The sequence below is a fragment of the Lepisma saccharinum genome, unplaced genomic scaffold, assembly GCF_977018435.1.
Source record: "Lepisma saccharinum unplaced genomic scaffold, izLepSacc3.1 HAP1_SCAFFOLD_974, whole genome shotgun sequence".
Classification (NCBI taxonomy): domain Eukaryota; kingdom Metazoa; phylum Arthropoda; class Insecta; order Zygentoma; family Lepismatidae; genus Lepisma; species Lepisma saccharinum.
The window spans coordinates 1-62,145 of record NW_028143626.1 but is presented as its reverse complement, the minus strand read 5'-3'; the positions used below and the strand labels follow the sequence as shown (position 1 = coordinate 62,145).

Here is a 62,145-nt window from a genome sequence, read left to right as displayed (position 1 = left end):
AGTGGTGCTAACCTAGGACATTAAATCTTATGATAACATTTACACGTAATTTAGGAACACTTATATTTGCATTCTAAGAAAACCCAAACTCATACAAAAGAAGAACTATCGAACTAGATTGCGCGTCAAATCTCCTGCATATGGCGATAGCCAATAGCAGCGCACTGCAGCGGTGCCATGTCCGAGTGTGAGGTACACGATAGTAGCGAGGTGAAACAGGTTCTGAACTAGGCAACGCCGCACGTCTGTGATTCGCTGGTGCTGTTCAGCCGTTCAAGGCCATATACAGGAGATATGAAGCGAACTAGTAACAAAGAAAACTTGCCGAAATTTCTATTGCCCGTTCAACTCAACGACGACGTGCGGCGAGAAATGTGATCTACCTCCAATAAACAAAGCTAACGAAATCAACTCTACTTGCAGGTTCTCGTAGTTTATTTAACAATGGACCGAGCGACGGCGTGAGTCTGGGAGCTTCATGTAAAATCTCTGACGTGAAGTAGAAAGCAATTGTTTTAAAGGTTGAATAACTGCTTTCCGAAATAATTTTTCACATGTGTTTGTTCCATAGCTATATACTTTAATTCCACATTCTTTGATTGATTGATTTGATTTATTTTACTTCGCTTTTTGTGCCAATTTGGCCTAATTTGGGAAGATGGGAATGAGTGATGATATGATGAATGGACACTCACAAACATCCATGTCCAGGCCGATATTCGAACCCGGAACTCCACATGGAAAAAAACATCCATGGCAGTGATTTTTTAAAAATATTTTTCCGGGGATAAAAATTTGTGTGTTTGGCCGAAACGAAGTGTTAGGTAATAATCAAAATCTAATTATTGATAACAACTCGTTTGAACCAGTTTCCAAATTCAAATATTTAGGAGTAATATTAACAAATGAAAATTATATTAAAGAGGAAATAAAAAGTAGGCTTAATTCAGGAAATGCATGTTACTTCTCTCTTCATAAACTTTTGTCTTCTCGTTTAATATCTAAGAAACTAAAAGTTAAAATATAGAAAACAGTAATTTTGCCTGTAGTATTATATGGGTGTGAAACTTGGTCCCTTACATTGAAAGAGGAACGTAAATTGAGAGTATTTGAAAATAAGATCCTTAGGAAAATATTTGGACCTAAAAGGGATGAGGAGACAGGTGAGTGGAGAAGGTTACATAATTTAGAACTACATAATTTGTATTCATGTCCAGATATTATTAGAATAATTATATCAAGAAGACAGGTGGGCAGGCCATGTGGCACAAATGGAAGAGGAAAGACGAGTTTACAGGATTCTTGTTGGGAAACCTGATGGTAAGAGACCTGTAGGAAGGCCAAGACGAAGATGGAGGGACAACGTTGAGATGGACCTAAGGGAAATCGGTAGAGATGGAAAAGAGTATATAGATCTTGCTCAAGATAGGAACAGATGGAAGGCCTCTGTTGCTGCAGCCATGAACCTTCGCGTTTAAGAAGGCTAGAGAGTTAGTTAGTTAGTGTTTGGGGAGGGAGGGCACTACGTTCCTCCCGTTAATTCACACACTGCCTAAGCGTAGCTTGGTGTGACAATCCGAAGTTTCTAATGTAGCTCGTCTCTCATGTTTCAGACGGCTACAACTCGTGCACTCCACCCGGAATGCTTTGTATACAGAGACTGCAAAGTAAGTTATTCATTCTTAACCCTTTTTTTCATATTGATCATGTACAGTGACCGACAATAAAAATGAGACACCTAGATTCTGAAATCCTCGTTTCTCTGGAAGCCGTTATGTGTGTTGCCTAACTCTACGAATGTGGTATTAGTTGCCATTAGAAATTTGCTATTTCAATCCATTCATTGCCGTTGAATTAGGCAACACACATTAGACCTGGTAGGAAAGCATTTCAGTATCTAGATGTCCCACTTTTATTGCCGGTGACTGTACGTATTACTGATTATCCTAATTAATTTTAATGGCTCAGTTTAAAAAAATATATATTGGTGGTGCACAGTACTATAATTTTTAATCAGCTTAATAAAATGATAGAATTTAATTTAGGAGAAGACTGTATACCACTTTGTAAATAAACAAGAAGAATCTCAGTTTTTAATAGTAGAATATTATAAAATTTAAGGATAAGTTCCAACACTGTAGGAAAAAGGGTGCAAAATCCTGGGGGGACGGGGGATTTCCCCCACCAATAATTAGCCTCAAAAATCCCCCCACCAAACATTTTCTAGGGTGGAGAGTTTTTGTTACAACAAACAAAAGATAAAGAATTACTTTTAATTTAAAATATACTGTACTAAGAATAATATCGAATACATACACAAATTAGTGTAGTTGTGAGTGTTCAATGTTTTTTTTCTCTCTCAAGAAATCATTAACAAATCTACATCAATACGCACAAAAAAAGTAAAACAAGAATGCAAAACAATAATAACTTTGAAATCTAATTCATTTATATTAACATAAAGCAAAAACTTTTTAAAATAATTACGCACAATAAAATCACTTCAACTATTTCATAATTTATTAACATCTTTAACCAGTTATTAAACGCCGTAGTTTGCTACTTTATAATATCTGATATACAGAAAAGTAACAAGTTTATTTATTTTTGTGTAATTAATAATAATTATATATTTTTAACTTTGTAATTTATTTTTACTATTAATAACATTATAAATATGTATATCGTATAATTTAAATGTATGTTTGTGGGGAGAGGGAGTTGTAGATTAAGATCTTTCTCCCCCCCCCCCACCAATCTTAAGTGATTTCGCACCCTGGTAAGAAACCACTGTCATTTCTGTGCGTGAATAGTGTGTATTTTTTCTTCAGAAGCCCTGTACGTGCGTAAACCCCCTGAGGGAACTCCGGGCTTCACAGACAAAATGTTTGGACTGGAGTGTGACTGTCTGCCCAGCTGCTCCGAGACCGACTACCATATGGAACACAGATACGAACTTCTGTAAGTCCACTTCGTTATTTATATATTGTGTTCATCTCGGGCCATTTGATGGTAATTGTATCTTCCCATTACTTCATCATAAACAACTAAATACTTGAGAAGATATAGCAATCCAGAAAGTAACCTCTTTCTGTATTTACTTATTTACGTATTATTTTCTCTTCTTTTTTTATACCAAACAGGTATTACTTGCTGGACCTACCTCGTATAATATAAAATTAAATATTAAGGTTAATTTTACGTCTATGTCATTGTGAAACAGACAATTATTTAATTTCTATTTAGACATATTCTCTCCTGAAATTTGTCATTAAATTGATAAGTAATTTAAACCTAATTTTACTGTATATTTGTCAACAGATCATACTTCAGACATAGCCTAATCGAATTAGCACACTTTATGATTTATTAATATTTGATATGGTCAGCGGTCTCACCTTCGGTGCGAGTGGTTCTGCGTTCGATTCCCGATGAAAGCACCCAAAATTTCGGTGTTGGAGCAATTTGAGAACTACTTCAAATCCGGTATTGAAAGATAGAAATCAAAGGCAATGGGACTCGATGCTTTACCCATGCGTCACCCAATGAACCACTTCCTACTCAACTACAGTAAAATATCAGATTTTTAGCTGTTTGCCCATCATGGATATTAGGGCCCAAACAGGGTCAAAAATCATGATCTGTGACGATTGAAGGGTATCTGAAAAGAGAAAGGGACATGTTTTTTCTAAAATTTCGTATTTTGTACAATAACTTTAAAAGCTTCTGAGAATCAATCCCTTACCTTGATACGAATGCTCTCAGAAATACATTTTCAACAAAAATGACTCGCGTATTTAGACTAAATTATGTATGTAAGGAAGATAATTACAGAAATCACTCTAACAATATTAATTTTGCTCCAAAATGTTCTGACTAGAATGATTCTTGTTTCATTTATCTAGGCTTTACCGTTTCCGAGATATTGCTGATTGACCAAACGTCTGCAAACACAACATTCACTGCACGAATGAACGCTATGAATGAAAACATGGCTATAATTTCTAAATCACACATGATAATAAAATGTTATATATATTTTTAAATATAGATACATATGTGAAATCAATCATATGCCAATTAATCAAAGTTGGACCACTACATATGGATCAATACACATTTGGTTCCTTTTCAGAGATAACAACAATACCTTTCTCGACGTTTTCTTCAAAGACTTAACCATGATTCGCTACAGGCGTGAAGTTCCTTTTGGATGGATTGATCTCTTAAGTAAGGAGTTGTTGCTTATTATTATTTCTAACTTAGAAACAGTAGCGTGCGCAAGGAGGGGTTGGTGGGAGTCATAGCCCTTCCTTTGGCCAAGTATTTCCAAAAGAAAAACGTCGATAGCAGGAGAAGATGGCAAAATGAGGGCTGACTAGTAAAAAAAGAGTATACGTAACCCCCTTCCCCAATTCTAAAATTATAGTTACGCTATTTTGTGTAATATCTGAAAATTCCTTCTACAGTTTTCCTGAAATGTAAAGATAGTAATAAAAAATGCCACAAGGAAAATATATTTGCAAAATACGACAAAACCAATTTTTGAATTTAAGAGGAAACTTGGAAGCTCCCTTTCCTTACCTACGTTCTGTATTTATCAACCGATAAAAGAAAACTATCGTAATTTCATTGTGTCAAGGATCTACAGCATTAAAACGCAATTTAAGAAAGATTATTAACTTATGCCTTAACTCAAATATTTCACGGTTATTGTTATTGTCATAATGAAATAATTTGAATTGGCTTCCATTAAATAGATCACAACCTTTATGTAAAAACCATGTAGCTTCGAAATACACAACTATTCAGCTTTATTGATTTTTTCCCCCCAAAGTGACGTCTGTTCAGGAGGGCTCCTCAAAAGTGGACGAATTATTTTCAAAGCGACTCTGCTTTGTTACTAGTGAATGCTAATATTCTCTTTCTTCCCTCTTCACATTGAAATCTTCCTTTTCACCTATCTTGCTTTCTCTCCATCTTCCTTTGCACGTTTCTATCTTTCTTACTTCTCTTCCTCTACAGGTTTCATCTTTTCTTCTTACCAGGTTTCTTTATTTCTCTCTTTTCAATGTTTCTATCTTACTCTCTCCCTTCTAACTCTTTCTTCCTTTCCAAGTTTCCGTTTTCTACTCTCTCTCTCTCTCTCTCTCTCTTTCAAGGTAGGTATCTTTATTCACTCTTTCTCTCATCTCTCTCTCTCTCTCTCTCTCTTTCAAGGTAGGTATCTTTATTCACTCTTTCTCTCATCTCTCTCTCTCTCTCTCTCTCTCTCTCTCTCTCTCTCTCTCTTTCCTTCCATGTTTCCATTTTTCTTTTCCTCTTTCCAGACTTCTTTCTCTCTCCCTCATTCTTTCCATGTTTCTACCATTCTTACTCTTTCTTTTCACGTTTCTCTTATTACTATATTTCTTTCACCTTCTCCCTCTTCTTTTCATTTTTCTTTGTCACTATACTTCCTATCATTCCATCTTTCTCTCTGTCACTTTTCTACCATTCCATCTTTTTATCTTCTCCCATCTCTCTGTCTTCCTCTGTTTCTTGCTTTCTTCCTCTATTTTATCATTTTCTCTTCTTATTTCTGTGTCTCATTCTATCTCCTTTTATCTCTGGGCAGTGTTTCACATACTTTTATATTATATCTTTACCAGCAAATTTACAATGCATTGAAGCCTTTTCCTTAAATTTCAAATTATTTACAAATCCTGTTGAATATTAACGTACTTCTCTTTTTTCCTGAAGGTTCATTTGGAGGCATTATTGGACTTTTCCTCGGTTCGAGCCTTATGAGTCTGGTAGAATTAGTGTATTTTTTCACTCTTCGTTTACTCTGTGTTAAAACGCAGTGTAAGAAGGTAAACACTATTCATACTGCGAAGGAAAATGTCTGGACAACTCCCGCTTCCAGGATTCAACACTTCAACTATTTGCCTTGAATTTCTACATTTCATACTCTCCACATGGTGGTGCTGCGATCGCAAATCATCACAGCCATTAATGTTTTCTTCTAAAGATACTGAGTAAAGTGTGTTGTGAATTAAATCTGATGTAAAATTACTTATTTTTTATTTAATTTAGCGTAGCTTTTCTGCCATATTTGTCTAATCGCGACGATGAGAAATGATGATGATGTGATGAAAATGGCAAGACAATAAACACACCCATGTTCGGGTCGGGATTCGAACCCGGAACTCCTGGCGTCGTTGCTCTATTTATATTAATATTTCATGTTTTCTCTTTTGTTCTGTAAGAAAGCATAAATATTTATACTTCGTAATACTATTTTGCGTTTTTGAAATCAATTTGTTTTGAGAAAAAAGTTGAATGTGTAGTAATTGATTTCCACTACGTGTATTTCTTTGTATCTACACGTAATACGCGTGCGTGAGTTTATGTATATGCAATAACAACCGTATGTGGCCTTATTCTAGTTTCACATCAGGTAAAATTTGATATGTGTTGGGACGTGATCAAATTCCTCGCTCCAGCATTGCCAACTCACAATTCTTAGCGCGAGCGAAAGACTCTGATACACTCTTTGGCCAGCTTCTTATTGTAGGACCTTTTGTGTCATTTAATTTTAGAAATATTCCTCTTTAAAGGAAGACACAAAGATTATAACTAAAGTCAGTCCAATAACCAAGCAGAGTGGAAGACTTGTAATGTGAGATTTAAGCTGTAAAATTGTGGGCTTTGGAGAAGAAACTACTACTGTATATTAATATGAGGTTTATTTGACATTTTGCCTGACGGGCTTTAGAAAACAAAAACACCCGGGTTCGATACCCGGTGGAGGCACAAGTAGTTCGGATCCCACTTTAAACTGTAGGTCCAGTCCCGATTAGCCTTACTGTGCATAAAGTGAACTTAAAACACCAAATCAATCAATCACTCAAAAAAACAAAAACAGTGTGAATAAAGAATATAAACCCCAAATGACAATCAGTAACAGTAATTCCACAAGAAAATTATAGAAACCAAATGACACAAATAATTCTTTACATAATGATACTGTTCTGTTCTATGAATTCAATATGGCAATGACTTCCAATCTGTTTTATTTAATCTAAAGTATTTCCCTTTATTTCGACTTAAGACCTATTTTTTAATAGTCAACTCTGGCAGAGGACCTAGTTAAAACCAGAATAAAGAGTGCAGTGAATTTAGAAAAATTACCCAATTAATGTAAAGAAAGTTAAAAAGAGACTTAAGATACTAAACCACTACTTCCTGTCTTTATTCCATTTTAACTCATCGATTTTTAAACTTACGAAAAACTCAACTTAAAGTGCGATACTCTCAGCCAATCAGTAGGACGCTGGACGTTTGACGTGGCATTACGCAAGGTTCCTGCGTCGCTTGCACCTTACCGTCTACAACAATGATTCTCAAACTATGGTACGCTTAACCCAGGTGTACATGAACGACTTGAAGGGGGTACACGATCAGCTCGAAAAAGAAATTTCAGTAATATCCACACGACAACATTTCTGCTGCAGGTGCATAGAGCAGACTTCATATCTTTAACACTCAGAAGGAAAATAAGCTGATTTTGTCACTGACACTCTTAATCTTTGTTTCATGTGTTTTGAAACAAAATACTAGTTCGAAATCTATAATAGACTAAATTTGGAGAAAAATCTCCGCTTCAAAATTTCAAGTGCACAACCAAGTTATCGAGGTGCTTGGCCTTGGGTAGAAAAATGTATCCTCTACACGCCAGCACTTGTTTGCTTGTAATTTGGTCATCGGTTTGCACATGTTAAGAGTTCCTCACTAGTTACGTGATGTTCATAGGCGCCGACTCCATGGGGCCTGTGGGGGCTCGAGCCCTCCCCCCAATGTTAACGATGTGGGGGCGGAGCCCCCCAAATAATTTTGCTTAAGAGGATCTAATGTATTATTTTGCTTCTCTTGTAAAGTTTACTCTGAATTGTGCCACATGAACTTAACTTTAAATACACATTTGAAATGTTTTTGAATCTACGGGTGGTCCATATGTCTTGTTACCCCCATAATTTTACATAACTTGATAATAATACAATATAATATAATGAAGTGTAAGGTAGCCATTCATTCCATATGTCGTGTGACACCAACAATTTTACATAATTTTATATTATGATAATAACAATATAACAATTTGTAAGACGTATGGATTCAGCGTCAACCAGGATGTTGTTCACGCATCCAAAAGGTCAGTATGACCACCATTATTTTCATGGCACAAAATGACACGGCGCCATGACCTGTGTGAGATTTTACGAAGCAAATTTTTCGTGATTGTTGTCTAAAAGGCTGCCCTAATAGCGTCCTTTAATTGTTCTGTTGTTTGGTATCGTTGTTGTGATACTTTTTCCTTAATAATGCCCCAGAGGGCATTGTCACAAGACGAGAGATCAGGACTTCTGGGAGGCCAATCCAGAGGCGCCGGATGATGTACCGATCCGCGTCCTATCCACCTATTGGGAAACACTTCACTTAACCAAGCTCAGCAGACCGTTTGCGCAGTGACTTCTGTGGTGACCGAAGCACAGATGCCTCCTCTCCTGCACATGTGTTCTGTCTTTTGGTTGGTGCCAGGCCTCGGTTTGTCTTTGATACATCCCAACATAAAAAGTTTCTTTTCCCAACGCAGTATTGTCACTTTTGGTGGTGCATTTTTTTTTGGAATCGTCTTGTGAAATCTCGTCGCACATCCTCCATGGTCTTGCCGGTATGTGGACGTTCATGGGCCCAAACATTGACGACAAGGCGCTCTTCTACATTGTAGGAGCTTGTGTCAGCCATCTCTGCAATAGAAACACTGAATTAGGGATAACAAGATATTGATTCGTGGGGGTAACAAGACATATGGACCACCCTGTAGATCATCATCTTTGGGGGTCTGAGACCGCTAAACCATCAACTTTGGGGGGGGGGGGGGGCTTTTACCAAAGACAGCAAAACACATGACTTATTACTGTAATTATGAGTATTGTTAAAATTTTTACTAAAAAGAGTTTCAAAAGGACGATGTGCATGAACTAGGAGAGTGGATGGGACGTTCGGGCTACAAATGGCTCTCACATGACATTCAGAACGAGATCATTGATATATTAGGGAGATCTGTTTTGCGCTCCGTGGTAGCAGATATTAAAAGTCGGGAATATTTTGCTATTACGGTTGACGAAATTTGTGACATGTCCATCCGTGGACAATTAAGATTCTGCATTCGAACTGTGAATAAAAATTTTAATATTTTTGAATAATTCTTGGGCTTTTATGAGATTCCGAACACTGAGGCCAAAACTTAAAAAAGGGAGAGAGCTAGTCATTCATTAATTTATTTCAGTGATCAGAGCCCCCCCAAATTTTTTTTGACAAGTCGGCGCCCCTGGTGATGTTCTACAGACGGAAGTCATTTCGTCTAATGAAATTAATACGTATATTTTTCCGGCGTTATGCGTTATGAGGCCACAGGTTCCATGTTAGAACCTTGGACAGACGTGAATGTATCTTCAAAACCAATCAAACGGAAAACGAATTCAAGAAAATGTTGGAAATTTTAATATAATCCATGGCTCTACAGCCCTGGAAGAGCCTTGGTCTATCTCTTGATGCCAGTCTTCCTCCCATAGGTGTGGAGATCTTTAACCGGTAATGGGGTGACGTGGGGTCGGCACGTCGAACCCTCAGCCGTTTTATCACTACTCACTCGTAGCTCTCCAATTTCTTCACGATGGTGGGTTGTCACCGGGCCTATACCATTACCTTCTCTATCTGAAAGCCTGATGGCTTGCTCCATGCACGTGACTAAGCGTCATCAACTGGAGGCGAGATAGCCGCCATGTCTGATTTGCTTCTTCGGAATCAATGATGGACCTTTGTAGTGAATATGGAATTGTAATGCAAATTTAGGAACTGTATTCGAGTTTACATGACTTGTAAATATGCTTAAATGTACAAAAGGTATTGTGTAAGTGTTGTGTGCTCAATTGCAGAGGCAATTATGATGAAAAAGGTAAGAGTAACGTTGACAATTCTTCAAGATGTTGCTGAAAATGAGAAATTTTTTAGGGCAATTCCATGTGATTCGGTCCCTACGAAAAAATACAAGTTAAGTAACAAAGGTTTTATACTCATAAATAAATATCAGAAATAGTTCAAGATTATATTAGATGCCCATTCAGGACACATGAAATCTTTACATCAAAAGATTTCATGTGTCCGGAATAGGCATCTAATATAATCTTAGATTCCGTCAAGTTTTATCATTTGTCAACAATTGTTTAAGGAATATCAAATAATTTACCCTGAATTGCAACGTTAAGATTAATGTTAAGATGCCTTGTTATGATTGCAAAATAATTTGTTTCAAGATTTAATCAACGTTTAAAATATTACGGTTATGTCTACCAAAGCAGTTTGTTAGTTTAAATGTTATGCAAGCATTCGATAACATATTCATATAATTTACACAAATTTTCAGTTTCAAAATATGCTTAATGAGAGAAAGCTATACAACTGATCCAAATTGATACATGTGTACACTGACATTCTTATTTTACCACGCTTTTATGCTTCTTTAGGCTAATCGGAGGGGAATGGAAGATATGTTATGCATTCAAATACAAGGGTACTATATGTAACAAGAACTTCGATGAAATATTCGTGTGTAAAATTATCCAAGATTACATTACTTATGTTTCAAACACAAATATTTTTACACAAAAAGCATTTTATTACCTAGTTATGTTAATATGACCTACAAATGTAGTAAATTTTATAAACTTGTTTCAAGTGAACTGTTATTTTATTTTTGTTTTTGTGAAGCTTCGATGTTCGTAATTTTGATTATTAAATCATTGGTAATGTTTATTGTTTCATAATTCACTAACATTCTTCACGATTTTGTAACAGAGTGTAAACACAGTATGAGGAAATATTGCAAATGTTTATTTTCCAAATGAACGCTAAGATCGAAATATTAATCTGCTTTCTTTTTTTAACTCTTAAGTTATGGTCACAGATCTTACTAACGACAATGAAAAGATTCAATTTGCTTATTATCTTTCGTTCAATAAAGTCAAAACGGTTGAAATTACAATGTGCAAGTGATTTAGGTTTAGTCCTTATTCACAGAAATGTAACATTGCCCTTGTACAAATTTCTTTCACATTTGTTGAAAGGTTATATAAATTAAGTTTTTGTATTGAGATTGTATAGCTATACAGAATATCTGCATTATCTGGTTGATTAATTTTGGGTAAAGTTAAATAAAATTTAATTTGATTAAGTATCTTGGCAAGTTTACGGTCAACCTAACAAGCGGGGTTTTGATTTAATCCACTGATTTTTACATACAAATGTTCATGCAAAAGCTGTAACGAGTTTTACTGTACCTGACAAATATGCCGGATAACATTTTCTGAAGAAATACGTTTATTTTTTCCGCGCAACTCTTTCTTTGTGCTATGGTAGGAATTTTTGTGGTAGCCATAGTGACTTCCTGAATGAAAATGTTGGTGTAAATATTCGATATTCTACCTTTTTCTTCTAACTATATTCGTCGGAAGGGTAAATGTGAAAATTTAACTTCACAAAAGAAATAAATATACCTTAATTCTCTACAATAAAAATACGACAATGAGTTTACAACGTTAAGACGATCGCCTCCAGATGATGACGTCTTGACTGAGCGCTGCGGCCTGAACCTCAAGATGGCCTTGCCTATACACTGGCCGAGAACACAGAGACTGAACCCAGGCGGACTCGAACCCATGACGTCCCGCAGTCCGAGTCCAAAGCACAGCGCCTTAGACATCACGGTCACAGAGGACTGTTGGAAAATTTAGGTTTTTTAATTTTCGGAAATATAACAAGGTATTGACTGGTTGATTTGGTTTATTTTACGCTAAATAAATAAATTAGATCAAAATTAGTTATTTATGTTGAGTTGCATTATATTCCATTATTAGCGTTACTTTGTTTATATGAAATTTTAAAATGTCCTTAATAATTGCAAATTTAACCACTTATAAATTTTAATAATTACAGCAGCTAAATTCGTTTGTTTGGATGTTTTTTTTAAGTCTATTTCTTATGCTGACAGATTTATCGGGGCTACAACTACAACATCGGGCAGGCCTGCATGTTAATTGCTTGATAAATTTTACAAATTTTTCGTCATGAAACGCATGTAATCAGGAAATCCTTCGTGCTTTCTTCTTTTGTTTTTAAAAATATATCACAGCAATTAGAAGACCTGAGTTATGTTTAAGAATTAGCTGGAGGGGCGTTCATGTCGATACTTTTTTGGTGCTACGTATGAGAAAAGTGTTGGTGGGGATTAAGACTGATTGATTGATTGCTTATGTTTGCTTTTTTTCCTTTTCTGCCACTATTGGCTAACCACGCAGATGAGGATGAGTGACGATATGGTAAAATTGATGAAGGGACACTCCTAAAGAACACCCATTTCCAGGTGGCCTGGAATCGAACCCGTGTCCTTGGCGACGTAGTGTTCTGCTAACCACTCCTCCACGTATGTCAGCAGTGTGGGTCAAGAGTTTGTGTCTGAAATTTCGATGAACGCGTGCACGTCTCTCTACCCCTATAGTGGAACCACAAGCAAAAAAACCTGCGCAGAAGCACATCGCGCCGGCGGGTGCGGTAAAGGGCAGGGGGGTAGGAACATTCAGCCGGCTCACGTCAGCGTTGCCAGGCCTATTGATTTCTTGGGAGAATTCCTTAATAAACTATTGCTATGGAACCTCCAACGGCCAGCTTAAAAACACGTTTCCTGCTCATCTTTACTTGAACATGGAGGGGAGATGTGGAGTGGAACTCCACTCAGCCGTGAAAAGTGCTGTTTGAACTGTGAAATTATGTCAAACGCTACTCAACTGTGCTAGGAAATTATTTTATTACTTTTACTACATTACTATTTTTAGATGGCTGTATTTTATCCCACCCTAAACTCTATTTCTATTTTAGTTATTTTACGTCGCTTTTGTGCCTCTACGGGTAAGTACGACAATATGGATGAATGAAAAACTGATGAAATGACACAGACACCGTGAAAAACGTTCTTGCCTTACTAGGTAGAAACACCGACTTCGTAGCGTGGGCAAATTATGTTATACATGTATGTGTTTGTGTGTGTGTGTGTGTGTATTTCTAGCAGATGGGGAGGATGGGTGGCACCCTAGCATAAGCGTTGCTATCTTGAATTATTGAGGAAGACATGCTGTCTAATTCACCAAATATATTTCACATACGTAATGCATTTTCTCATTATGGTGCAGGACGCGTGCCCACCCGTACCCACCTGTACACCGAACACCAGCAGAAGGCAAATTGATTTGTTATTTTTAGCATTCGACTTGAAAGATTGTGGAAAATAGCCGACAACGAAAGGCGGCACGTTAGCTTCATCTGTGAACACAACTTTCTACCATTTCCTGTCATAAAAATTCCTCGCGATAATAGAGGCATGGCAAACCCCTTGTGTCGGTGCTGAGAAAGGGCAAATTTGAGGTGTTTTCCTCGCACCCTCTAACCTGAAAAAGCGGAAGAGATGAAAGATGTTGGTCGGTTCCCTCGGGCGGTTTACTTTCTTTTGTTTGAAACATGTCCACTCCTGAAATGGAGATCTTCGGTTTATTTTCGCCAAACACAGGGTGCTGGGTTTAGCACCATTGTTACAAAAGTATCTGTGACGTTTACACCCTAAACAATGCGCGCCACTCCCCCCAGTGCGCACAACTATGCCGCCCCTCCCCCAAAGAACGTCGTTCATCAGCTACTATTAGATCATCGGATTTTGTAGCAGAACTTCTGGTTTCCAAGGAACAATCTCCCGAATTTTTCAAATCTGACCTGGCAACACTGCCCCGAACACCGATAACGGCAGGGAAGTTGCGCGAACGCTTTGGACGGAAGGTTTTTTTCCTTGTGGTCTAGCTATACCTCATCCCCCCCCCCCCCCCCTTGCGCGCACACAACACACCACGCTGACGCATTCACACACCTGCAGGCCCGTTGCCAGGCAGAGGCCAGGGGTGGCTGAGCCCCCCTGGAACTACCATCAGCCCCCCCCCCCCGGCACTGAGGTCAGCCCCCTTGACATTAGGCAAAAGTGAAGAGTGAAAATGTAGACAGCAGATATTATTATGCTCACAACTTTGGTGAAGGTTAAATTCAGAGAGAATGAACTGCTGCCTATTACATTCAATCATTTTATTTATAAGAAGAAGTCTTAAGTAGCGGCAAGTATTTAGGAGATTCTCTTCTGTAGACTTCAGAAAGATTCTTCACAGGAGAGCTTCTTTATCTGTGCCTTCGTTGTACCTGTTGCAACCTCCCATTTATACAGAAACCTGTGACTTTGATGTTACGCAAATTCCCTCCGCATCTGCGTCAAAGGTTAACAGCTCCCAAGTTTTGGGAACGAAGGGGAGTTTAATTGTTTCGGCCAGGGAGTGGAATGTACGTTGGGCACTCTGATTGAAAATTGTTCATCTTTTCTTGTGTAATATACGTAAATATCTGTATCATCAAACGTAGTATGGAGTGTGTAGTAAAGGATGTTTTCAGTAGCAGCCAATTAACATTTCAAGTGATATTTTAAAAGATATAGAAAATGTAGTAAGTTATTTGTGTGATATTTCTAAACTTTATGTAACTTAATGACCCCCCCCCCTCCCCACACACACATAATTTACCTTCATTTAACACTTTTACACTTTCGAAAAATGGATTTGATTTTCAAAGCCCCCCCCCCATGATAACCCGTGAGACCCTGGAGCAGGGAGTCGTAACGTACCCAATTTGCGTTACACGGTACGTTCCATTTTGTAGGAGGAAAAGTATGGTTCCACTGCTGGTACCCATGTAACGTAACGAAATGCAATATGTTATAGACTGACGTTACAAGGAACGTAACAAAATGTATTGTGGTAGATATTAACGTTATAAAGGAACGGAACGAAATGAGCACATTGGAACATAACGTAATATGCAATATGGTATATACTACCGTTACAAGTTACAAGGAACGTAGTAACGAAATGCAATATGGTATATACTAGCGTTACAAAAAAACGTAACGAAATGCAACATGGTAGTAAATAACGGTATACATAGGAACGTAATGAATGCAATCCTCCGTAACGGAACGAAGTGAAAGGCAATATGGTTAATTAACGTTACATAGGAATGTAACAAAATGTAAACCACTGTAGCGGAACGGAACAAAATGCAGTTGGGTACATACCATCTACATAAGGAACGTAAATAAATTCAGTATGGTAGATGTTAACGTTACAAGGAAAGAACAATTCACAAATGTTAGCTAGTAACGTTATAGGCGCGTGACGAATATAATCTATTTAACATCACGGAAGAAAAAGGAATAGCCAAAATCTCTTACCTTTCATTGGAACATTGCGAAAAATAACTCAGTATATCGTATGGGATTAATGTGAAATAGCCGTGAAAAATATGGTTGTTTGTAAAAAAATGAATTTCAACCAGGGTTGTTAAAGGGTCAGGAATTTTAAATCAATTCAATTCCGGTTCAGCAGGGAATATTAGCAAGCATAAATGGATCTGGACCGTAAAGAGCCTTTTTATGTATTTCAGATCGTTCCAGGGACCTTTTCTCCTGATCAATTGAAATACGGCAAAGGGACCTTCTTTCCGGATCAATTTAAAAGACGGTCTAAGTTCCATATTGAAATGAAAGAATACGCAACTTGGACCGAATTTAAACTGTGCGATAAAAAAGTTTCCAGTCTTGTTGCGGAACCCAATAGAACCCATTAGAATTTATGGGTTCGTGGACGTTTAACAACCCTGATTTGATATTAAATTACATTTTTGGCTCGAAATTGAATAAAGCTTCCAACTAGTGTAGAAAGGAGTAGCAATAGGCGTGCGCACGGGGTGCAAGGGGAGGGGTAAAATGCCCCCCTCGTCATGGACATCAGAGAAATATGCCATATGCAATTGCATATTAACCCGATAATAGTGTTGCCCCCTCAAGAAACACCACTTGAATTCGAAATTATCGCATTCCTGCATCCCCATTATAATAATTAATGTAAATTAGTATGACAAATCAAATTATACGTGTGAAATATATACTTTTAGCTGACATTCGTTTTCTAAAGGGGAGAGGTGGCCATCCTCGCCCCCCTTCCAGATTTCCATGCCCTTATATTATTATACTTTATTCCAGAAATTTAGGGTAGAGGAATCATATCGCCGGTTATTAAACGATATTATGCTCTTGAAGAAAATGAAGTATTTTGAAGCCGATGAAAGTTCACAAAGGAACAACGGCGGAAGAAGGTGTTGTGGCACAACCACAGGGGGCAGGGTAGATTAGCCCTCAAACTTGTACAGAAATCAATTCTAGGAGGTAAGGAAGGCAAACATTGGACTATAGAAAGAAAGGTTGCAGAATCTAAGAGTAGCAAGACAAAAGGATACTCAAGATGAATTTAGTTTTCACGTCTTTCGTGCACTATTTCTTCCAGACGGCAAGAGCACCTGCAAGGGGGCACAGAGGGGCAATTGCCCCCTCTCGATTTCTATCTTTATACCAATTTTAAAAAAAGTTATATAAACTTGGACAGTTGCTGCTGATTACGGTGTAAGTTTTGTCCGTGTAAGGTAATAAATAGATTTATTATTAATTTTTGAAGCCGCACCGTTCATTTATAAACACACTGTATATGAGTCATTGTGAATTCGAGTCAATTTAAACATTTTGCGTTGTTGCGAGATTATCTATTAGGATACAATTTGGACATAAACAATCTAAGTAGAAAAAGTGCATCTTGTATATCAAAATTGCCATGTCCATCTGATCTCCGAAAGTAGTGTTTAGCACGTCATTTTTCAAGTATATGATTGATTGATTTGGTGTTTTGAGTCCACTTTATGCACAGTAAGGCCAATCGGGACTGAACCTTCAGTTTGAAGTGGAATCCGAACCACTTGTGCCTCCACCGGGTATCGAACCCGGGACCCCTTGATTACTAGGCGACGACGCAACCACTGCGCCATCGGGGAGGCCATTTCAAGTATAGTCCATGATTGTATCTAGTATATGAATGAGATTTGTCCCTCCTCTCAAACAATTCGTGGCTTGTCCCCACCGAACGAAGTGTGTCACTTATAAATTAAGTTTCCGAAAGCAGGCATTATGCATGAACAGAACAAAAAATACTCCTGAGAAATTACAAACATTATAAGCCAGTTCGTGACCGGGAGTTATTGACGGTCTCCCCCCCCCCCCCCCCAACCTATCCACTTTAGGTCCCGGGTTCGAGTCCTGGTCTGTAAATATCTTTTTTAGGTGTCTCTTCATCAATTTCATCTATTTATCATCCATCTACATAGTTTCGATTAATTATAAAAGTGACAAAAGCAAAGCAAAATAAGAACAAATAAAAATAATTGCAAAATGACTACAATGTCAGAACTACATTTGAAAAATAAAATGCGAGCAGAAGATTCATTTTCAAACAGGTATTTGGGTAGAATTGTGTAGACAGACAGCATGCTCCCGAAAGTTGCCAATCCACGTGTAGCATGACCTTCGATACTGGGGTTGCGCTTTTTCAGGAAAGTTTTCTCGACCCTCCTCAGGCGTCTTATCAAGAATGCCTCAGTGTTCGTAGCATTGCCAACTTATTTTCCGTCGGAAAAAGTATTTTTCCTCCTATTTAATCTGCGGTTGGCTCTACAATACATACAACAACTGAATTACGGCGAAGTAGGTTAGAAACCCTGCGTGCTCAACAGCAGCTTCGATAAGGCACCTGATTGTTTCGAGCTGAACCAGGAAATGGGCGATCTTTATTCCCCAAGGCCATTCCGTAAAACTAATGCCACAAGAAGTTTTCTGTGTGGATTTGAGATCATGAAATTGTAGGCTGATGATAGTACTAGAAGACGTCAAGTGGATTTTTTTTCTGTTTCGTTATGTTATATAGCTTTCCTACCTATATAGTTTGAATAACTAATCAATCATTTGATGAGTAGACAAACACGAAGAAGCCGATCCCGTGGCAAATTAGTTAGCGTAATACACTGCGAAGTCTAATGTCGGATTAGAAAATATGGATGGGTCATTTGTCTTTATACCACTTCCATCACCTATCACATCCTTTATCATCGCGATTAACCGAAAGTGGTAGACGCGAAATAAAAATAGAACCTTTGCATGAATGTCCGAAAAAAAGGCAAGGGCACGAACCACCTGGAAAAGGAAAGTCAACCAAAAATTATATATATCGCGCAATTGCATTTTAGCTATAATAATATATGTTAATTATTGCATGAACATGCTTGAGGGGAGGGTGGGGGAACACAATTTTTATCCCGAAATTTTGGAATTTTGAGAGTTAGCCCCCTCCCCCTCGCCACATATTTGCAAAAATTTCATATAGTCTGAATCTCTGGTTCATTCCGCGTACAACGGTATATCACTCATCTCTCTAGGACAATTAGCTTCCGATCTACACTTATTTAATTGAAACTCTGCATTTTGCTCAAAATCGGCTCGGTACCCAGAGGCTTACTTGTGAAAAAGGTCTTGGGCGTCAAAAGGTTAAAACAAGACAAACTTTCATTCTAACCTCAGTCAATTGTGGGAGCTGCTTAGAAGTAGTAGTGTTGCTGGTATGGTGGACTTCGGTTCTTACTTTTGCTTTTAACAGATAGATACATTTTGAATAATAGTGAAATCAAAGTAATCGATTATTTTACCGAATGACAAAGTTATAATGGAATTGTGTTATCTCCATTACAGAACAACTACCTAATCTCATTCAATTCCAGTGTTCTATCTGGTAGATAGATATATCAACCTTTGCAATGATGTAAACTTTCAGTGCAATGGCGACAAAAGTCCAAGAACTATAATGTCAAACTTTAAAGGTTTCCTGACAAAATAAAAAAGGGACAGATCATTTACATTCTCAATGGACATGTTGAAAAAAAGACTAATATTCATTTTTTTAAATTTCTTTTTTTAGCGTAGGTAAAAGGAAGTCACTTGAATAAAGTGGGAATATAATCAAAATGTCCATCAGGTATTCATTGATTTCAAAAAAGCATATGATTCGGTCAAAAGAGATAAATTATATAATATATTAGTCGAATTTGGAATACCTAAGAAGCTTGTTAATATGATACAAGTATGCACCAGTGAAACAGAAAGTAAAATTCGTGTGGGTATTTATGTGTCTGACAAATTTACAATTCATGATGGGTTAAAACAAGGAGATGCATTATATCCATTGCTCTTTAATTTTGCCTTAGAATATGCTGTCAGGAAGGTAACAGAAACTAACGAAGGACTAAAATTAAATGGTGTGACTCAGTTGTTAGCATATGCAGATGATGTAGACTTATTAGGGGATGATATAAATACAATTAAGAATAATGCTAAAATACTTTTCAAAACTGCTAAAGACATAGGTTTGGAAGTTAACAAAGAGAAAACAAAATATATGCTTACAGGCCGAAACCAAGTGTTAGGTAATAATCAAAATATAATTATTGATAACAACTCGTTTGAACCAGTTTCCAAATTCAAATACTTAGGAGTAATATTAACCAATGAAAATTATATTAAAGAGGAAATAAAGAGTAGGCTTAATTCAGGAAATGCAAGTTACTTCTCTCTTCATAAACTTTTGTCTTCTAGTTTAATAACTAAGAAACTAAAAGTTAAAATATACAAAACAGTAATTTTGTATGTAGTGCTCGTATTAAATGGGTGTGAAACTTGGTCCCTTACATTGAAAGAGGAACATAAATTGAGAGTATTTGAAAATAAGGTTCTTAGGAAAATATTTGGACCTAAAAGGGATGAGGAGACAGGTGAGTGGAGAAGGTTACATAATTTAGAACTACATAATTTGTATTCATGTCCAGATGTTATTAGAATAATTAAATCAAGAAGACTTAGGTGGGCAGGCCATGTGGCACGAATGGGAGAGGAAAGAGGAGTTTACAGGATTCTTGTTGGGAAACCTGATGGTAGGAGACCTGTAGGAAGGCCAAGACGAAGATGGAGGGACAACGTTGACATGGACCTAAAGGAAATCGGTAGGGATGGAAAAGAGTATATAGATCTTGCTCAATATAGGGACAGATGGAAGGCCTGTGTTGCTGCAGCCATGAACCTTCGGGTTTAAGAAAGCTAGAGAGTTAGTTAGTTAGTTTAAAAGGAAGTAGCTATAAATGAGTAAATAAAAAATATTACGTGGCAGAGTGGTTAGCACAGCGCACTACGACGCCAGGGGTCCCGGTTTCGAATCCCGATCTGCACATGAGTGTTCTCTGTGAGTGTCCCTTCGTCAGTTTCAGCATTCGTCGCTCATGCTCATCTTCGCTTTCTGAACCGCCAGGTGTACAGCACCTGGCGCAGCGTTTCGCGTCCGAATTCCAGGAACAGGCAACTTACGGTTACCTGACCAAGTAGCGTTTCGTCCGAGGGCTACCATCCTAATAGTGTTTAATGAAGCAAACTCTTGCTAACACTCTTAAATGCTCCATCGAAGAAAATATATATTTTTTTGTTTTAATATTTCTTTCCCTCTGGAAATTGCAAATCTCACCTTCGTAGTTGACAGATAGTAAGAAAGTGTTGCCATCAGCCATGACTAAAATTTCTAGATCCAAGTTCACTTCCTCTCGACGATTTGTTTTGATTTGATTTGTTGTTTTAAGTCCACTTTATGCACATTAAGGCTAATAGGGATTGGACCTACAGTTTAAAGTGGGATCCGAACCACTTGTGCGTCCACCGGGTATCGAACCCGGGACCTCTCTCTCGACAATTTGTCTTGAGTCTGCACTCCGCTGTCTATGCAATGTAGTTTTAAAAGTTGTAAACCGAGGTATACTAGTCACCAATTCCATCGCTGCCAGTGGTTAGTCAAGGTGTGACTCATCATCAGCCAGGATCGAACAAAACGCAACTCATTAAACCGTCGCAGACGAACTGTAGCATTTTTCTAGAAATTTCGCTTTCGGACGAAACGCTACTGAACCGTACAGCAGTCCCAATGCCTACTCCAAGTTGCACAGCTGCTTTCGGAGCTCTTGGTTTGGAAAGGGGGTCGGGATGAGGAAAGGGTCTTGATTTTTTATACTGAAGCTCCTTCATTTCAGTCTCCTATTTCTCTTGGTTGAATTTTCTGAGATACGGAATCTACCTCATTTTGCTTGTCATTACGTTTTATTGCATCACCCACGGTACGCTTACATATACTATTTAACATTTTCAATTTCCCTGTACCCTTTGGTTAGGTACGGTAAAAATAAATAGCTGCCATTCGTCAAATGTTGTATTTTTGTTTTTGTTACCCATTTTTCTCGTACTTCAGTCAGGGAGCAATGCAGCTACTGGTAACAAATGTAGTCAGGAAGTAGCATCAATTGTTCCTTCCCCGCACTGTAGTTGACCAGTAAAAAAAAACGATGTAAAGCCTCGTTTCTATTACCACAAATTTGCCGCGCAACATGACGCGCGGCATGCGACGCTGCATGTGCCAAGCATTTGTTGAAATGGAAATTGTCTGCAACATGCCGCGGCGCAAGTGCCGGGGACAAAATTGCCCCAACAATTAAGACGCACAACATGCGCCGCGGACAATGGAAACAGCCTGCAGCAAGTTCCTGGGGCATGCGCACTAGAGTAGAAACAGACGACGCGACTACAATCTGTGGTCCAACAAGATTTAATAACAATGCAAAATCACTTACAGTCATTCTTACAAAGTTTTCGTATCCACTTTGAAGACGTAAGTCTCTCATCAACGAGTTATATGCTCCTTCCGAATTTCTTTTCGCTAGAAAACTTCTAATCCACCATCTAGGTCGTTTTCGCCTCTTATTTTTACAAGTTCATGGTACGCGCCTGCCATAACCACAAAACCCGCCATAGTTGTATTGTTCATCTTTACACAAGTTAAATCACTACCAAATTATTACAATACAAGAGAAGAAACACTGACTACTCTAAAGCACAATGGAACAACGCTACACTCAAGTCCTGCACTCCGGTGCTGTTGTAGGCGTATTTTGCAGAAGTAGTTTTGAATTGGAAACAGTGCACTGAATGACGCGCAACATGCGCCTGCACATGTTGCGCGTCATGGGTCTGGAACTTGTCAGAATGGAAACGTAGCTTAACAGAAACAGAAGGCTTTCACGATTTGTCTGAATATTAAAGTGATCTCTTTTTTCACACCCAAACATAAATAACTATTTTCAAATATTTAAACGTAACAGGGGTGTAAGGGGTGACCTTCCACGTATTACATCCAATCCTCAACTTCATTCCACGTAGTACGCCCTGGACTGCTCTTTCCAGACTAACGAGACTCTGGCGACTGGCCCTATGGCCAGTATAATTCTGTGTGTTCTTGCTTTCTGTCATATGCGCTGAGTGCCTCTTTACAGCCTCAGCTTTTAACCTAAGTCAGAATATTTTAATATTTCAGTTATGCGACATTACAGTTATGTTATTTGTTATGGTAAGGGGCTGCACCCCGTATAACGTGGCGGGTGCAAAATAGCCTAAGTGCTGACGCACCCAAATTTTTTTAAAAAAAGTTACATATAACTTTAAGAAATGCGTATAAATATTTCACCATCGTTTATATTTATGTACATGTTGTTAATTTTCAAATATTGTGAAGGAATGCAGCAAGATGCTACATATTTGATTACTAATGTGAGCCACTGTATATGTTATGTTTTTATTTCATGAACAATGTATGGTCAAACATTATTTTGCAGAGCTCCGTGGCGGAGTGGTTAGCACAGTGCAATACGACGCCACAGGTTCCGAGTTCGGATCACAGCCTGTGCATTATTTTCTTTGTGATGTCCTTTCATCAATTTTGCCATTTCATCACCCATCCTCGTCTTCGCGATTAGCCAAAACTGGCATAAAACCAAATTTAAATATAACAAATCAAAATCAAACATTACTTGGCATGACAAGAATGGATAGGTTATTTTGAAGCTGCTGTTATTAAAAGCAAATTGTATGTAGCTTTCCTAGACAGAAGTTTCACACAGAGAAACTGATTGATTGGATAACGGCTGCGGATTCCTACTCGAGCAGAAAATATATATATATTTCCATTTATTACTTACAACAATAGCAGACTGATTTCCTGCTAAATCAAAGAAAACTTGCATTCACAGTTACAAATTGACGTGTTGAATGAACTTAACTACAGATTTCTCTCACTCCAATTCTGATTAATCGAACAGCACACCACAACGTGGGTCATTATATATTTCCAGCTTACTCTCGAGTTCCTCAACTAAAAATAAATTGACTGCGAGACAAAAACTCCTCTCCGATAACACATTATATGCAGATTGTACGTAAGTTGAAATTCCATCATAATAATAATTTGAATTCTTCAAGTAGTAGCTACAAATATAATTTTTCATACATATTTTCTTAGCAAAATATGAAGTTCCTCACTTCACAAGGATAACATATACACAGTATTTCACAAGAGTTTTTAGTTCGAGCTAGTCGTAGGCCTAATATGAATATAAACGTCACTTCATTACTTAGTTAAAAAAAAAAAGTGCCAGGCAATCAGAATTCAAGGGTATGCCTGAAACTATTTGTAGTATCTCATGTATAAAGGGGGCTTTTTAAGTAAAATGAAGGATACATACCACATGCTTTGGTCAATTCAGAGTAGTAGAAACGTAATTATACTGCATGTTGCAACTGAAACCGTAGCCTCGAAGGCCGAAGTCGTTTAGTAATCCATTCATACACTCGGTACGTACCAAACATTTCAAGTTCGAGTAGACATCTGGGCATGGCTGTTTTTTTTTATAACATCCCTTCATAGATTTAATATGATCATCATTCATCTTCATAGTCGCGATTATCTACAAGTGGCAGAAAAGCGATATAAAACATGAATAATACAAAAGTATAACAAACAAAAGAGGATAAAAGGATGAACTGAGTTTGAGTTAATTATAGGAAGTTTTATAAAATTACTGTTTCTTGAATAATCTTGTCCTTTGTTCCGATTGTATTTCTCAGTCACACGTTGCTCAATATCCATGTCGACTGCCGTTCTTGCGTTCTTGAAAATTACTTTCTTGTCTGTCTATGACCTTCTTTCGAACGTGGTAGGTAGGCGGGCATTCTGTCTGTTTCTACACCAAAAAGTTTAATGCACCTCCTGTCCAAGAAGACAAGAATTACTGAAAGTAATTTTCAAAATTGTAAGCGGATGAGGGCCCTTGTAAATGATAAAATATACTGTCATTTTATTCGCTTAGTTTTAAGAATCACTTTCCATACAATTCTTGCCTTCTTGAGAGTCCAATGGCCCTGTCTAGCTACAGACCAGTTGCACAAACGCGGTTTCGTTTGTTTCGTACAACAATTCCATCTAACATTTCGTTTCTACGCATTTTCTACTTGCCAAAAGTGCCTTTCATATCGCCCCAAGGCGTTGTCTACTCGGATGCTTCGTGATCGAAAGTCACGTGTACAAAGTTTCAGGATTCAGATTTTCCGATTTTGCGTGGTGCTGCTGCTATCAGTTCGGTTCGCCTTCTCAAGGTCGCGCAACAAGCAATTATTTTTGGTCTTCCGATAGGAGAAAGCTTGCCTCTCGCTTAGGTGGACGAACGATTGGCACGGATGATTTTTTGGCTCGACCATGGTTGGTCCTTTATGTTTCGTCCTTCAGCAACTTAATCTAAGCACGAATCATTCTCATCGCCAAACAACTGTATTTTTTTTTAAAAAAAATGATGTAACACATGTAAACAGAGAGAGAGAGAGAGAGAGAGAGATGAGATAGATAGATATAAACGTTTTCCCTCAACAAACGTTTGCTTTGCTATCGTATAAAGTGAACGTACATGTTAAAATTCATCTTGCATAAATAATCAAATTAGAACAAATTCACATAAAGCGATTAAGTATGCAGAAAAGAAATATATTTGTGATAAATACATAGTTAATAAGTAAATTCCAATAACCAGAACTTTTGTCACGCCGAATCTTGTTTACGGATGTTTTCAAACGTTTTGTTTTACAATTTAATTTTTTCACTGACATCCAAAACGAAAATACGTATTATAACTTAGTGACTTTCAAGGGGTCAAAGTACTGTAATGTTAGTATGCTGCCGATCATAATTATGAGGCTTCTTCGAAAACGCCTTCGATAACGGTATTTGCTATTCGTAACGGATATGTGTATCACTTTTTCGAAACAGACTTTTGTGGAGGAAAAGAACTGTAACGTTACAAAAGTAACGAGCACAATTATACGAGAGACCTATGTTATTCTCTCCGGAACACGGCATCGGACACGGTATTGCACATCGGAACGTCTGTATCATACCAGCTATAAATAACGTTGTTGCTTTGAGAAAAGGAGTGTAACGTTTTTACAACCGTGACCTCAATTAAGTTACTGGTTAATTGTAACGTTACTATCACTTTCCACACACACTAAAGTTACTAGTCAATACGTGACGAACCTCTTTCTTACCCTGTAACGTTACTGGGTGCCGGCAATGGATGTAACGTTAAAGTGTCACGTGAAGACCTACTCCTTTAGAGATCAGTTATGGTTCGGTACCGTTATGCACACCTGTAACGTAATGTTCATATACCTGAGGTAACGTTTCTGTTCACGAAAAAAGTTATTCTGTTTCTGGTTGTAACGTAACGGAAACCGTAATTGAAAATACCGTTCCATTTCGTTACGTTACGACTCCCTGCCCTGGAGATCAATTCTGGCTACGGGCTTGCACACCTGATAATTTCATATCACGGTGCGAGCATTGGTATCGCTCTCAAGTAGAGCAAGCGTATTAACTTGCAACTTATTACAGGTCATCGAATGCAAGGAAAAGAAAGAAGAAAAACTTTTTCATTTACCCTGATATCCAGGAGTGTTCGCCTCAAGGACGTGCACCTTACAGTAGTGCGATAAGAAAGTGTGTCTGTTGCTCCAATCATTGGGCCCGTTCCGAAAGTCGCACGAGTTTAACGCGTTAAAGGAGTTATGGTAACTGGCTGCCCCGTGAGAGCTTCCGTGCATTTCGTGAGTTTCATTATGCTGTCCCAAAAGTCGCATTGCGTGCGTTTCGTGCAAGAACGAGATTCACCAAACGCACGGGCCAGGAGGCTGGTTTGTTCGGTGAGAATCGTCTTCTGCCTTCAGACAACGCACGTGCTGATGGATTCAAACTGCACTAGTTCGGAAAATGTATTATAATTTTAACAGAGACCGATATGAAGCAACATGCACAAGATGAGTGAGTATGCCTTGACCGTTCTTAGTATGTGACTAAAATGAGTAACAGTGTCCACAGCAGAGTTTATTTTTGCCATAAGGACATTCCTTCCGCTGACGCCATGCGGAAACTTTCTCTAAACAAAACGCTGCGCCTGCGCTTTCGCCTAGAGTGTCCCATAAGTCTGTAAAATAACTGGTTTCACCAGATTCACGAGCCCAGTTATTTTCGTTGAATGCGTTCGTTTCGTTAAGACTTTTGGAACGCACCCAGTGTTGGCTGTCTTGAGACCTTAACCGTGGTTAATTTAAGGAGATAAATAATTATCGAGGAAGACGGAGAATGTTCTATAACCCTGTTATTGTTTATAGCGCGTATCCAAGGTGGGGATCGTAACTCGTGCCCCCCCCCCCCCCAACCAGGAAATTTTTCAGTTTGCACTAGATAAAATTAGGTTTTTGTCTTCTTGAATAATGTGACGATAATTTTAAGAGAGAAATACTTATCAAGGCAAGACGGAGAATGTTCTGTAACCCTGTTGTTGATAATATTGCACGTAAACTTTTCTCACGCTATCGGTGTTGTCGTAGCGAACTTGAATACTATGTAGAGACTTGTCAGCATTTGGAAGCTGCACAACAAAGGTAGGGCGATTCGGATTCATTGTAATTTTTTAATCTCTGGAAAGCGCGAGAGGGGACGTTCTTGAAAAAGAGAAGGAGTCTTAACTACTGGCAACAGTAGCGTACGCAGGATTTCATCAAGGGGGGTGTTATTTCGAAAACTTTCTACAAATTCACATTACCATTGTTTTATTATACTTTAATTAATTAATAATAATAAATTAATTAATAATTCTTATAATTAATTAATTAATTAGTTTAATTACTACTAATAATTACTACTAATGCAGCTGCTATTTATGAAAGAAATAGAACAAAATTACATTTCTTTTGTTTCAAAATAATTGTCTAGTCAACGGTTATTTGTATATGATAAGTGAGACATTTTAAGTGTGAAGAAAATCCATAAAAAACAAGCAAATATATTAAATTTATTGAAATAATCAAAATATGAAACTCATTCAAGGAGCCGCGCTGGTCTAGTCTGACAACTTCGTGGGATATCCGGGTTCGATTCCCGGAATTGGTTGGAATTTATCCAGCCTTGTCTCCGCACCCAGCCTCATAGGAATGGGTACCTGAGAGCAACCTTTGGGGATGAAGGCTGCCGGAGCATGGTGCTGATCACATCACCTGCAAAATAGTTCGAGATCGAGAATCTTTGGGGCCCACCACACCACTATGTGTGCCTTCATGGCACGGTGCTATATGCACGGGGGAATTTACATTACCTATACCTATGGAACTCGCCCAGGATGATGATGAAGAGCGAGAACACATGTTGCTAAATTCCACTGAGTCTATGTTTTCGTTGAAAAGTAAGTTTATAGACATTCCAACACATTTATCACTTCTAGGTGATTCACAAAGGACTTCAACATTATTTAATGATGTGGATGTAGACTCAGCATCAGTTGAGAGTTCACAAGGGATGTGGAATCAGTACCGGGAAGAACGTTTGCAATAAGGACGAAGCAAGGAATTTTCACAATTCTCGCGAGAGTCACTGCGCGACGTTTTGCAAAAAAAATTGCAAAATTGAACTTTGTGGCCGCTTAGATTGTGTTTGGAATGTTGTGTTTTTCTTCATGCTGCATGGGAATAACAATTCAAATTATTATTATTATTATTATTATTATTATTACTGTCGCAGATCTTTGACTGTGATAAATTAGCCATTTTTAATTTTTTTCTACAGCATTTTCCATAATATTTCAAAAGCTCAAAGGGGGGGGGGGTTAAACCCGGTAACTCCCCCCTTGCGTACGCCACTGACTGGCAATATTTACGAATCGTTTTATCTGCGGAACGTTCTAGAATATAATGAGGATATTAATACGCGGCTTCAATTTCCCGGTTGATCTGTACAACAGGATAGGTGGAGACTTCAGAGATAAGTATGACAATTCATACAGTCGATGGTTGCTTTATAAGATCTAGTGATTCGAAAATGAAAAGGACTAAATACTGCAGTGGCGGTCCCTCCATGGAACAGAGGGAACAGGCTGTTCCCTTCTACTTATCGCTCTTTTTAGCTATTTAAATTATCTATAATTACATAATAAGAACACTTTTTTCTTCCGAAATCAACACGCCGAAGAAAAACTTTCACCGTGACTGGACGTTTGTTTACTTCACCTACCCTCGTCGTCCCCAAGACTAGTAGTCTTGCGTCGTCCCACCCTCTGCTGTCTGTTGCCGAGTATTTCCGACCACGCGCGAAGGTAAACGCTTCTCATGGTGCCGCGGAAGCTGTACTCTCTAGCTGTTCCCTACGAGAGACATAGCGAATTCGTTTTCCTTCGAGTTTTTGCTATGTGCTAAAGTTTAATTGCGTCGTAGTGATAGTTTTGAGTGTAGTAAGTCTATAGTTTCCTAATCTCATTGCAAAATTGCGTCTGTCATTCATAACGAACTGGAAAAATCTTCTACAGTCTAAGAGTCTGCTAAATGCCTTGGCTAAACGCTGCGAAATAGCTTCCGAGGGAACAGCTCGCATCCACCTGTTCCACCAGCCCCAAGACGCACGCAGCGGCAGGACAAAGCGAATGTTGCGAGTGTTGTTTGATCGACCGGCTGAAGACGAAAGATTTTAGTTCATTGAACTTTACAGAAAAGACAGCAAACCAACACCTATCCTAACCGAATTAAAAACTAAAACTAAATCGTACACAAGGCATTTTCAAACAAGTTACTACAACTCTGTAACTGTATACTCTTCCAGTGGCAAATTATTGTTGTCCTTGTTTGTTCCCGAGAAGGGAGTTTGGAACAGTTCGGGTTTTGTCACAATTTCTATAAATCTAGTGGACGCATGGATGTCCGCAGTATTTTTTCCAGGGAAAGCAAAGGAAGGCATTTTTTTCCAGGGTGGGCAAGCAAGGTTCCTTTTCCCCAATAATAGTGTTGTACCCTCAAAAAAACATTGCTTAAATTTGAGTTTATCATATTCATGCAATAATTAACACATATTATTGTGGCTGAAATGAAATTATATGTGACAAATATATAATTTTTGGTTGACTTTCATTTTCCGGGGGGGGGACACGGCCCCCCTTGCCCCCCTTCTGGACGCCCATGAGTGGACGTCATAAAAAAACTCGGCCATCTGATTGCCATTATTGCATTGAGGACGTTTGAATTACAATGCTCAACTATAAAAAAAAATGTCAACTTAATTTACAAATAGAGATGAAACCGGTTTCGACAAAACATTTTTTCTCTGATCACTCATAAATTGCTTTTATTAATGTTTCCTATGTTGCGCATCAACAATTTTGTTTTTAATGTTTTCTTTACATTATATCATATTTGCTTTAACATTGGTATTTTCATAATTTTAACGCGCTTCATGTATGTGACTTCTGTTTTTTTTTAGCATATGTTTCGTATGTTTTCGTATTGGTTCATTTGAACAAGTGTTGAATTTTACTTGGTCTACTGTATTATATTACGATAGGTTTGGGGGGGGGAGGGGTCAAGTGCATGTCACCTGTTCCCCTGCCTGATTTAGCACCGCACGCCACTGAAATACTGTAAAGTAACGAAGTCTACTACTAGTTCCAGTTCGGGCCCAAAGCTAAAGACATTGACGACAGCGAAACTTCGAGTAGTGCTACGAGTAGTTCGGGTCGAAAGACGAAGAGATCGAAGATCTCTCTAAGTGAATATTTCGGCAGTATCGGGCTGGGCATTGGAGCGAAAAAAAAAAAAAAAAAAAAAAAAAAAAAAAAAAAAAAAAAAAAAAAGCTGTACATATCAACAGAAAATCAAAGTTTTGAGTGATGATTTGGTTGTGCCAGGACCAAATTTTGTGTATGCAGTCCGAAAATTTCATGGCATAAAAAATACTTTTGTTTAAGGCTACTGGGTTCGACACACACTCAACAGACAATTTTGAACACTTGCGAGTGCTTAGGCCTGAATATAAACAATTTGGTGGGTTTATAAGAGCTGCAAACATGGGAGGACAAGACACATTAGTGGTGTTCAGGCTCGAATGAGAGAGAGAAATATTCGTGAACTGTCTGCGTCCAGTTCCCAGCACACAGTTTGAATCTCGCGTTGTCGAGTGGATTGCGCATTCCGTGCATGTGTAACACCGTAAAAACACTTCTGGTACATAGATGTTTTGATGCCTGATGAGAAGAAATGGACAAACACACATAATATACATGATTGCCCCGGGAAAATATGATTTACCTCTCCATCTTTACTGCAGCACCGTCACTAGCTACAACATATTTTGATTTCTAATGTTCCCACATATTTATTTTAATTTTAGTATTGTGAATCATATTTCACTGTATTACCTCACGTAGCCCCCCCCCCCCTCCCTCATACACACACGTACGATTTTAGTTGTAGACTAAGCTTGTCAAATGTCCACTTATATCTTTGTATTCTTGAGCCATTAAAAAAAAAAATCATTTCGCCCCTTCTTCTGGACTATTTCATAGCAATGTTTTCCCACTGGAAGCGTCTTTGCAGATCGAGATCCGAGGCTATAGCCTTCCCAAGCCACAGCCCCATCCAAATACTCTTTGGCAGTTTCTTTTTTCGAACAGGAATAAGTTTTAAATTTTAATAGCTTATAAATTTACACTAGCAATTTTGAGTAAAGGTTTTGCGTAACTCTAAAAGTACATTTAGAGACTGCAAGGTCAACTCTCGATATTTCAGATATATATTAATAATTTTCATCACAACGTCTTGTAATAATTATTTGTTACTTCAATAACCTCCTCGCAAATGTTTCTCGCATATTAAAACATAGATGCCATTTTCTGTGTATTTCCTTGTAATGCTGACCTCCGTGGCGAAGTGGTTAGCACAACGCTTTACGATGCCAAGGGCCCCCAGGTTCGAATCCCCGTCCCGGCATGGGTCTACTTTCCTTTCTTCAATTTCATCATATCATCACGCATCTTCAGCTTTGCGATTGGTCATATGTGACAGATAAGCGAAGTAAAATAAACTAAGTCTATTAATCAATTATTTTTTTAAACTCTTTAATTCTTCTTTAGCATGCCACTTTTTTTGTTAAAAGTATATTACGATTTGTAAAATGACGAAAATCTAAAGGAGAATACGCAACTTTCTTTGTAACGCATCGGTCAGAAAGTTTCAGGAATATGGATTTTCAAAATACATTTTTTTACATGTACTTTGCCCCCTTTTAAAAGTAGCGCGTTTTCAATTATGTTACTAATCATTAAAAGGATACCTCAATACCATCTGAATCTCCCATATAAATGCTAGGGACCGTCTGCTTCAGCCGAGCTCACTGCTTCTCCGGTGACGTCACGCATTCGTACAAGATCGGCAATCTTCGGATGGCTTTACCTAATCTCTATGTACCTTGATACGTTATGGGTCAGCAAGTTGTTGGTTAAAGTGCTTCTAATGTGTGGAAATGTATGTGTACGAAAATTTGAAAATGCAACGTGATTTCTATGGTGAAAAACAAGTGTTTATAACGTGGGGAAAACAGCGAGTACTCAGCTTTATCTACTGATCGTATTTGGCGCTGCTGTCGAATTGCAATTCGAAAGACTTTCACTTCCAGTCCACGACTTCAAGACCATACTCGGAGGATGCTCGCTTCAAGTACGGTCTTGCACCTTTGGGACACGGCCTGAGAAATCAGAAAGAATACTCTTTATTTGTTTGTTTCTTAGGTACTCAGGAGGTTAACAAGAATACCCTTACATTGTAAATCTTAATAGATGAAAATTCGGGCAAGTGCCCCCCTTATCCCCGCCAAGTTACGCCTATGCTTGCGCAAATCTCCCCTTCCCTGTGCCCCAAACAGGGATCAAATAATCAAATGTAATAAATGTAAGATCGTTAATAGACCTAATGATTTTATATTTCCGTGTCATCTACCATCCAATCCGCTTGAACCATTGACGAAAATGGCTTGAACTGTGAGTTTGGTTATACATTGATTATCCTCTCCCACTCCCGCCATCCGCAAGTATACTGTGATTGTCGTTGTAAACAACATTGCGTTAAGCGAATTACTGAATTAATTTTCTATTGTAAGTTTCAGTAGGGTAAGAAGCTTGTTTGTATTTATTACTTGGTTAATATAAACATAGCGTATATTACGAGATGAAGTTATTTTATCCAAAAGTCAATTTTCTAATTTGATTTTGCGTGGCTGTTAATTACCCTTGATAATCATTAATTAATCATTTAATCTACAATTGGTGGCTTGTAATTAAGGGGAGCCGTGTTTGATTCCTGGTAGATTGAAATTGCTCGGTGGTTCGAATCCCACTCACGACTATAGGTCCAGCCCCGATTAACATCTCTATTAACTTACTGTTAATGTATCTGTACCATGACAGTTGCAAAATTAGGTTTTGAAACTAGGTAAAACCATAGAATGCTAGATGCTTTACTTACGTTCAAAGCAGGTATTGACGTCTTGCTCAAGCATTTAACAAACTTCCTGAACAACCAGAAGTATGTCTTCACATACCACGTTCATAACGATTGTTTTCTCATGTAAAGCACCCGCACATTTCAATTCAACAGTCACATCAGTTCACAAAATATCCGAGTCTAGAATGCGAAATAGATTCCTATTACCCTACAGAGGGCGCAGCCATTGTGGAAAGTGAATATTACAAAGTTCGAAAGTAAAGATAATTGCTTGAGGTGGGAAAACTACAACAATCGTGGTATTTTGAGTACGATTCCACTTAGGGTGTAAATTACATCATAAACCGACCAGGGACAAGTTCCGAATTAATTACAGTACACAGGTATTTTTTGCATGGTTCGATTTTTTTATGTCTGTTAACACAACATACTTCAGAGGCTTAGTGCTTACTTATTGTGTATTTTGTGGAGAACGGTTTTCCCTTCTGCATACTCCTACAATGCTGACCTCCAAGTGGAGTGGTTAGCATAAGCGTTGACTTTAGAGGAGTAAGGCACTTTCTGTGCCCCAAAATTCACATAGAGGGACAGACATTATATATATTTACACACATATAATATAGTGGGTAAATATGCAATATCGCCCGAACGGATTTCTTCAAATTTACAGGAGAGACTACTTACTGAAATCAGTTTCTGTAGCATTATCGAAGTTCTTCGAGGTATTTGTTTCGTGGAAACTGAAAACTTCACCATAGAATGCTCCAAAACAAGAAATAATCACTTTTTATGTAAAGAACTTGCATTTTCTGTAAAGCGACAACATTACGTCGTTGTTTCATTTATGTACCTGCAGATGGCGTGAGTGTCGAAAGTCACGCGGTCTCGCCAGTGTTTCCAAACGTGCCTTTTTTTACAAGTGCACAGCTAAGCAAGCGTCCATACGCTCCTGCCACTTTGTGAATGTCTTTGAAAATTCGTCGTCAGGTAGCGAACTGAAGAAAATTTGCACTGTCGTGATCTTCTTTGTTCGTCAAGAAATGACGACCACGTAAAGCAGCCTTTAAAAGTGGAAATAGCCAAAAGTCGGAGGGTGCAAAGTCTGGACTGTATGCTGGATGCAGGAAAATTTCTATTTTTATCTTCATCGCGTAATCCTGAAAAGCCCGCGCAGTATGCGGGCATGCGTTATCGTGGTGCAATATGAAGGAGTTCTTCAAATGTGGCCTCTTTTTTTGCTACGTGCTGGCGCAGAGTCTCAATGACTCCTTGGTAATGCTGTGGCTCTACTCAGTCTATCTTGATCGGCATATGCCTGTTGAAGCATTGCATATGTTTCCGCAGCACTTTTCCCTAAACGCCAACAAAATTTTATGGCATGTCGCTGTTCATCTTGAATACTCATCGCGAAAAGCAATTTTATACACAAAAACCTGGAGGGGTAAACGAAACACGTTCCACGTAAATCAACACAGCTGCTCACTAACGTGGTTTCGCAACATGTTGCAACGGAAACAGAATGAGTCATCCTACACAACGCAACTAGTGCCAATACCATAGGCAGTGTTGCCAAGCCAGGAAAAAAATCTGTCTCACCTTCTCTGCGACAGCCTTTGTACTTTCAAAACAAAATTTACACATTTGGAACTATTACAGGTAACTGTTCCAGATGTTTAAATGATTTTTTTGAAGTTTCGTAACAGAAAGACAAAGTATTTCAGAATCATAGAAATGATTGTTCAAGTAAATTTGAATCTTGGTGAAGGTAATTACCACTGTTTGGAGTTTGGAAAAGTGCAATTTATCGGTAAAAAATGTGCCTTATGGAAGCATCCGTTCTTTCCATCGACAATAAATTTTTTGCTCATAGAGAAATTATCCTACAATGGTGGGAATGATTGTGAAAGTAAATTTAAAGCTTTTTGAAAGTAATTAGCTCTGTTTGCACTTCAGTAAAGTCCTATTTATCGAGAAAAAGAAGATGCAATAGGTACCTTACGTAAGTATCTTTGCTTCTCATCGACAGGACATTCCACAGACTTCTGCTGACACGAAGCTCGAAGGAGTTTCGTGCTTGAGACCAGCACCAACATGATGAGAAGTTGTAATAGTTTAGAAAAATTATTGTACTTCTAAGAGCCTTAAACTGCACTCACCTAACCTAACTACGAAACTCCTTTGCACCACATTCATGTGGCAGCATCAGGCCATAACCAAGACGACAGTAAACTAATGACTGGTTGCAAGAGAATAACCATGTAGGAGTATACGGAAATTAAAAAAAACATTCTCAAACAAAACTCCGAAGTGTGTGTTAACGGACATAAATAGAAATCGAACTGTGAAAAAAATGCATGTGCACCAGTATGAAATCGGAATTAACAATTGGAACTTTGGCGTAGTTACCTTTTGCTATATTCTAGGGAGACACATGTAATGGACTTAATATGTTGCCTCACATCTATCAATATCACCAAGATACCTAGTATAAAGTAGAATTTTCATTAGATGGAGTTTACCATTTGACAGTGCTGAAGTGGAAGTTGTTATGTGTGGAGTTGCTTGCTGGGGCCTTTGGTTTATGTGGGAGGGGGAAGATGGTTTAACAGTGAAATAGATGGAGAGAATTTTGATGTAAGTTCTAACAGGTGGATAACAATCTTATGCACTTCGAGCAATGATTTTGTTCATGTATTTTTTTTTTCATGTCTGCACAATTGCCATGGCTTTTGTTGATATCTGAAGTGAATTCGTAAACAATGGTTCAATATTATTACCAATTCCAAATCTCAACAGGCTGTGGTGTGTAAATTCATACAGGGAATGTTGTAGTTATATCATTTTTTCTTTCCCAATTGTAGACTTTACATTGTAAATGGTTAAGTTGATTGCTGTTTTAAATATGAATAAGGTTTGAAAAAACTGTAGCAAAGTACATGCCAACTGCATAAAAGTACACTATTTTCTTACTAGTAACACTGTTAAGCCTTGTTTTCATGTTAATAAAATACTTACCAAGGCAGAATTTATTGTAAAAAAATACACATACACTGAAAAGGTAACGTTTCCACCCACTAACAGAGTCTTCTTCAGACGAATATTCACACTAGAATGATGAAAGATGAAGGTTTGTAATTTTCATTATTCTAGTGTGAATATTCGTCTGAAGGAGACTCTGTTAAAGGGTGGAAACATTACCTTTTTAGTGTATATGTATTTTTTATACAATAAATTCTGCCTTGGTCAGTATTTTAATGCTTTATTTTCTTACTGTTTTGTATTACTTTTAGAGTTCTGCTTGGTATAGCTTCCATTAAATTGAAGAGAATTTTTATCAAAAAAGAATGTGAATTTACCCAGTGTGAAATTCACTTTTAAAATTAGTTTCACATTGGTGTATGCTAAAATGTAATTCTGTATTTTGCGTATGTCTTTTAGATTTGACATGGGTCGGCGTAAGAGCAAGAGAAAGCCTCCCCCGAAGAGGAGGGCCATTGAGCCCCTGGATACGCAGTTCAACTGCCCCTTTTGTAACCACGAGAAGTCTTGTGAAGTAAAGATGTAAGTCGAGCAAAACCAGCAATGGTTTAAAACATTTATATGTAATTTGACAGTTTAGGAGCCAGATTTCATGTTGCATTTCGATAAGAAAAAAACTACACTTAAAAATAGCATTAGAACCTTTACTAACTTCTTCAGGTTATTGAAATTTGCTAAACAGATAACAGAATGAGAATCCAATCATGTGTTGCTCACAATTTGGTGCAATAAGTTACAGCCACTGGATAACCACCAAACATCAGTCTTTATGTGAAAATGTTTATTTTTCATTCACCATTTGGTTACACAGGACATTCTTGATTTCTGCAAAATTAACAGATGTACACTTCATTAAAAACACTTAAAGAAAGCAAATGTATTCAGGAAATAACAACATGTATTTCCATTTTCTTCTTTTCCAGGGACAAAGGTAGAAACACTGCAAGGATAACGTGTCGAGTGTGCATGGAAGACTTTCAGACCACGATAAACTTTTTGTCAGAGCCTGTTGATGTGTACAATGACTGGATAGATGCATGTGAAAATGCAAACTGAGATGTGTATGTGGTGCTGAATTTGTGTGCATGAATGTTTAGTATGCGACATTATTTTGTATATAGAAAGCTGTTAATTTTTTTTTTTACTTAAACGTGGGATGAAATATGTATGTGCGACTAAATTCATGAGTGGAATTCTTGACAGGAAAAGATCTTGTAGTAGGCAAATTTGTGTTTGGACTTCGCATTTTTTATTAGTTGAAACACCATGCAGTGTGCATTCATGTAATTAGGCAGTATATTTCCTATCTGTATGTGAGTCTGTTTTAAAGAAATACTGATTTGTCAGTAAAGTTCAAATATCTCTAAAGCTTGTGATAATTTCTCTTAGAACTGTAAGAGGTTGATTGAAACAGTTTTCAAAAATTTTGTATGAAGGCAGTTCAAAAAGATGGGGAATACTACTTCCTTATGGGCTAGTCAAGCGATCAGTTATCACTCAGGGTGGCAATTGCATAACATTTAGTTGCCAAGACTAGTGTATAAGAGAAACCCACATTTCTGTGCACAAAATCACAAGGACAAGGAATAAAATTAAGGGTGCATCATGGAAACGGACAGTTTTCAAATGGATAATTCGAAGCAGGGAGCAGGGGTAGTAGGGTGACATTGAACTTACTTGGACATGCCATTTTAAGCTTGGTTCGGATCGGTGTGGCAGCAGTACATGCAATGTCAGTTGCTGTGGATATTTGAGAATCGCTTGTTTGCATATGACAGTTTTTCGTGAAAAGTAGAGAGTCGATTATTGAAATACAGCAGCTCTTTCTGTGCTGTTTAAATATCAGGCGTCATGGATCCATTCGCCACTTTTCACTAAACTTGTCGTATGTGAAGAAACGATGCTCAAATATCCATGGCACCATAATGGCAACTTTCGTTGCATGTACTGCTACCACGCCGAGCCGAAAATGGCATGTCTGAGTGAGTTCATTGCCACCCTATTTGTATCTTTGTATTTGTATAATCTGTATCTTCCTGCTTCAAAATTCTCCATTTGAAAACAGCCAGTTTCCCATGATGCACCCTGTATAATCTGTAATAATAACAGCCTGCGAGGGCCAGTGCCTAGCTACCTACCTACCAACCTCACTCCCACCAGAGGTGGTGGATCATCCAACCAGATATGGGGGTGGCATGGTAAGCACGATGAACCTCCAATTGTTGTAGGTTTCCGTGATGGTTACACTACTCATTCGTAGCTCCCCAATTTCCTCATTATGGTGGTGTGAAATCTTAGGAGAAATGTTGTTACCCTTCACCAAGGAGAGGCAAACCTGCATGCATCCCATAGCCAGGGCCCAAAGCCTAGATCGCATAGCAGTATAATCTGTATTTACATAAAACATTTCCTTTGTTTAAAAAAAATTCCTTGTTAGGTTGAACTTTTACTGAATATAATGCTTTAAAAGTATGTCAATGTGCCACACAATGAAGCTTGTGGGAATTTTGGGAAATTGCAATGATGATGATGAATGATTATATGAAATTGATGAAAGAACTCTCACAAAGAATGGCCATGGTTAGGCTAGGACTTATCAGGCTTGTTCCAGAGTAGTAGACACCCTGTATAGGTACCAGCCATCCCGAGCAGCTTAAATAGTAGAGTCATAACTTGCCACCAAAGATGTGTATGACCAGGGGTAGAAAAATACGTGGCACCTGATTTTTCAATTCAGTTCTAAAATAATAATAGTTTAGTTTACTTATGGAAATTTCAATTACCTTTTTTTCCTTTGAAAAAAATTAGTACATTGTGTGTGTCTGTGTGTTTTTTTTCAGTATGTGTGCCATTAAATTGGATTAATAAATATGCCATTATACATTTTTTTGGCTGTTATGGCTGAATATTAAAATCTGCAGGGATATGGTAGAGTCGGTCATATATTAGAATGTACTGCATAGTTATTCATGCTGTTACCTGTTGTGCCTTCTTTAGGAAGGCCACTCCAGGGCAAGAATTAATTACTTTTAATCCAGTCTTGTATTAATTAATAAATTAAATGTTTTGAAGATCATATTTCAAACTGTCTAGCTTTATCTTAGTTGGATTCATGGCTTTCTTAGCCCGTATATAAAAAAAGGCTGACTCGAGAAAAGGGGGCTGGTGCCAGAACTAGATTTAGTTTTTTTCTAATCCTCATTCACCCTCGTGATCAGCCAAAAGGAGTAGAAAAGTGAGAAAAATTGAAGAAAAAAGAATAATTAGAATTTTAAAAAGTATCTAATTCTATATGGAAACATGAAACTCCATGTATGCAATACGAAAACCACATCCAACATGAATACTAAATAGCATTGAAACTTACCCAGGTTCAGCTAATATTTAGTGATTTCTTGCCCAACTTGTCTGTACATGGTCAACCATACCTAGGCATCAAACCACTATGACCAAATATCCTAGCCATGATACCCCAATAGCCCTTTCCTATTCGTAAGGTATGTTCAATTCCAAGTTGACATGATGAACTTTGAATTTCATCATTGTTGATCTATATCATCTGTTTCTTTAAATTACCTTATTTGGTGGCACATTTTTTTTTTTTAGGAAAAAGCTTTATTATTGGATTTATAATTACAGGAAAACCTTGTTAATACAATATTGGTTAATCCGAAGTTCTTCCCATTCCCCAGCCGATAAGATAGGATTTATAATGTATTTCAGTATGGATGAATCAAAATACGGATAATTTTTAATACAAAGTTGTTTTACAAGGGTAAAAACTGGTTTCGCTTAATTCGAAGTAGACACCTGCATAAGTTGACAAGAGAAGATCGAATGTGGAGAGAGCTTGGATGTTATTTTAACTGGACCTTGACATGTTTCCTTGTTCTAAGAGCTGCTGACAACTCGAGGGAAGCAGCCCGAAATGCCCTCTGGACATTGACATGCTTTGTCAATGTGCATGTCAGGTCAAGCTCTCTCCCCCCCCCCCCCTCTGAATGTGCCACCTTGGAAATATTCACCAGTGCTAGATGAGAAATGCGAGATAAGATCAGAGGAATGTTCCAAAATACAAGACGCATGGCACCTGGAAGTCTCACCCATCTACAATTTCCCATGAGCGAGCAACTTTTGGCCTGGTAGCCGACAACTTCCGGTAACCACTTTCATTAAAAGTATGTTCTTTGTGCCTGTAGAACTTCATAAAAAAAGAGAAACTGTTACAGATAATCAAAGCACATAGCCCAACTAAATATTGTCAACCTGCTTAATGCGTTGTCATGTAGGTTTCCCACAAAAGTTGATGTCGATCTTACGTATGTTGCAACTCCACAGTTTTCCCGCTTCATACGTTTCCCAACTGTGCCAGTTATAAAATTTGCCTCCTTTTCACTGGCTCCTTTCCTTTGGCGTCTAAAAAAAAACAAACTTCTTCAAAACGAACAAAAACCGCAGGATAATTAAATGAAAAGTGACCCCCTTCCTTCTACAACAGCTCATTATCCGCCACTGGTGTGCATCGTAATGTGATAATTGCAGAATTCAGGTCCCTCTTTCTTGTTTGAATGCAGCTGTCTGGATAGGAAATATGCCCGTATTATTGTCTGTTGCATGTAAAACGTAATGCAAGGATCATTTTTCTTTTTCACACTGCTGATAAAAGTTCCGGTCTTCGACAACTGCCTTATCTTTAAAATGCAGATGATTTCCCTTCTGCCACCTGCCGCTCGCTGCAGCTGGCGCCAGTGTTTAGTCTAGCATCTGGAAAGCTGTGGCTTGCTCATAACGGCAATGACTCATCCAGTGGGAAGGAATAAGGGTCATTGTTTTGATTCTCGCAAAGCTGTTTTGATTTGACAATCAAACCATCTCCAGAAAGAACAACAAGAGTTAAAACAACTTCATGATGCACATAAAGTTCGTATAACACTGATGAACAAATTCAAACTTTTTTTTGCTCCTTTGAACGAAAATAGGTGATTATTTATAATTCGACCCCGCTGAATCCAAATCTGAAAGTAGAAATGCTGTATCACGTATCGTTTTCCCTGGATTTTCATTTTTTGTTTTTAATAAAAATTTAATTACCTTTGTAATAATACATCGAAATTTGAAATTATTTTTGTTTGTTTGCTCATGAAATAAGATTTAAATATTGAACTGAATAACTATGAAATATAAAAAAATTAAAATATATATATAGGACCGATTTTGACTGTTCAATGAAGAAAGTTCATGCAACAAAAAAAAAGAGGAAAAAAACACATTTTTACTCGCATTTTCAAAATTTCTTTCTTGAACTCTGCCTTTTGTAATTGCCACCAGAAACCTCTTCCTCGAGGTTCCAACTATAGTCTGCTAACATGTTTTTTACCGATTTTCCTGCATATTGTTTCTCCATGACAGAAATATCCTGGTGAAATCTCTCGCCGCATTCGTCACTAACCGCGCCCAAGTTAAGGGGTAAAAAGTCCAAATGCGAATGTAAAAAGTTGAATTTTCAAGGACATATTGCACCCCATGCTCTGATAACACTTCAACAAGTTCCTTGTAGTTGTCAGTTTTCACATTTCCAAGAAAATTACAGCATACTTGTCTGAAGGCTAACCATGCGCATTTCTCTTTTTCTGTTAGCAATTCCACAAAGTTGTCATCATGAATGATCTCACGGATTTACGGCCCAATAAATATGCCTTCTTTTAACTTACTATCACTGAGTTTAGGAAATGTTTTTCTCAAGTACCCAAAACCCTCACCATGTTTATCCAAAGCCTTAACAAAAATTTTCATCAGCCCTAACTTTATATGCAACAGTGGTAACACAATCTTGTCTTTCTCAAGCAGAGGGTGATTCCTAACACACTTCTCTCCAGGACTTAAGTTTTTTCGTATGGGCCAATCCACAATGTTGTAATGTTTATCTTCTGCCCAGCTGTCCCATTCGCAAAGAAAGCAACAAAATTTTGTAAACCCAGACTGCATGCCTAACAGTATACCAATCATTTTGAGGTCTCCGCATATCTGCCAACCATATTTTTCATAATGTATCACTTTTAATATTGTATCCATACTTTCATGTTTCCTTCATGGTGGAAGAATAGGCAAGGGGTACTGATGAGTATATATTCCCATTATGCAACAATACTACTTTTAAACTATTCTTAGATGAATCTCGTTTGGGTTGTGACTCCTTCCAAGTTTTTGCGGAAGGCCTTCTACATCATTGCAGTAAGTTAACTCATTACTAACAGAAAAAAAATGTGTCCGTGATTGTTGGGGTTTCCAATATGACACCTTAACACCATCTTGTAATAAATTCCACCCTCTGAGACGAGAACCTAATAATTCCGCTTGAATTTTAGAAAGGTCGAGATCTCTGACTAGATCATTTAGTTCGGATTGGGAAATAAAGTGAGGTATATTTGGATCAGGAAAATTTGGATCGGTGTTCTAATATGAGGATCCAAGTTCGTCATCTGGAGAAGCACTGCTTGGTTCTGTTTCATCCACTGTCCATTCTTTAGGAGGCTTAGGAATTGGTATAAAATCATGACTCGTAGGTTTCTTGGCTGAAGGAACATCAGGATAAAATATAGATTAAAAATTATAAATTTGATTTAGAACTATATCCACTATGTTTGTTAAACAGAAGTAACAATTCCTCGTATGATCTTCCTGTTCTGTCCATATTACAGGGTTTCCGAAGGGCATTGATTTGTGAGTGCCATTAAGCCAACCACGTAAAGTTCTCGAACAATTACAACAAATTTTACCTGGTGCCCAGCTTCTTCCCTCCTCTACTTTACTTCCAAAATACAACTCTCATGCTTTTTTCACTATAGGAGTGATAGTATTTCTCTGTGACTTCGGAGTAAATTCCCCGCAAACATAACAAAACAAGTTCGGGTTATTCACACATTTGCGTGACATGGCGAACTCATTGATTGACTTATAATATATTTCTTTAAAAAAACAATTGTGAATGCTCTTATCGTTTTGTTAAAATACAACTTACACTTCACTATACAATATTACATTCACAATTTTACGAACATACACATACATAAAATATGGCTACTTGCGAACGCTACTCGCGAAGTTGTCGGAAAGGAAGTTAAGACTCGACTAACCCACAAAAGAACAAATTTTAACAGAGAACCAGGAAAATTTCTCTACTGCCAGATGTTTCCTCCACTATATATTAAGTTCCAGTCATAAACACAAGGTCGCTGAAAAGTTCTTATCCATTTGCTAGGAACCAAACGTTAAGCCGGAAGCCGAGCTGGGTGCGGAGACCTGAAACCATAAAACTATAAAATGTGGGTGTTCTGCAAAAAATTTAGGTGATACAGGAAAACGGATGTGATATTCGTTATCAACACATCTGAATACATAAAGTTTACTTAGTTTTATTTAAAGGAGTATTTCATTGTTTATCAGTGTAATCGCTGCTTTTCTTCAGAACCATTAGCATGCTGTTAAAAAAAAAAAAAACAATGCTCAATGTAGGAATACGAGAGGAAAAGTTTTGGCGGAGCGAGTGTTTGACCTCCAGAATACTCCTGAATCCTACAATAAATTGTCGATTAATCTGAAAGTACGCAAGTTTCGTAAAGCTTGTTTTGAGTTCATTTTATGCTGATGAGCTAAGCGGGACTAAATATACAGTTTAAAGTGGGATCGAAACAGATCGCAAGTTGTGTGTTTACTTTTTCAGAGTGGATTACAATGCAAGTTGAGGAAGAGTTTGGAGTGATCCCTGCAAAAGGGGGGGGGGGGGGTGAGTATGAAGTTAACTGAAGCAAAGAAAACGTGATTTTTTTACGATGTGTTTTAGACAGCCGAACCAGAACAAAATTTACAACACAGATTTTTTTTTTTTTTTTTTTTTTTTTGCCAGTGAAAGGTTGTGTTCTCTTCCAAGAGAATCTTCTCTTACCAGTTAATCCTGTAACGGACAATGTTCTAATGAACGCACATAAAATCCAATATGCATTCTGTCCGATCTCTTGCTCGCGCCAGTGTGACTACTGTCAAGTTTCTTCAGTGTTTCACTTCTTGCCATAAACGAGATTGTTTTCTTTTCCGTAGGTCTGTGCAAACGGGTTTCTTATGAACTAAAATTGTAAGAATTTCGTGGAAGAGCAACGACTTTGCACAATTAAAAGAAAATACCATTTTTTAAAAGACTTTTTGCCACAACATGCATCCCGTGCATAACCGGTTGTATAACTAGGCAGGATAAATGGTGCTAACCGTCTCCTTGGAATCTGTGTGTCCGCGTAAGCTACGTGTTCTCATTTTGTGTAACATTTTTTACACTTTCTTTAAAACTTACAATATTATTATATAGTACATATACAGCTTATTTTCTGAGCTACCACCAAGTATAAAACATCCGTTGTGGGGGTAATTTATACTCTACTTTATTTACACCTGAAAAACAGGTGCCATCTTTAAAAGTTTCGATAACTCGAAGTTGACATTTTTTGGTCCCTTGAACTTCGTATTAACGAGGTTTTCCTGTAACAGTATTCCAAATACAAAGTAATACAGAGGTTGTTTCCGATCTATGGTGACAATTTCAAACTGCACCTACTTTAAGAGAAACCATGTCGCCACAATCGAGTGTGCTCTATTTGGTGTCCCTGCATCTTGGCAATTGCCCGACAGCGAAGTTTCCACTGTAGTAGACTGGCACGAAGTGTAGTCATGCCCAGCCTCAACAACTACTCCTGACAGGCTTTCCATAGCCCTTCAATGGTGCGGGGTCTCCTGTGAGACAAGGCTCGTTTCAGTAGGCTGAAGGTGCAAGAGTCCATTGGTGAGGCATCAGGTGACTTCACTGGAATGTCTGTTTCATCTGCCATTTTTTTGTAGGAAGAGGCAGGTTGAGCGAGATGTGTGACTTCGACACCTTGTTTTGAGCTTATGAAAATGCCCTTTGCATCGCTTTTCCAAACCCAAATTGCGGCGAATGATGGTGTGCACGGTCTTCAGTGATGTTTGTAGCCGGTTCGCAATACTTCTCTGTGTGGCTGGATTCTCCCTGATGACCAGCACCCGGACATCCCGAATTGTAGCTGGTGTGCGGCTAGTGGCAGACCGGGGGTTGGCCTCTTTTCTTCCCCACAGGAATCATCCCACACCTCACCTTACCTGCCCCTTTCAACACCCGTGATATGCCATTTTTGGACACAGCGAATCCACGTTCCTTGCACAGTTTTATAATGGCACTATCACTGTAGTTTACGTCTGAAAGTGCAGATATGTAACCCTCCCAATATGCACTGATTTTCGGCGGCATTCTTCCCGATATGCACTGACCACACCTGTCACGCACAGTCAACGGTCCAACGTGCCCACACGACTGGCAGATTCGTTCTCTTCCCGCTTGGTGGTGCTGCAAGAGGTGTACAATTTCGTCACCATAGACCGGAAACAACCTCTGTATCTAGGTCTCCTTCCAAGAAATCTAACTAGGAATGAATACCCAACTCAGAACAGCAAATTTCCAGAAATGAAGGTAATAAAAAACCGAGTATCAGCATATAAGACCTGTTCTTACAAGAACGAGAGGACAAAAGAGGTGTTGATTATTTTAATCCCATTCATGGCAGTGTTCCATGACAATTGCTAACAAAAATTAAGTTGGGAAGGATGTAACACGACAGTGTGAATGAGGTAATGAAGGAGTTAATTTTCATAACCACCAGGAATGTTTCTATCCCCCTACTTTTCGGGCACTTTACATGTAAACATGATAATTTAATTTTGATACTTGGTTTGTAAAAAAAAAACTAAATATATTGCACACCAAAAATTTCACAAACATGTACGCGAAAACATGAAAGCCACTGAAGCTCTGGAAACACATTTTTTGTGTGAGCTTTTGTTTCTTACATTGTATTTCTAGTTATTTTTCATTATAGTAATGTTAATTTATCTCCTCTCAAAAGACTGTATTTCCTTGTAAATATATTTCCTGTTTACACATGAATCTAGCAATAGATGAACCCAATGCAAAAAAGGAAGAAATTTAATTTGCGAAACCTACAAACAGTCATTCGAGCAATAAATATCAAAGTGGCCTGAAGATTGTTATTCTTGCACAATTTACGATACATTTTCTACACTACATTCTTTTACAAGACAATTTCCAATAGACCTTATGCAATTGTGCTACTTAATTCCATTGCACATCAATTATGGTCCTCAGTCGAGGAATACTCGTACAATGGAGGCCTTGCTTCTCTGGATCACGCTCCAAGGTTACATATAATATGTGCTGTCAAATGATACAGTGATGAATCACATGCAGGTGGTGCACTGAGAAGAAAGAATTCACATGCACAGTGTGTTTTCTTGCATCATGCTCCGGCAAGACCAAATTCCCAGGACCACGGTTTTGTCGCAAACCGTCGCAACGTGACTTGAGTCAAATGTTGCGTTTGGTGTGCAGCGGCCCATAAGAATCCCATGTTAAATGTTCCCCCGAGTCTGTTTGCAACAAAAATGTCGTGTCGCGTTGCGTCAAATCCGATGTGCAGCTGGCCTTATATGCCGGCAAATTGTTTTTTGCATGTAAGTGGCCAAGTGACATTATCTGTTGAATTTCTGGAATAAAACCATTTTGGGAACACAGTGACAACATTGTGGGGCACCCACACCTCGCTTTATCACAGTGGCAGGCTCCATGCCACTGATTTTAACTTTTCTGGTTCCACTGAATCAAAATGTTATAAAATTGTCCTGCACTCCCCGAAAAACCCTAATTGTAATGAATATGAGAAAAGGTGCAGTGGCCACAGATGTGGAAAAACGAATCCTGCATTTGCTCATTCCTCACTGGTTGTCAAGGAGTTTTTGGCATGGCATCAGAAACCTGTTGTCCCACAACCAGCCTATTTCCCTGATTTGGCACCAGCAGACTTCTTCCTCTTCCCAAAGTTGAAATCAATCCTCAAAAGTCAAGATTCCAGACAATAAAAGAGATCAAAGATAATTCGCTATAGACTGTTCCAAAACTGGAGTTCCAGCAGGCATTCCAGGACGGAAAGAAATGCTGGGAGCATTATGTGTACAGTGGAGGGGAGTACTTTGAAGGAGACAGGTCAAAATAGCTGGTGAATATTACCATTTTCTCAATTTTGTAAAAGTTTGATTTCTTTTTGAAGAGCCCTTGTAATAATACAATGTTACAGAGCCCTTCTAATAATACAATGTTAAGTTAAATCAATTTTTTAACCAAAAGCCTATTATACATGTTATACAGGGTGGATCATTTTCGGATATTTAGTTTTGAGTTGGAAGCACTGAAACAGGAGGAATAGGAAAAGGAAGAAAGGGTTGTGCTGAGACCTTGGATTTCAGGAGCTATGGAGCGCTGGCCTGTGTGAGATTTTGTCATTCCTGAGCTGCAAAACCATCAAAGCCAACTGGATGCAATCTGGTAAAAATAGGATTGATTACACGATGTTGATGTTACCACTACACCATCAGGAAGGAACTCATTATGGATCGAATACAGATTGTCGAGTGATCAAGGTGTTATCACAGTACCATTTATAACTACCAAGTGAAAATAAGTAATAAGAAAAAAACAACTGTTAGGAAATCAATCTTATTATTTAAATAAAGCAAGAAGATACCAACTCTGAAGAAAATATTGAAAGATTTCACTTTAATAAATAGTTCTCTTCCTTGTTCAAGACATGCTTTTTTCCAGTTCACTTTTAACCAGCACTTGAGTGGCTTAATTTCCTACATATCGACAAAAAAAAATTAATTCCATGTATATTAGAAATGTCAAGTATTTACATGATGGGCATGCTTGATGCTTAATTTCATTTCACAAGTCATTCACTGGGCATCAAATTACACTATGAGGCCCTTAACCTGTGCTGCACAGCTTGCAACTTTGGGTTGATCATTTTTCGACGAAAGTGCAGTCACTAAATCATTCAGTTCCGAGTCTCTTGCTTGTTCAACGATCTTCCGGTCTGCCTGCCAGAGAAGAGTTCCTAAGGCCACCAGCAAGCGAAACTGTGCCTCTCCATCTGTTATTTGCGGCATTATGGCCGTCGCAACGGACACGGCCCTCGTCTGTCCTTCGACATCATTGGTGCGCACGAAAGCGACGGAAAGATTCAGGAGAACCGTGACCATCGCGACTTGCACATGCCGGTTGGCTGGTGGTAAAAGATCCACGAGGACAGACAGGAAATATTGCCAATGATGAAGAACCAGCTCCTCTCCCGTGCCGTGGCTGAACATGTTACACACGATGCGGAGCGTGAGCATTTGGTTTGCCGGAAGAGCATCTGCTCTCAGAAATTTCCGCAGGTAGGCTACGAACTGTGCACCCATCCTTCCGCTACACAACTCCATGTTCACATCTCTGTTGCGAATGGCCAGACGAGTTATGTCCAGTGCCGGGAACACAATATCTGAAAGATAACACAATATCACATGAGTAAATGATTAAATTGTAGTTCAAGCCTGATTAGACATGAGTGGTTACAACAAACTTTTTTAAAGTATAACTTCTAAGCAGGACTTGGCAAAAACAAGCCATACCAAGAAAATCACAAGTATTTAAAAATAAATAATACACTAAAAAAAAATGTCCCCACTGTTGAAAGATGATATGAGGAGAGAAGCAGATACAATTTTCAAAAAACATTTGTTTAAATGTCAAAAGTATATTTAGTAGAGCTGTCGCGGGGTTTGCATTTTAGCAGTCTAATTATCCTGAAAATAATGCAAAATTAAACGTTTCCATTTATTTTGGAACAATATTGTACGAAAAAACTGTACTTTGTCATTATGTAATAGGTATTTTAATATTCTGATGTAACTCTTATTTGAAGCGAAACACTGGTAAAGTAATGCTTATAATTTGACTTCAATACTCACCCACTAATATTAACAGGGGCATTCAATTGTCACGAGTGGGACACACTACATTTTTGACACTACGTAACTATTCTACTGATACTTAAGCAACATTTTTCGCAGTTTCTGTGCAATGAAATATGAAACTAAACACTGTTGATTATAGCTATAAGTGAACAATTTTGTGTCATGGGTGAGACAGATAAAACACTGCCTCTTTACTTAATGTCTTTATTTTAATTTCTGTGAATTGTCAAATGATGAAAAATAAATTATTTAAGACAAAGAGCGAAAGTAATTGACCTTTGAATATTCTAGTGGAGTTGCAGGGGAAATGTTACAGTTTAAGGAGAAATTAATTGTTTTTTGGGGTCACGGGTGGGACACAATGTAAATCAAAAAGTTAAAATAAATTAACAATATGTAAAATGCCTTCTAATTTAATTATGTGTAATATTTGAACTTTTATCAAACTGACAATTTTAGATTGTTTGTTCACAAGATAGAATAAAATTACATCATTTCATTGACATGGAATTTCATTTCAATTAATATTTAGAACAATCCATTGGTGGGAATCTGCAAGAGTATGGGCTTAGCCTTAGTATTTAGTGGTTACCTTGCGGCCACTCTAGAAGCTGCTTGAGAACCTGCAGGCACGCAGGATTCACTGTTCTGTCCGTATTGGCTAGCTTCACCACTTCCTGGATAGCTTCGTCTTGCACTGTGTGGATTCCATCACCAGTCTTTCCATTTAACTCAAGAAGCTTTTCTAAGGGGAAAAAATGGAAACAATAACTATTTAATATTCACTAAACATCATCTTATACCACTTGCTGGATAGATCATACTCTTACCCATTGAGAACCAGAAACAATACACAAGAAAAAAGAAAACAATAACTAGAGGTATGCATGCGTACATTTGTTTTTGACGGAGGAAATGTGAAATACCATATTTTGTTACAAAATTATGTGAAAAGGAATGTTTATTTTGTGTAATAAGTATAGTTTTAGGGTCACATTCACCACTTTCAACACTGGAATGCCATTTAACCCTTAGACGACAGTTTGTCCCCTATAGGAGACAGCAGTTATTTACGCCAACAACCGTTCGAGGGGACAAGATGCTTTTGTGTGTAGTATCTGACTTTTGAGACATAGTGACTCTGTTTTTGTTCGGATATACATGTTTTAGTTCTGCATGAGTCTTGAGGTATGTGATAAACAATCAATAAGGTTTAATTTCATTTGGGTTATATTGGGGGGGCCTCCGAAAATCTCAATTTTTTTTATTATCGTTTTGTTTTCTCAGTTCTGGAATTTGTAATGGCACTTTTACCAAGGGAACGAATGCACTAAAATAATCTTCCAAAATATTTTAGGATGCCTTTGTTATTTCCCAAATTGGCAGGTATGTTTCAGGGTGTGAATTATTGTGTCTCGAGACTTTACAGTGGGTGGACGGCAGACTTTTGAGAGAGAGAGAGAGAGAGAGAGAGAGAGAGAGAGAGAGAGAGAGAGAGAGAGAGAGAGAGAGAGAGAGAGAGAGAGAGAGAGAGAGAAAAGTGGGGGCCCATATATATGGGAAGAGAAAAAGGAGAAAGAAAGAAGATAGAGAGAAAGATAGAAGAGAGAGATTTCCTTTCTCTCTCTTTTTCTTCTGTCTCTGTCTCTCTCTCTCTCTCTCTCTCTCTCTCTCTCTCTCCCTCTCTCGTTCTTTCTTTATCTCTCTCTCTTTTTCTTCATTCTTTCGCTCTTTTCTGTTCTTTTTCTTTTCTCTTTCTTCCTTCCACTCCCCTCTTCTTTTTTTTTTTGCCAGTTGAAGCTTCCTTTTCCCTCCCAACACGAGTAAAGGTGTGTAAGATGGCAAAAAGACCCGGTTTGTCACCACCAAGTGATATTGATGTAGAGTTGCGTACCTTAGATACAGATTCGGAATAAAACTGTGACGACAACCCTGGCCTCACACCATGTAGTGACGACGCAGGGATGGCTTCAGATGACAGTGACTCTGAACCTCAAGACTTGACGTGACAAAACCCAACTGGACCGGACTGACTGATTACTGCTATACAGTATACAGGTAACCATGGTGTGACTGTCCCCATGGATGCAAATTCATCTCCCCTTGACTTCTTCCGACTTTTGTTTACGGACTTACTTTTCAATCTACTGGTGGTGGCCTGCCGATTTTCAAATTTCATAAAAAAATAATAATAATAATAAAGTTTTTCTTCTTCTTCTTCTACCAGATAACAGAAAATTTTGATTTTATGTCATAGGCTTATAGCCACATCTGTACTGAACAAAACAAGGTATAATTTGTAACTCCAGTGTTCTTAGTTTCAGAGTAAAAAAACTAATGTACGTGCACAGAATTTCAAATTTCCAACTCAAAAAAACTCTAGTGCTTCACATTGGAGAATATTTTTTCCCCAGAAAGTATCTTGAATTTGTGCGTGATTTTTTGTACGATAATGCAAAACAGATCAGGCAATGTGCTGGTACAATTTTGCACTTTCTTCTTCAACCTGATAACGGAAAATTTGGTTTTTATGTCATAGGCTTATAGCCACATCTGTACTGAACAAAACTAGGTATAACTTGTAACTACAGCATTCTTAGTTCCAAAGATATAAAATTTTATATAAAAGCATGCGGAAATTTAAAATTCCCGCTGAAAACGCCTCAGTCGTTCATGCGTTTACCGGGAAAACACGCTCAGTCGTCTAAGGGTTAATATACTACTTTTGATGCCGAAATGTGCCCAGTTTTTCTACCGAAATCTTGATCTTTTATTCACCATTAATATGTGGCTCTGACAATAACAGAAACATTCTGACATTTCATACGTTTCTCATCTACTCTGTAAATGTCTCATTTAATGCTTTCACCTGTTTTTACTTCCCCTTCCTCTGGCCTCCAGGAGGTCCTTCTCGTGCTGATGTTCTCCAGTATCCACTTCTTCTACTGCAATTCCAGGAAGACACCCTCTTCCCTCCCTTAATCATCTTGAATTTACTAATCTCTACCCTTCTCACTAAACCTTTACTAATTCATGGCGATGAAGAACTTTCAACAGATAATAATTAACAACAAATAGAGGCTTTTAAACTTTCTACCACTCCCAATTAATAACTTTGTCAACTTTAAATTCCTAACCTATTAATGTAACTCTTTTATCCCATTTCATACACTTTACACTAATATTTACCTTCCGATTATTAACCTGTTCTCTCTAACTTTAAGATCTTAAAATCAATAATTGCAGATCTAACAAAATAACATTTTAACCCTACTAACACTATTATCTGTAAACCAACAATTATCATGGTCTCTGAATAATCATTGGTCCTTTTTCTGGTATGATATTAAATCATACCATCATATAAATAAAATGGAAATTACAAATAAAGAACAAGGGGAATCTCGTAAATTTCATGTAACTGTCGTTCCGGTATAATTTAAGGCACTGGGACAATAGCGCATACCTCCAAATGTATGTCGGTGGAGGAGAGCATTTTTCGGGGGTTCCCTCCTTAAAAAAAACTCCCCTTCCTTTCTCCCTCAACAATATTCCTACTAGTTTTGCCAAACTGCCTTTTTCATGTGTTTTCTGAAAATAATTTTCCCCAGAGTATTGACACAAGTTGTTCAACCCCGTGCTGGAGGAAGTGAAGGTTCCTGCCAAAAAAAAGTTAACACTGCCTGCATGAAAATGTTAGCATGAGTTTTGCTTCACCCATTATTATAATGCTTATTAATACAAAAATGTTGTCTTAAACATTGCTAATTAAATTAATTAAGTTCATTCAATATTGCTTAAAACAAACAAACAAAAATAAAAAAAATATATTTACACAAATAACTACAATGTAGAAACTTGGTGAAAAGTGATTTTTGAATCTCCAATTCTGGAAAGAACAAAACCTGCTCACTTGCACTGGCTTTTCCAAATTTCGACATGTTATTTATTTTGTTTCTGGTATCCAACCGGTAAGAACAAACTATTCAACATAGTAACAAATGTAACTACCACTGTACATAGATCCTTGCCAAATATTATGTAGCAGTAGTACAATCCTACAAAGTTGTGTTGAAAATAAGCTGATTCTTCTTGGGGGAAAATTAAAAATGTGTTAGAAAAACAGTGTTGCCAGCTTACAGAAAATTTCTGGAAAATTGCTTCCTCCATCTGTCCTATGGATGATGGATGGATGTGCTGGTCAACACATATACCACTTGTTCGCTAAAGGTTGAATTTCTACACAGAGCATCTCCTGTATGTCAAATTGTAAGGTAATACACTGGCATGCCACTTTCACATTTCCCTGCATTATGGTCCCATTATTAGAGTAAAACGTTATAAATTTTTTCCAGATTTTACGCATTTTTGCTTAAGCAAAACCTTGGTGTTTTGTTCCTACAAAGTCAATGATAAACTATATTTAAAAAAAAATGCAAGTTGACCAGTACTCAAATCACAGTCTCTTTCATACTGTGTCTCTTCTAAATCATGTAGTTACTTGTCAGATCAGCGACAAATAAATCGTAACATTGCTGAAGCAAATAAAATTTGGCAGATGCAATTTTGGCACAGAATAAATTAACATTACATGATAAATACATACCCACGGGATTTCACACTTTATACAAGTACAGTACTAGTTCTGAACTTACCTTGAATTGCCTGAAGATTTGCTTGCTCAAATTTTATGTAGGTTTTCTGAGGAAAATATGCGTTGACTGGGCACTGAGCCTTGGCTGTAGTCGGTTCACTGCTGCTTGCTAGGAAAGAATGAACAATTCAATCTCTGCTGAACACACAAATTATTAATTTAAAATGAGCAATACTTTTAAAATCATTCTGTCAATAATTTTTCCTATTTCTATTTTCTTTTCTAACTCTTGGGCTAATTGTAATGAATGATGTACAGATGAAGTGCATGTTGGGACAAACACGATGACACTTGACCAGGGTTTGACCATGGGACCTCAAGTTCTGCAGCATGCGACACTGAAAACGTTGTGCTGGGGGACTGACACCAATACAGTAGAACCTTGATTTTACATTTTTTTAGGGGACCATGCTAGATAAAAACTTAAAATGTGGGAAAATGTAAAATCGAGGAACATTTTGTAACATTCTGCTATGTTGGGACCATCAAGATTTAATGTATAAGGCAGGAAAATGTAAAATCGGAGTTCCACTGTATTTCTTTATCCCATAATTCCTAGCCTACATGAGTACAGAATCCTGACATTTTCTTATTATTTTATGAATACCCTGCATTTATGACCATGGCAGATTGTCCAAATACAACAAATGAAAAATATCTTGAGTGCACAAAAAATAATTAAAAAAATATAATATATTTGCACAAAATGCACATTATGCAATTGAACGACATTAATGTTTTATGATAAAAAAAATGAAATTTTACGTATTGTTGATGTAGCTATAGACGGCTACACCTATACCAATAATGATATATCAGTGTCAGAAAGTATTGGCCCAAATTCTTAAACAATACACAGTCTAGGTATCTCGTAGGGGTGAACAAACATGCTGTGTAATCTTTTCATGGAGTCTATGCAAAATGCAGAATTCTATCTAGTTCTGCACAAACACTGTGTGGTGAAATGAATATAATACATTAAATAATAGCTATTTTTATATTGCAGTTATCTCTTATGTGATTCTTTGAATAGAATAAAGTGGAACTCTGCAGAATCAATGTGGTAGAACTACATTGATACTTACATATATTAGTTATAGATATTCTGAACATAACTATTGTTACAATGTTTAAGCATTGGTGTTACAATGTTTAAGCATTGGTATGTCAATAAGTCTTGGTGTCTTATTGGTAGGGGTATGCATATTTTATTTTGACGAGAAAACGAAATGTGAAAAAACACATTGTAATGTTAATTATTCATGTTTTTGAAAGGTGTGAGGTGCATTTCGATACCATATTTTGTCAAGAAATCATGTGAAATGAACTGCAAAATGTGAAAAAAACTCAAACACAAAATTTAGAGTTTATTTACCGATGCGACACCTTCCAAGATCTGAATTATCCCGTGAGTTATGCAAATCACGGAAAATTGATCAATTCTGCTGTAAATATTTGAGAAGCAAAATTACACAGTAATAAACGTAGTACTCTGATAACTATATAAACGTGCTATTAGAAGTGAAATGTTAATTTTGTGTAACAAGTATAGTTTTTAAATCAAACTTAGGATTTTATTCACAATTTTAACACCGAAATTTATATACCAGTTGTGATCCCGAAATATGCAACGTTTTTGTATCAATATCCTGATCTTTTATTTACAATAAATATGTGTGTCTATGTATGTGTAAAGGTTGCAAGAGATATTGACTAAGTCTAACTTGTGGCCAATTATAACATTGTATCATGTCTTGCTTCTGGCCTCAAAGATCGATGTCAATAAAAAAAATTGAGCAACCAACAGAAGGTAGTTGTCTGTTAATTTACATTACAAGTCACATATTAGACTTGTGCATTGCATCATACAAAAGGCATTTCCCATTTGTATCAACACTCAGGATAAAAGCAACTAACCTCGCCAAATATTCTAGGAAAATGGAACAAATTATTTCCACGTTCAACAAGATATTACCTGCAGTTGTCACATGGTTGCTGACGGCAGGGGCTGATGCTCCAGGGACGTAGCGAGACCCTCCCGTGAAAGGATCGGCTCCCCGAGTGGGATTACCTTGCCGTGGGTCTTGTCCTGGGATGTAACGGTTCTCACCTGTCAAAGACAATGAGATGTTACGACCACTTGTCATCAGAGATGTTAGAATGTTAAACATGTATGATGTTTGCATCTGATTTTATTATACTGTGTAAAAATATGAATGTTCAAAATGTCAACCTCTGAGAGTAACACAATTATCTTAGATGTGGTAAAATTTCATCTTTAACTTGTGAAAATATTTTAAACACGTTTCCATGCTACAAGGTACATTCAATAAATAACTAGAAAAGTAGTATAAAAAATCTAAAATACGACCGGACGCTGGGGAACAGTTACACAACATAGCAGCACCCTTGCAGGAGTGCTCCAAGCTGGAGCGGCGAATTGTCATAAGATTTTTGATTGAGTGAAGGCGTGAAACCGATAGAAATTCATCGCCGCATGACAGTTCAGTACGGTGACAACTGTACGAGTCTACTCAGTACGGTGACAACTGTACGAGTCTACTCAGTACGGTGACAACTGTACGAGTCGACCACAAGTGTATGAGTAGGCTGAGAAGTTCAAACAGGACATAACCAGTGTTGAAGATTCTCTGCGTCCAGGTCACTCTGTCACTTCAGTCACAGAAAGCAACATTGCTCAAGTGGAGGATTTCATAAGGGAGAACAGACGTATTACTGTCAGTGAAATTGCTTCCCAGCATAAATGAAGCATAATGTAAACAGTACCACCTACTCCAACCTTTTGCACGAAAAACTGAAATCAACCATTCTGCAGACGAAGTGGTCTGGTGTCAACTGGTGTGCTTTTGCTCCATGACAGTGCGAGACCACACACTGCCAGTGTCACATTGTCTACCATGGAGGACCTAAAGTTTGAGTGCTTACCCCACCCTCCATATTTGCCCGATCTCGCACCTTCCGACTTCCACACCTTTGGCCCACTGAAAGATGGACTAAGTGGATCGAGGTTCCAGTGATGACGAAGTCCAGTCAGTGGTGCACGAGTGGTTACGCACGCGTCCAAAAGATTTTTTTTTTTCCCCCGTGAAATCAGTGCCCTTATCATGTGCTGGCGAAGGTGCATCGAACTAGGGGAGGACTATGTTGAAACATAGTTGTTATGGTGCTTGTAATAAATTTTTGTTACAACATATTTCCGGTTATATATTGAATGAGCCTTGTATAAACGTGATTTTGCAATGCACAATGTAAAAAACAAAAACAGAAAACAAGATGGAGGGCATGAGTAAATTGCATTGTCTTGCTGCAGCCTTTCGAGATGAAATAAAATGTAGATTCTTAGAAATATAATTAATTAATTAACTACATGGTGAAAACTTTAATTACGTAACACTAAAATTTGTGCTAAAGTATCTGTAACAAACTGTTACCGAATCATATTTAAAGCTAATTTTTGTTTAACCGGTCATAACATTCAGTGAGAGGTATTAAAGTAAGATTTGTTTGTTTGGGTTTGTTCTTAAACCACTTTGTGCACAGAAAGGCTAATTGGGACTGGATCTACAATTCAAACCACTGTGCATAGTGCCCACTGGGTACCCCTTGATTACTAGGCAATGGCGTAAAGCAAGATTTGTGTAGCACAAACTACACTTATTGACTCAACTACTGTTCCATAACCATGAGGGCTTTTAAGGCCAATCCTACAGTTTTAAGTGGGATCTGAACTACGATGTGCCTTCATAGATATTGAACCCAGAACCTTTTGAACATGACTACCATTCTTTATATGTAAGTTTTTTGATCTATTTTATGAATGAAACTAAATGCCACAAGAGCTCTTTGAAGACTAACGCTTGCCAAACAGTTTTTCATTACATGGTTGTTACATCAAGTTCCACTGCCACTGTTCAAGTGCTCTAGTTTCCATTTACGTAGCTCAACAACTGACCTCACCAAACTTTTGGACTTCTAAAACCAAAGACTTTCAAGGCACCATTCAGCTAAGCTCAAACCCTGGCCTAATTCACTGTAACTCAATAAATTAGCACCGTGTGTGTATGAGGGGTGATCAGAAACAAAGGTTACAAAGCAAAATGCATAATTTTCACTATTTTTGCAACAGCTCGTGATTAAATGATACTCACAAGAAATTATTAAAATTTTAAGCAAAACTGTGGTACGTTGCTATGACTAACTTGCATGCAGTGGACACTTGATTTGAACAGAAGTTTAATTTCCTTGAAATCATCTTTAATGTTGTTTTTGTTAATTTTAATTTTGGATACTTCAAACTTTTTCATGTCCCCTTGGAGTTCAAATTAAAAAGTCCACTGTATTAGAGCCACAGTAGCTCAGTTTTTAGTGCATCTGCACCATGTTAGAGGCCCAGCTTCGATCCACTGCAGGGGAGACCAAGGATTTTTTTCCACCTGTTCAAGCAGCTCCGGTACCCACTCAGCATCGTATAAAGTGGGTACCTGGAGGAACCTCTGGGGGGTTAAAGCAACCAGGGGCATGGTACTGATCACATCACTCCCACCTTCGGACATGATCAAGGAAGTATGGGGTCCTAACTCCACACCCCCTATACACCTTCATGGCATGGTGCAAAACTCAGGGGAGCACTTTACTTCTCTTTCCTTTTTACTGTATTAAAAGGAGTGGAAATAAGGCCAAGGTGGAGACCAAGATGCCGTGGAAAGAGCAGATAGTGGAGAGTGTTAGGAGAAGAGGACATGATTGGAAAACCGTGGAAAGAGAGGAGTGGTGGAAGACCAGGAAAAATGGAGAGGCTTGACTGCCAGAGGCAGGAAATGGCAAAGGATGATGATGATGTATTAAAATGTATAAATATTTGAACTACTAACATTATTATTACTATGAACTCACCTGTGAAAGGATCAACAAAATCAAGTGAAGGAGCTTCTCCAAGTGTAACTCCTTTGGCATTTTCAATGATGAAGTTTGCTATCTGCTCCAAAAATCCCTGACTTAAATTGTTTGTATGAATAAATTTCTGAGCTGCAAACCATGGATCTTCTGTAATGTTGTAGGGCAATTTTAAGGGTGGCTCGCCATCTTTAATATCTACACTGAACACATAATCATACTCCTGAAAACATGTAGCACAAAACTCTTTAGAAGCATGCACTCTGAAAACAAGGCACTCTAGTAAAAAAAAAATACATAACAGAACACATGAAATGATCTATGGGCATTCTGCTAGAATTTTGCTACTGCCTCCTCCATCCACATATATGGGTTGGAGATTCAATAGTGGCAACACTGCTGTATATGTGCCATAAAACGGAATCGGTGCTTCTTGCTTACATTACATGTTAGTTTGATAGCTAACCTACCTCCCAGTAAATGGACTCATCCTGTCAATACTAGGTGCATGCACAGAGACGAGAGGAATAGAGTATCGTTGGAGTTGGCAACTCAAGTTGCGTAGTCACAACAATTGTTATCGAAACAGAAACGGAGGAGTTGGATAAAGATTGAATGTGTCCGCAGCCATACAGGCCACATTGTACGACATAGAATAGGTCCTCATTATGGGTGTGGGGAATCTGTGTTGCCTGCAACCTGCATTGTAAAAGAAGAGGCAACACTTTCTGCTGAGACCTCACATCATTTTGCAGGACAATGCTCGGGGGCATGTAGCGCAATCCGACTTTGATTTGATCCCCGAGATGAATGCATTCACTTCCGAACTGTTCCAGATTTTCTTCAGGCACCAGACAGTTTCATTCCAACAGAACAGGTGCTGCTACAGGTATACCACGACTTCCACATCGCTGGCAACAAGTTGTACACAATGTTGGTGACTACATCGAACGGCTGTAGAAGTTTCACAGAGGTATCTCTTTGTATCATTTGTAAATAAATAGTTGCCACTATTATATCTCCAACCCAAGTATATGAGGAGCTTTCAAAAATAAGGGCAGACTGATCATAAAAGTGACCAGCACAATTGAATCGTGGGATTTGCACTTGTGAAGCAGCTGCAAGTAGTCCTTTCGGCCATTCCATTGTCATGGGTGGAATGCACAGCCTAAGTAACTAATTCTACTAACAGTTAAGCAACATTTTTCTTGCAGTTTCTGTGCAATGAATTATGAAACTAAACACTGTTGATTAAACATAACTACCCTTAAAATATTTCCCCAGATTTATAGGTGAACATTTACTTTGTCACAATAGGGACAGATAACATGATCTTTACTTAATAACTTTATTTTGATTTCTTCAAATTTTTGAATGAAGAAATATAAATTATTTAAGACAAAGAAAGGAAGTAATTGATCATTGAATGTTCTAGTGGAGTTGCAAGGGGAAATGTAACAAAGGATAAATTAATAGTCTTTTGGTGTGTCAGATGGAACACAATACAAACCAAAAGTAAATCAAAAACTTCAACTAATGTGTAAAATACCTTCTACTATTAAGTAAATTATAAACAATGCTTAAATTTCTTTCCAAATTACAATTTTAGATGATAGAATAAAATTATAGCATTGCATTTAATTTTAGAAATAGAGATTGGCATAGAATGCCTCCTTTGTATTACAGTAATTGTCTGTGAGAATAAACAATCCTGCCAGTTATGAAGAACAAATATAATAATCAACTGCTGCAAATTTACTGGAGCAGAAGGATAAAGGATGCCATAGATATCACTCAGAAAAAAACTATCATCAACAAAGATATCGGAATTGAGATCACACATTTGGTCTTGGAGCATATTTCTCTGGAACAAAACTAATCCAATGTATGCAAATCCAAGCTGAGTCGATCACAATCCTTTTCCTGAACCACCACACATATATTTGAATGCTATGTGAAACAGACATTGATTAAACATCTCATTATTTAATGTTGCTTTTTTGATAAAGGAGTGGTACCCTTAACTCTCTGTAGCCCCTCGAGAAAATGAAATATGATAAATGAACATTTTCAGCTATTTTTAGCTTGTGGAAATGTTTTATTGTGTAGTAAAGTACATCTGTTACCTTACCATGAGGCAGAAGTGTGTGAAGGCTTCATGTAAGTGAATATAGCACCCAACACAACATTCCACAACAGCAGCTAGATCTTTACGTCATTAGGTTAGGAGGGTAGGTTTGGAGTTGACAGCAATTTCTGCCACCTTTTCGCTATTTGAGTGTACATTTTTTCGCTATTTGAGTCTGCATACAAACTGTTTTTACTAATAAAAAGTGAAGAAACTACTCAGAAATGGTACGTTTTTACTTACGCCGGCCATACTTTGAGATCAATTATCTCCGTTATTTATGTTTTCCTCATTCTGGAACAATTTTATATTACGTAAAACATCAATATCTGTTGATTGAAACAAAATTCAACGTAATCCTCGAGGGGGTAAAGTGGGTCAACAGCCCCGAAGGAGTGAGGAAAACAATGTTTTCTGTTAACTTATCTACGTACTATGTACAATTAGGAGTAAGTTATATGGACACACTGACCTTGCCCTCGTATAAAGTTTTCCCCGAGGTTCCTTGCGTGCCACCAGCTGCCCCAATCACATCTCCAACCTTGACCCACTCACTCTGACCGGCGTTCCAGCTGTAGCAGAAGACGTTCTCACCTTCCCTCACGAGCTTCGTCTGCCCATCCTGACGACCTGGCTCGTACAGAACCTCCTTTCCAGGCAGGCTGAAGGAATGGAACACAATTAAGTACCAATTCATCGCACTTTCAGAATTCTCATTTATGAGCTTCTTTCACGAGAGCTATAAATGCAATAACCATAAACAGTACTTCAGTATAAGGTAAGGAGGGATGATCCGGAAATTTGATATTGTGATACATTGTCAATATGATACGACATTTTCCCATATCATGACGATATATTACCAACATAATATATATTCATGGTGGTTGCGGTAAACGCGGTTTAAAATTACTTACGTGAAATTTAGAAGATTTCGTACTTCCGCGTTGCACAATTTAATGGTTCAATCCTATTAATTTCGAAGATCCACTGTCTTCATTCACAAAAGGGTACGGCGTTTGAAGCGGAGATGGTACCGCGTCACTACATTGTTTGTTCCCGGGCGGCGGTGGTTGCGATTTTTCCCGTTCGGCAGCACTGGCGCGCGCATCTTGGTTTGTGTCGTCTGCTTCCTGTTGTCCGGTGGCGTTGTCAGTTGGGGGTTGGGGGGCTGGGCAGCGTTGCTCGGTAATGTGCCGTTCCTGTTCCCCGCGTGGCTGGAGGGGGGTCGAGTATGTGCATAGCATCTTTTCTTTTTCAGGTCGGGGATCTTTCTGAGGACAGGGTGCCAAGTTGGGTGTGCTTGCCCATTGTCCAGGTTTAGTGCTGGTTTCTGCTGGATGATGGCATGGGTTTCTTTGACGGTGTTTTCTATGACAGAGCCGGTTGGGTGAAGTATGGATATGGAGGAGATGGTGTGGTTAGTGGAGTGGAGGTGTTGGGAGAGGCTCTGATTTAGGTGTGTCGGCCTCTCCCAACACCTCCACTCCACTAACCACACCATCTCCTCCATATCCATACTCACCCAACGCTCTGTCATAGAAAACACCGTCAAAGAAACCCATGCCATCATCCAGCAGAAACCAGCACTAAACCTGGACAATGGGCAAGCACACCCAACTTGGCACCCTGTCCTCAGAAAGATCC

The 62,145-nt window shown here is 38.1% G+C and overlaps 2 protein-coding genes across 3 annotated transcripts; one reads left to right on the top strand and one right to left on the bottom strand.

Annotated features, from left to right (window-relative positions):
• Nucleotides 1-32,416: 32,416 nt before the first annotated feature.
• LOC145983456 (transcription elongation factor 1 homolog) lies at nt 32,417-37,243 on the top strand. 2 transcript variants are annotated; one of them, XM_083116561.1, is made up of 3 exons: nt 32,417-32,487; nt 36,275-36,397; nt 36,799-37,243. In XM_083116561.1, exons 2-3 carry the CDS (start codon nt 36,282-36,284, stop codon nt 36,929-36,931), a joined length of 249 nt encoding a protein of 82 aa, XP_082972687.1. In that variant the 5' UTR covers nt 32,417-32,487; nt 36,275-36,281; the 3' UTR covers nt 36,932-37,243. The 2 variants fall into 2 exon arrangements, with proteins under 2 accessions (XP_082972687.1, XP_082972688.1); XM_083116562.1 differs by having other exon boundaries at nt 32,430-32,502.
• A 10,242-nt stretch (nt 37,244-47,485) lies between these two features.
• LOC145983457 (phospholipase A-2-activating protein-like) lies at nt 47,486-61,160 on the bottom strand (the record flags this gene model as incomplete). Its single annotated transcript, XM_083116563.1, has 6 exons — nt 47,486-48,327; nt 49,395-49,547; nt 53,458-53,565; nt 55,432-55,566; nt 58,371-58,593; nt 60,971-61,160. Coding segments are annotated over 6 exons (1,381 nt in total), but the record flags the coding sequence as incomplete, so codon positions are not given.
• Between the last annotated feature and the right edge of the window lie 985 nt (nt 61,161-62,145).

Excerpts from the sequence above, each read along its gene's own strand:
- LOC145983456 (XM_083116561.1), top strand. The coding sequence starts at position 36,282 with ATGGGTCGGCGTAAGAGCAAGAGAAAGCCTCCCCCGAAGAGGAGGGCC. Across the intron at positions 36,398-36,798 it reads AAGTCTTGTGAAGTAAAGAT|GGACAAAGGTAGAAACACTG; the intron begins GTAAGTCGAGCA and ends CTTCTTTTCCAG.